Source organism: Prionailurus viverrinus, chromosome D1 (genome assembly GCF_022837055.1).
Source record: "Prionailurus viverrinus isolate Anna chromosome D1, UM_Priviv_1.0, whole genome shotgun sequence".
Taxonomy (NCBI): domain Eukaryota; kingdom Metazoa; phylum Chordata; class Mammalia; order Carnivora; family Felidae; genus Prionailurus; species Prionailurus viverrinus.
The window spans coordinates 12,444,375-12,515,774 of NC_062570.1; the positions used below are offsets into that span (position 1 = coordinate 12,444,375).

At 42.2% G+C, this 71,400-nt stretch overlaps 3 protein-coding genes across 3 annotated transcripts; 2 read left to right on the top strand and 1 right to left on the bottom strand.

The window, feature by feature from the left end:
* Window positions 1-22,851: 22,851 nt before the first annotated feature.
* On the bottom strand, window positions 22,852-23,311 carry CD1H11orf71 (chromosome D1 C11orf71 homolog). Its single transcript, XM_047879107.1, has one exon. The coding sequence runs from the start codon at window positions 23,302-23,304 to the stop codon at window positions 22,909-22,911; it is 396 nt and encodes a 131-aa protein (XP_047735063.1). The 5' UTR covers window positions 23,305-23,311; the 3' UTR covers window positions 22,852-22,908.
* Window positions 23,312-23,520: 209 nt separating this feature from the next.
* Window positions 23,521-32,073, top strand: RBM7 (RNA binding motif protein 7). The gene is made up of 5 exons (XM_047879106.1): window positions 23,521-23,734; window positions 24,486-24,648; window positions 25,284-25,371; window positions 28,270-28,360; window positions 29,943-32,073. The coding sequence occupies exons 1-5, from the start codon at window positions 23,639-23,641 to the stop codon at window positions 30,303-30,305; spliced, it is 801 nt and encodes a 266-aa protein (XP_047735062.1). The 5' UTR covers window positions 23,521-23,638; the 3' UTR covers window positions 30,306-32,073.
* Window positions 32,074-53,111: 21,038 nt separating this feature from the next.
* Window positions 53,112-63,601, top strand: REXO2 (RNA exonuclease 2). The gene is made up of 7 exons (XM_047877630.1): window positions 53,112-53,322; window positions 54,357-54,440; window positions 57,400-57,477; window positions 58,092-58,203; window positions 59,647-59,755; window positions 61,127-61,180; window positions 63,143-63,601. The coding sequence occupies exons 1-7, from the start codon at window positions 53,176-53,178 to the stop codon at window positions 63,270-63,272; spliced, it is 714 nt and encodes a 237-aa protein (XP_047733586.1). The 5' UTR covers window positions 53,112-53,175; the 3' UTR covers window positions 63,273-63,601.
* Window positions 63,602-71,400: the final 7,799 nt, after the last annotated feature.

The window sequence follows — 71,400 nt, forward strand, 5'->3', positions numbered from 1 at the left end:
TGACAAGCTTATACCAGACAAGGCATAGTCTGAATGCTTTCGACGCGTTGTTAGAAGCAGAGATCTTTTCCTTTCCCCCCAACTTTCTGACACACTTTTGTTGGCTTCTGATCTTGAAATTCTCCCCCTGCCCTAGGCTCTGATTCTCCCAAAGCCCAGCCTCTCCTCCCAGCCTGTGATCGCCTGACCATTCTTTGAGATGAGTGTCATTTACTTCTTTACAGGGGAAAGGGAGATCTAAGCGCTTGTTTCTGACTCCTACTTTCCCTTTATTCTACAGCAAGACAGCAACTGCCTTTGCAAAGGGCTACACTAATCAGACACATGCAGTGGAAGGAGGAATTCTGGGCAGGAATTCTGCCTGGACTAATGACTTCATGACTCAGTTTTCTGCTCTGCAAAATGGAAGTAAAAACCCCTTTCTCTCGGGCTTGGTGAAGCCACCACCTTGGTGCCTCTGGCCAATTTAATGGTCTTTAAGTTTTAGCAAGAACCTTTAGCCTGTGTGACTGATTAACTATACCTGTCTTTGTATATTTATTGATCGTGCCTCGTCTCCTAGAAAGACTCAGAACGAAACCCTCTGGTACAACCTCCCCCAGGGGCACCAGTACATAACCTCCAAGCACCGAGATAGGGTCTATGGCTGGCACCATTGTGTCTGCATATAATCAAGAAATGTCACAGATCACTGTGCTCCCCTTTTGCTGATTAACTGCCCTAAAGTTCCTTTAAAAAATCTTTGGGACAGGCAGAAACCTCGAGTTGGTGTTTGGGCAAGAGTCTACCTTCTCCCCAGGCGGATGACCTCCTGAATAAAGCATCTGTTCCTTTCCAATTAAAGCTCATCTCTCTCTCTCTCTCTCTCTCTCTCTCTCTCTCTATATATATATATATATATATATATATGTATATATATTCTAAGTTTATTTATTTATTTTGAGAGAGAGAGGGAGAAGGAGAGTGCTTGTGCAAGCCAGGAGGGGCAGAGGGAGAAGGGAGAGAGAATCTGAAGCACCTTCCTCGATGTCAGCACAGAGCCCTATGTGGAACTCAAACCCATGAACCACATGATCATGACCTGAGCCAAGATCAAGAGCTGGTCACTTAACCAACTGTATCACCCAGGCTCCCCAACAAGTTTATTTTTTAAAGTATAGAATTGTAGGTGAAATGGGGCTTGATCTCACGGGGTGTGAGATCATGAGCTGAAACCAAGAGTTAGACACTTAGTTGACTGAGCCACCCAAGGTGACCCAAAACTCATGTCTTGATTATTAGCTTGTCCAGTGATAGGTAGCCAGAAGGGTTTTTTTTTTGGTAACATTGGGGGTAATAATTAAAGGCATAGCACATGTTAAGCATGGGGCATAAGAGTAATTGGCATTATACCTATTAGCTTCCTTCATTTTCCAGTATCCTGCAGATAAAGAATTTGGGGAGGGTAGTAGCATTCTGACAAATGACACCGTGGCTTCCTGAGGTATGGTCCCAGGCTGCTTCTGTTGCAAAATAAAAAGCAGCACTACATAAGTGATATCACACTCACACTCACACACACACACACACACACACACACACACACACACACACTGCCCCAGCTCTTGGCTGTCATGTGGTGAGACGCTGTAGTCTTAGTGAGATCTCATCACTGAGAACAGAGAAACAGCCTGCTGGTAACGGAGTTACTCCCACACTTATTCAAAACTATAAAATGCAACCTGGAGAAAAGAATAGAATGTGATAACTTACTTGTTTATTTATAACTTTTTACTATTTATGTTTAAGTCTTTTTTTTAATGTTCATTTTTGAGAGAGAGAGAGACACAAAGAGGAGAGGGGCAGAGAGAGAGGGAGACACAGAATCCAAAGCAAGCTCCAGGCTCTGAGCTGTCAGCACAGAGCCCGACGCGGGGCTCGAACCCACGAACTGTGAGACCATGACCTGAGCTGAAGTCTGACGTTTAACTGACTGAGCCCCCCAGGTACCTATATATTTTTTAAAATATTTTTCTTTTGTTTTAAGTTTGTTTTTGAGAGAGAGAGGAAGTGCATGTGCGAGCAGCGGGGGAGGAGCAGAAAGAGAGGGAGACACAGAGAATTGCAAGCAGGCTCCCAACTTGGGGCTCGAACTCACGAACCATCAGATCATGACCTGAGCTGAAATCAAGAGTCAGACATTTAATCAACTGAGCCACCCAGGTGCTCCACCCCTCTATGTTTGACTAAAGAAGATATTAATGTCAAAAGCAGAGACAAAGTATGAACAGGAGTACATGTGTGAGATAGGATGTATTTTAGTCTATAAACAATACCTTCAAAATATAAATGACAATCTTTTGAAAAAGAAAGTTTTATTAAATGATTAAAATGAAGTTTTCATTAAGTTTTATCATCCATAGAGTAAAACCTGAAACGGTCGTATGTAATTCGAGGGCCGTTCCCACTCCCACATCTGTTTGTTATAAAATAGCCTTTGAATTTGATTGCCAGGGAAGGAGCTCTGTGTTCGAAGCAGGAACTCTTACGTGACTCCCAAACTCCTTGAAACTTACTTGCCCAATTTTGCATGCATGAAACTATGTGTTGTTCTTTTTCCAGATAGATTGTCAGTGTCTTTCAGCAGATCCTCAAAAGGGTCTTTACCCCAGAAAAATTGAAAGCCTGTGATTTGGGGATTATGCACTGCCATGGGATTTCTAAAGCGTCCTGCTACCAGGACCATCTAGGCCAGGCCATCAACTCCACCTGCTCCCACGGTTGCATTCTCGTTTCTGCTCTCCTACCCGCCCCAGGACCTAGTGACTGAGAGTCCCACTGCACTTCTCTTGTATCACAGAAGGAGCAGGTCACCAAGCCTCCCCAACCCACTGAGCTAACTCCCTCGTCCTGGAAAGACTTCCTCAGATGCCACCAAAGCAGATCAGTAGTTGTCTACCAGAAGTGCTGTATTCATCAAAACACTGAGCACTGGTTCCCTTCCAGGCACTTTTCTACAATAACAGTTTGTCTCATTTGATCCTCACTACAGCTCCACGAGGTAGTCATTTTTATTACCATTTTAGAGAGGAAGCAACTAAGTGGCTATTGGACTACAGATAAGAGGTGATGTGACTTGGGCTAGAGTGATAAAAGCAGACAAAGTCAAAGCAAAGATGAGGTAGGCTGGACTTGGTGTTGACTAGAGGTGGTAGAGAGAAGGTGTTAAAAGATGACTCTCAGTTTCTGATATGAACAACTGGATAGAAAGGGGTGGTAACCAGCCACCAAGATGGCCCCAGCGGCTCTTGTCTCCTGGTATTTACACCCTTGTGGACAACTCTTCCACAATGAATCGTGGCTAGCTTGTGTGACCAATCAAATACTGAGAAAGTGCCAGTGTTTGCCTTATGAGGCTGAGTCACAAAAGATAGTACCGCATCCTCCTTGCTCTCTTTTAGGTCACCTGCTCTGGAGGAAGCCAGCCACCATGTCATGAGGACACTCAAACAGCTCTCTGGATCCCTGTGAAGAGGTCCATGTAGGGAGGAACTGAGGTTTCCTATCAAGAGACAGCACCAACTTGAAAGCCATAGGAATGAACCGTCCTGGAAGGGGATCTTTCCATCCAGGCCTCCAGATGACTCCAGCCCTGGTCAACATCTTGACTGCAAACTGTTGAGAGACTTTGAGCCAGAATCAGCCAGCTAAGCTAATGCCAAATTCCTGACCCACAGAATTTCTGAGGTAATATATTTATTGTTGTTTAAAGCCACTAGATTTTGTGGTCATTTTTTCACAGCAGTGGATATGTAATGCAACATTAGGGCTAGGTTTGGGTTTTTTGAAGGAGGGGTAATGAGTTTGGTTTGGGCATGTTTACTTTAAGATGCCACCCAAGTGGAGATACTGGGTATATAGTTGTACATGCACATCTGAGGCTCAGAAGAAAGGTGGATTGGAGATTTAAATATGGCAGGCCTTAGCATATGGACGGTATTTGAAACCAAGAGTGTGAAAAGGGAAGAGAAGAGAGCAAGTGAGGCTTCTGGGAGGAAGTGATAGCCAAGCTGAAGGTTGACACATGACCAGCCTGAAGAGGGAACTGAGGATCTGAACTGGGGTGGGGGTGGCGGGGCATTCCCGGGCCTGTAGGAAGTGAGGGTGTCAATACACTCTTGTGGAAAGTGGTATCCATTTGATGTGAGATGGTGTGCATTTCTGAGTATCTCCTGAGTAGATAACAAATGCCATCCCTGGTCTGGTGTTCAAGGATATTGAAACAGAAACCATTTTTGGTCAATAAAAGACACATATACTACAAAAGAGTCTGTTTCCAAGATGGATACGTTAGAATTAGCAACAACAGGGGCGCCTGGGTGGCTTGGTTGGTTAAGCGTCCGACTTCGGCTCAGGTCATGATCTCACGGTCCGTGAGTTCGAGCCCCGCGTCGGGCTCTGGGCTGATGGCTCAGAGCCTGGAGCCTGCTTCAGATTCTGTGTCTCCCTCCCCTGTTCATGCTCTGTCTCTCTCTGTCTCAAAAATAAATAAACGTTAAAAACTTTTTTTTAAAGAATTAGCAACAACAAAGGAATTGGTAATATGTTCTGTGCCTCCTCAAGCCCTCTTTCACAAAACAAGTGGTTTGAGAAATAGGTAGTCTGCCCAGCTGACTCTTTTATTTCTTCCTGTGTCCTGATTGCCATACTGAGTCTATAGTATAAATAAAGCTTTGATATTAATATATGGAATGATATATAAAAATGGCACCGAAGATACTTGGAAAGATTTCAGATATGAGTAATATTATAAGCCTCGCATAGGAAATATAGAAGTAGTAATAAAAAAAAAAATGTGTAGATATTTCCAAGTGTTCCCTATTTATTAGATGAGCCCAAATGACAAGGGCTACGTACACACAATCCCTGCATTCAACAGAAGAGAGGAATATGTTTTCTTCTCTGGCCACAGACAGGTGAGAAAAGATTATCTCAGCTACCTGACTTCTGAAATTTAATGGATGTATTTACGGAAAAATATTAGAGGTGACTGGTCTTGGTTCAAAAATGCTAAATTTCCTGAACCCAGACTATGTTTTCAAAAATTCAAGATGCATTTAGCAAAGCAAAGAAAAATAAATTCAGGCTGCTAGGTTGGCAGCTGGTCTGGATACAGTATTTTGGTCTGTTTACTCTGTCAGGAAGCCAGTTCCATTTGATTAAATTCTGAAATTAGAATGCATGCACTCTGGAAGATACCAAGCAGTTTCATGCTTTCACCCGTATGGAAAATGTGATTAAGGAAATGAACTCAACGGCTGTGGCATCAGAAGAGATCAATGCAATAGCTGTATTCAACGAGGCTCAATGGGCTAGACCTTTACTTTATTAAAATGGATGGCTTTAGCATAGAAACTGTGTCCACATCACAGAACTGCCGTATTGCTCTGAACTCGGGCCGAGAATGGAGCCAGGTGGAACTGCCATCAAATATTATGTCAGCAGCGCAAAATTCAGACCCACTCTCACATCACAGAGGTAAAATTTAGCCAAAAGGAGAGATAATTAAAGAATTTATATGCACAGTCTTCCCACATCAACATACTGGATTATTTTCAAAATCGATGGCATGTCCACATTTGGCAAGTTCTACAGAGTTTCCCCACAACAATCTTGAAATTCTCTGTGGGGTGGCAATATCTTTTGCTTTGCCTAAAACGAAGTAGGCTATGAAAATAATTTGTATGTGAAATACTGTCAGAAGCCAGACATAACCAGAGAATCCAGGCCAAAAAAACAAAAAACAAAACAAAACAAAAACACGAAAAACAAAACCTGTGTACTGTGCTCATATACCAGCTAACTGAGAGAAAGTTAGGATTTTATTGGAAAATACTTAAATTGGCACCTGCGATTGCCAAGTCTTCCCTTTGGCAATGCAAGGCTTGTTAATAAGTTGAAAAAACTGAAATGGCATTGAGGTATTGTCATTGCACCCGTGAAGCGCAGAAGATGTGAAGGGGATGTGATCTAAGAAATGCTGAACCAGAGGACCGTCTAGATAAGGCTTTCTAGAACAGCGGTACGTTGACATGGATGCTGTGTTCCAGGATCTAATCTTCAGGCTTCATATGTCAAGGAACGTTTCGTAAGAGCCTCCAAATGTAATCAGATTGTCTGGGACTCTTTTCATGCTAACCAAACTCAGAAGAAGCGGATACATAAAGCAGAATGCCAATAATCATGGGACTTGGAATGCTCAGGCAAGCTGGTAGACAAGCTAAATATGTGTCTGCTGGGTCAGCTTGGAGCCCAAGCAAGAAGAGCTGACAGATCGTCCCTTGTCACTTTTATCTGGCTACATATCCATCTCTACAGGTTACGTATTGGTGCACATCGGGGCACCGTCTTCCTTTGACAGGAGAAAATCTGGCAAATTCTTACCGATTGGACTGCTTTTTTAGAAATACCACACACGTTCTCCCTTCTGTGAATGCAATCTTTGTTTGATAGGGTTTAAGACAAATGAGTCAGCAGAGCTAATATATTTATTCTTTAATCTAGACTATACATTGTGCCTGGCTGTCACCCCTGTATTTCATCCAGATTGCTGTGTTGTGATCTACTAAGAGGACAATGCGAGAATTGATGGGTTTATGTTAAGTAGTTAAAAATATCAACATAACCTAATTGAAGTTGATATGATTAAGGAATAAAGGGAAACAATAGTGGCCCTATTAAAATGTTTTATAGATGACTTAAATTTGGGGTGGGGGGGGAGTGTGCGTGTGCAGGAGAGGGGCAGAGGAAGAGAGAGAGAGAATCCCAAGCAGGCTCCAGGCTCAGCACAGACAATGCAGGGCTTGATCGCAGGAACATGACCCGAGCTTAAATCAAGTGTCAGACACTCACTCACCTGACTGAGTCACCCAAGCACCCCGATGGTTTAGATTTTTAAAAAATGTTTTTTGACAAAAATGAACAATTATTTTGTAAATTCAGAAAAATATAATGAGTGCATATCACAAATCACACAAAATGCCACCAGCCAAAAATAACATTTTGGCAAAATTACTTCTAGCCTTTCTATGCATATTTTGTTCATATAGGTGAGAGCATAATATATACAATTTTATATCATTTTTGTCCAATAGAACATGTGTTATTATAACGCAATATAACACATGTAAATTCCCATGTTATTAAAACTTTATATATGAATGGCTACACAGGATGCCTTCTTCTTTTTTTTTTTTTTTTTTTTTTTAATCGGAAGCAGGCTCCAGGCTCCCAGCCATCAGCCCAGAGCCCAACGCGGGGCTCGAACTCACCGACCGTGAGATGGTGACCTGAGCCGAAGTCGGCCGCTTAACCGACTGAGCCACCCAGGCGCCCCAGGATGCCTTCTTAAATCAGGGACTGCAAGCTCAAATGGCTTCAGGGGCCTGATGGGTAATTAAAATATGTGAAATGGATGGGTGTAAGACATAGGAGGTGATAGTAACTGAAATATATATCCCATCAAAAAGTGTTCAAATTTAGTTTGTTTGTTTATTTATTTATTTATTTATTTATTTATAGCATTTCTTTATTTTTGAGAGACAGAGTATGAGTGGGGTGGGGGGGGGGGAAGTGGGGAGGGGGGGCTGGGCAGAGAGAGAAGGAGACACTGAATCCAAAGCAGGCTCCAAGCTTGGAGCTGTCAGCACAGAGCCTACTGCGGGGCTCGAACTCACAAACCTGAGCTGAAGCTGGTCACTTAAGGGACTGAGCCACCCAGGCACCCCAAAATTTACTTTTATTTTTAAATGTGCTAGCAAAACCAAGTGGCAAACATAAGCAAGCCATAGAACATGTTTAGTATAACACCATTTATATTGTTTCAAAGCAGGTGAAACAATTCTATGTTACCCTTAGAGATACACTGTGGATACATATGCAATGAAAGTAGTTTTTAAAAATAAAGGAGGCAGTGCAAAACACCAAATTCAGGGCAGTGATTGCTCAGGAAATGGTATGGACACAATGTTATCAAAGTAAGGTCCACAGAAAGGATTTTAATGTGGAGTGATTTATTATTGAAGTTAACTGGGAAGTACACTGAGAGTGATTGCATTTTACTTACTCTGTTTTGTGCATAGTAAATACTGCACAATGTATCTTTTTAAGATAAAACTGCAGCTGTTAGGCAAAGAACCCCACCCCAGCCGCTGGCTGCCCTTTGGCTACCCTAGCACAGTAAGTAGAAGAGCATAGTCACCAAGTGTATGGACTCTGAAGCCAGGCTACCTGATCAGGTGTGAATCCCCACTCTGCCACTAGATAGTAAAAGAGCGGACCTATACTGGCCGACTCCATCTTGTTCTGTGTCCTCCACCTTGAGTGACTATGTCCCCGACATGACATGCCCCCTTTCCCGGAAAATCGCAGAAACCTCAGACCACGCCTCCTCCCCTTGAGTAACCTCCCGCTCACCCGTTCACACTTCCTGGCGACCTGCGTAACAGGACTCCGACCCTTCCCCAGCCAATCAGCCAAGGCCACGACCCTTCCCCAGCCAGTCAGCTGAGGCCACAGCCATTACCTCACCAACTGCCCCTGGACCCCTATAAAACCTTTGTGCTTTTGAAACTCGCTCTCTCTCCCTGGCATCTCACCGCTGCATCGGTGCATGTAGGGAATTGAGCTCGAGCTAGCTCGAATAAAGGCTCTTTGCTTTTGCATCGGACTCGGCTCCCTGGTGGTCTTTGGGGATCACGAATTCTGGGCATAACATTTGGGGGCTCGCCCGGGGTTCCCTAAGACCCCCGAGGGACCCCCGACCCGGAGAGCCTGACTGGCCACGGTTAGTGTCTGTTCGTTCCGTCTTTTCTGTGTGAGCTCATTTCTGAAATTCTGGTAGTGCCCGACACGGTCTAAGTGGACGCACTGGAGGACCACGGGCCGGGAGTTTCGGAAGACGTTCCAATCCTCCCTTCTGGAGGGACGTGGAATCCCCTCATTGGTTTTGGAGGGACATGGAATCCCCTCAAAGGTCTGAGACGAGGCAGGTCGCTCCCGCCAGTCGGCGCGAGGTCGTTGTCTAGCTTTCAGTTTTGCTTCCATGGAGTTGGAAGACTTTCTAGGGGCCCTCTGTTTGTCTGTTTCTGTGTTTCTCTGTTTTGTTCTGTGGACTTACTGGATGGACATTATGGGACAGACTCAGACTACTCCTCTAAGTATTATTATTGAATTAATTTTTCCTTCCCCGTATAACCCCCCTAGGATGCTGGAAGAACACCATCCTCCCCCTCCAGGGGAGGCAGACGCCGTCCCGAGAGCGGGAGGCGGAAACACTCCAGTGGGAAGCCTGCCCTTTACCAGACAAAGGGCTCAGAGGGAGCAATCTGCCTCCACCGCCGACTCCACCATTCTGCCCCCGCGAGCCACCGGACCCCCAGACGCGGAGGGGAATCAGCCCCATCACTATTGGCATTTCGCCACTAGTGACCTCTACAATTGGAAAGCTCAGAATCCTAAGTTTTCCGAGAAACCAGCAGGGCTTATTGATTTATTAGACTCTGTTCTTTTTACTCATCAGCCCACGTGGGACAATTGCCAGCAGCTTTTGCAGGTCCTGTTCACGACTGAAGAAAGAGAAAGAATCCTCAATGAGGCCCGAAAACTAGTTCCGGGTGCAGATGGGAATCCCACCACCAACCAGGCTCAGATAGATGCCTCCTTCCCCTTAACTCGGCCCCAGCGGGATTTCAACACGGCAGAAGGTAAGGAGAGGCTCCGGGTCTACCGCCAGACTCTCATGGGGGGGTCTCTGAATGGCTGCTAGAAAGCCAACCAATTTGGCCAAGGTAGGAAATGTACAACAGGGAAAAGATGAATCTCCGGCTGCCTTTTTAGAATGGATCATGGAGGCATTCCGTACCTATACCCCCATGGATCCAGAGGCTCTGGAAAGCAAGGCAGCTGTTATCATGGCCTTTGTAAACCAATCAGTCATAGACATTAGGAAAAAATTACAGAAAATAGATAGACTAGGAGAAAAAAGTCTGCAGGACTTACTGGTGGTAGCTGAAAAGGTATATAATAACCGGGAGCCTCCTGAGGACAAGCAGGCTCCTGCCATGGCGGCTGCCAGCAGTAAGCAGACTCGAGACCTGGCCAGAATACTACTAGCTACCCCTGCTAACTTCCCCAAAGAACGAGACCACTGTCTCCAGCAGCTGGCAGACGACGCAAGAAAAGGTAAAGGAACCACCAAGGGGGGGAAGCAGAGGCTGCAGAAGGATCAGTGCGCATACTGCAAGGAGATAGGGCATTGGGCCCGAGATTGTCCGAAAAGGGCCGGCGGGAAGGGAAGCAAGACTGATCGAGTAAAAGTCCTAGAGCTAGATGAACTAAGTGATTAGGGGAGTCAGGGTTCGGACCCTCTCCCCGAACCCAGGGTAACTCTTAAAGTGGAGGGGACCCCTGTTAACTTCCTTGTCGACACTGGAGCACAACATTTGGTCCTCTGCACCCCACAAGGAAAACTAGCCAGCAAGAAGTCCTGGGTACAAGGGGCAACTGGTATGAGCCAGTATTCATGGACTACCCGAAGAACAGTAGATTTGGGAACAGGCCGGGTAGCCCACTCCTTTATGGTAATACCAGAATGCCCCTACCCGCTGTTAGGACGGGACTTACTGACCAAGATTGGAGCTCAGATAACTTTCAGACAAGGGGGGCCTCAGGTCACCGATGGCAAGGGCCACCCCATCCAGGTCCTGACCATGAAACTGGAGGATGAATACCGCCTCCACCAGGAGGCGCTCCCGAGAGAGGATAATATAGACAGATGGCTAAAAGAATTCCCCTCGGTTTGGGCAGAGACAGGGGTGGGGGGGGGGGGATAGGACTATCCGCTGACAGGACCCTGGGCCAGGTAGAGCTCAAGCCAGGAGAGAGTCCGGTAAGGATCAAACAATAACCCATGTCTTGGGAGGCCCAGGAGGGGATCTAGCCACACATCCGGAAACTACGATGCATAGGGGTACTAGTTCCTTGCCAGTCTCCCTGGAACACCCCCTTACTGCCGGTCAAAAAGCCTCACACAAATGACTACCGACCGGTACAAGACCTCCGGGAAGTAAATAAGAGGGTCACGGACATACACCCAACTGTTCCCAACCCATATACTCTCTTGAGCTCCTTGGCGCCCTCCAGGGTCTGGTATACTGTACTAGATTTAAAGGACGCCTTCTTCAGTCTGCCGCTGGCACCCCAGAGCCAACCCTGGTTCGCCTTCAAGTGGCGTGATCTGGAGGAGAGCTACAGTGGGCAACTCACCTGGACACGGCTACCTCAGGGATTCACAAATTCGCCCACCATCTTCGATGAGGCACTACACGAGGACCTGGGTGAGTACCGAAGGGAGCACCCTGGCCTCACCCTCCTATAGTGCGTAGATGACATCCTGATTGCTGCTGACAAGGCCAAAGACTGTGAGCGAGGGACCCAGGACCTGCTGGCTACCCTGGGGGCCTTAGGGTACCAGGCATCGGGCATCCGCGAAGAAGGCTCAGATATGCAGGGAGAGGGTAAGTTACCTGGGATATATCCTGGAGGGCAGACAGCAGCGGTTATCAGATGCCAGAAAAGAAACTGTCCTAAAGATCCCTACTCCCACCTCCCGAAGAGAAGTGAGGGAATTCCTAGGATCAGCCGGCTACTGCCGCCTCTGGGTTCCAGGTTTTGCTGAGATCGCCAGGCCCCTATAGGAAGCTACCAAAGAGGGGAAAACATTTAAATGGGCTGAAAAAGAAGAAACTGCCTTTAATCAGTTAAAAAAGGCCCTCCTAAGTGCCCCAGCCCTGGGCCTACCAGACATTACGAAGCCTTTCCACCTCTTTGTAGACGAACATAAGGGAATAGCAAAAGGGATTCTAACTCAAACCTTAGGCCCCTGGAACCGCCCGGTGGCTTACCTGTCCAAGAAACTAGACCCAGTGGCTGCCGGCTGGCCGCCACGCCTAAGAATTATTGCAGCAACAGCACTCCTAGTCAAGGACACAGACAAACTGACCCTAGGACAGGACATCTGGATCATGGCCCCACATGCCATTGAAGGGGTCCTGAAACAGCCTCCTGATAGATGGGTGAGCAACACACGTATGACTCATTACCAGAGCCTCCTACTCAACCCTCCACGGGTGCGGTTCCACCCCAGTTTAGCCCTCAATCCTGCAACTCTGCTGCCCAACCCTGACCTAGGTGCTCCACTACATGACTGTGTGGGAATTCTGGAACAAGTACATGGATTCCGGACGGACCTGACCCACCGGCCCCTCCCCGATGCCGAGGCTACTTGGTTCACTGATGGCAGCAGCTTTGTGCGGGACAGGCACAGGTATGCTGGTGCAGCGGTGGCCACCCAAACGGACACCGTATGGGCGGAGGCTCTACCCTCCGGAACGTCAGCCCAGCGAGCAGAGCTCGTCGCCCTTACCAAGGCGCTAATGTTGGGGGTTAGAAAACGGCTTAACAACTACCGGACTTGGGAGACCCAGTTTTATCAGACCAGCCCAAATAATCCCAGGAGGAGTTAACAGCGGATCAAGAAACTCCCCATGGCCCAGGAGATAAAGGGATGGTGGTATACACCTAACAAGGAGCTCGTGCTGCCAGACCGGCTCAGAGTCTCAATATTAGAGCACATGCATCAGTCTACTCACATGGGGGCCCGAAAATTAAAAGACTTAGTCCGACATGCCAGAATCAAGATTCACCAACAGGACACCAAAATAGAGCAAGGTGCATCTGACTGCAAGACCTGCCAAATCACCAACGCAAGAGCCACATCAAATAAAAAAGGAACCAGGCTCAGAGGCACCAGACCGGGAGCCCAATGGGAAGTCAACTTCACTGAAGTCAAGCCAGGAAAGTATGGTTATAAATATCTTTTAGTATTTACAGACACCTTCTCTGGCTGGGTGGAGGCATACCCAACCAAGCATGAAACGGCTCAGACGGTGGCTAAGAAGCTACTAGAAGACATCTTACCCAGGTATGGTTTTCCTGCCATGGTAGGATCAGACAATGGACCAGCTTTTATCTCGCAGGTAACACAGGCAGTAGCCAAGGCGGTGGGGGCAAACTGGAAATTACATTGTGCTTATACGCCCCAGAGCTCAGGACAGGTAGAAAGAATGAATAGAACCCTAAAAGAGACCCTTACCAAATTAACCATAGAGACTGGCAGGGACTGGGTGACTCTCCTACCATATGCCCTTTACCGGGTTAGGAACACCCCTTACACCTTGGGTTTTACTCCCTACGAGATCATGTTTGGCAGGCCACCCCCTATTATTCCCAACCTTTGAGCTGAACTTCTTGCTGAGTTTAAAGATCAAGAACTTTTTCTTTCCTTGAGAGGGCTCCAGAAGGCACAGGAGGACATTTGGCTGCGCCTCTGTGCCATCTACGAGGCTGGCCCGACCCTGATACCTCATCAGTACAGGCCAGGATACTGGGTCTGTGTCAAGAGACACCACCAAGAGACCCTCGAGCCGTGCTGGAAGGGACCCTATATCGTGCTGCTGACAACCCCCACCGCTCTCAAAGTAGACGGCATCGTGACCTGGGTCCATCACACCCACATTCAGTCAGTGGACCCCTCCTCGATCCGGAAGGACTGCGTCACGCGATGGGCTGTCAATCCGGGACCAACACAACCTGCTCAAGCTCAAGCTACAGCGCATTCGACCCACCTAATATTGGTAACTCTGCTAGCTCTGCTTGTCACTGCTCATGCTGCCGGGAGTCCCCACGACCCCCAAAACATCACCTGGCAGATCATAGACACCAGCTCGGGGACAGTACTTAATGAGGCCTCCCAGAGCCACCCCAGGGACACTTGGTTCCCAGAACTCTGCGTAGACCTCCCAACTCTGTTCCCCTTGTCACCATACGCCCCCGGATTCCATGCGCAGAACCAGGAATCCCTTACTTCCTTATCAGAAGGGGATTAAACTTATTATTCCTGCAGCAAGGAGGACTATGTGCAGCTCTGGGGGAAGAATGTTGCTTCTATGCTGATCACTCGTGGGTCGTAAAAGAATCTATGGCCCTCATAAGGGAAGGGCTGCAAAAACGAAAGTTAGAATAATCTCAGTCCTGGTGGGAGTCTTTGTTCAACTGGTCTCCCTGGTTAACTACCCTCATCTCGGCCCTTGCCAGACCCCTCGCTATCCTGCTCCTACTAGTAACCCTCGGACCCTGTATAATCGACAGACTGGTCCGGTTTGTCGGGGACCACGTGGGGGCCGTCTAATGGTCCTCCGTGCTCAGTGCGAGCACCTAGTAACAGAAGAGGACAAAATAGAAATGCAGCCGGTCCCATGATTGGGTCCACAAGCTACATGACAAGGGGGGAATGAAAGAGCAGACCTACGCCGGCCGACTACATCTTGTTCTGTGTCCTCCACCTTGAGTGACTATGTCCCTGACATGCCCCCTTTCCTGGAAAATCGCAGAAACCTCAGGCCACGCCTCCTCCCCTTGAGTAACCTCCCGCTCACCTGTTCAAACTTCCCGATCAAAACATGCCTGGCGACCTGCGTAAAAGGACTCAGACCCTTCCCAGCCAATCGGCTGAGGCCACAGCCATTACCTCACCAACAGCCCCTAGACCCCTATAAAACCTTTGTGCTTTTGAAACTCGCTCTCTCTCCCAGGCATCTCACTGCTGCATTGGTGCAGGTAGGGGACTGAGCTCGAGCTAGCTCGAATAAAGGCTCTTTGCTTTTGCATCGGACTCAGCTCTCTGGTGGTCTTTGGGGATCACGAATTCTGGGCATAACAATAGTTCTGTGCCCTAAATAAGGTTCTCTGCAAACTAAGGCACACAGATCAAATCCAGCCCTTTGCCAATTTTTGCACAGCCCTCCACCTAAGTATGGTTTGTACGTTTTTCAGGGGTAGGAAGAACTGCCCTCCACCACTGTCACTGAACCGTGAATGGCTTAGGAAATTAGCTTTTGCTGCAGGCTTGATGTTTCTCGATGAATTAACTCTAAAGCTATAAGGCAAAATGGCTTGTACACACCAAACTTAACACTGTGGTGAGATAATGTCAACAATTATCTTTGAATCCCAAGTGACCTCAAGCTGCTTCATATACTTCCTGGTAAAAGTTTAGAAGCAAGGTCTCCCTACCCGCACAAACTTGTAGTAGATATATTTTCTGAGTTCAAACTACAGTTCCAGCAGCATCTTTTGGACCTGGATGTGAATGCAAAAAAATTTCCATATTTCAAAATCCATTCAACTGTGCAATTGAGGAGAGCTTCCACCTTCAAATGGAAGCAATTAATCTGCAACATAATGACACACTAAAAGGCAAATATCAAGAGAAGAATTTAACAGAATTGCGTAAATGCCTTCCAAGCAATGAATATGCTCAATTAAAACCATATACTCACCGGTTGATATCAGTATTTGGCAGTACTATGAAAAGAAATTTTCAAAGACATTTTCAAAGATAAAATATATAAGATCTCACTAAAAATCAACATTAACAGAAGAACATTTCCTACTGATTTTGATGACAGAGAACACTCACTCTTAACTTCAGTAAAGCAAAATGCATCCCACCCCTGGAAAAAGAATTCCATCTTTTTAGGAGTATAAACATCACCAAAAAAAAAAAAAAAAAAAAAAAAGTATCAGCTATTAGATTTTGAAATTCATCAGTACAAATTCTGTGGAAATTTGTTTTCTCTCGTTATAGAAGTACCCACAAAATACCCTCAATTGTCCCTTGGTCTGCAAAGTCTGAAATATTTACTGCCTGGGTCTTTACACAAAAAGTTTGCCACCTCCTGTCATAGAATGATTATAAGGATTAAATAAAATAATCCTTGTGAATGTGGTTAGTAGCAACCTGGTATACAGTAACCACTCATTTTTTTTTTTTCTTTACTCATCATCTGTTTTGTACATATAAACTCTTTCCATGTTTTTAAAATTATAAAAAGGGACATTTTAAAGTGCATGAAATATTTATGTGCATAAATATTTGTCTACATCTTGGATTAGGATTTATCTTTAGGTTATATTTCTGGAGGCAGATTGATTCCATATTGAAGCAAAACCTTTAAACAAAGCTTATTTTGTCTTGCCTTACTACTCTTACCTGCCCAGCAAACTGGATAATTTTAGACTGAAGGGACTACACTTCCTGCCCTTGCCTTCCTGGAATGCTCCTGGGGTTTGATTCCAAGGAAAGATAGTCTATGTGACGTTCATCCATTAATTCCTTTAACAGGCATTCATTAAATATCTAGTCTTTGGATAACAGAGACAAATGGATATAAAAATAAATTTGGACGTGTTTGTCTGCTTTCCCGGAGCTTCAGTGTGGGAGAGCATGTAAGACCCAGGTGATAGCTCTATCTCTGGAGGTAGGTGTGAAGTTTCTCCCCAGACACATGAATGGAGGATGAGGGAGGGGCTCCAAGGAACGGCAAAACCAAAGTGCTGTTAGATGGGGGATAAGCAGTTGCTAGGTAGACAGGACATCAGCTATTCACCACACTTTTCCAGCTCTGTGCATCAGTACAGTCCATGTTTTGCTAACCTGGTTAAAATGGGTGTGTCCTTTGCAACGTAAAGAAACTTGACCAATCTAGATGGATACACGTTTAACTGGCAGAAAATGAGAAGTACAAACATTTTAGTTAAGGGGACAAGAATAGGCACAGACACAGAGGCAGAAAAGAGCAGCAACCACCAGGGCATATTATGAATAAGAAAGAAAGCTGGCCGTGTAGCGTGTTCAGATTATGGAAGGTCTTAAAGGTCTGTGTAGGGAGTGTGCAATGTTTTTTAAGAGTTGCATTCCTTCAGTTACTCTCAGGTCTTTGCGAAGCTTATTAAGGCAGTATTTTTCTCCTCCAATTTAGAAGAAGTGTATTTTTTTTAATTTTTAATGTTTTTATTTATTTTTGAGACAGAGAGAGAGAGACAGAGCATGAGCAGGGGAGGGGAAGAGAGAGAGGGAGACACAGAATCCGAAGCAGGCTCCAGGCTCTGAGCTGTCAGCACAGAGCCTGACGCGGGGCTCGAACTCACAGACTGTGAGATCATGACCTGAGCTGAAGTCGGACGCTCAACCGGCTGAGCCACCCCGGCGCCCCTAGAAGAAGTGTATTTTTAAGAAAGGCTGCCTTCACATACTCCAGTGAAGTAATAGCCAAGTAAGTCATTACATTTTTTTTCTTTTGTAAATAATCGCATTAAAAAATATATTACATTATTAGCATACTTAAGAGATAATTGCATCTACCTGTATTCCCCAGGGGATGTTCCTAATGCTTTTCCTTAGTAACAACGCCCGTCTTGATCCTCGTAGCTAGGGACTGTGCAGCCTCATGCCTGCCTCCCTCCTCCCACCCCACTCACCAAAGACCATGGCAGGTATCAGTCAGTCATCATATGGAATAAAGATGGGGTTGAACCTTATCCAACCATGAGTGGGGAAACCAACCAGTTTGCCTAATAACATTCTGGAAACTTACTAAATTCTTCTACATTACATAAAAATCCATATCTAATACCCAGAGTGGGGAGCCAATGAAAGTTCTTAAGTGAGGCAGCGTATAGAATGATGTTTCTGTAGAATTGAGGCTCCTCATTGCAGTGCCTGGGTGGCTCAGTCTGTTGAGCATCAGACTTCAGCTCAGGTCATGATCTCGTGCAGTTCATGAGTTTGAGCCCCGAGTCGGGCTCTGTACTGACAGCTCAGAGCCTGGAGCCTGCTTCGGATTCTGTCTCCCTCTCTCTCTGCCCCTTCCCCACTCATGCTTTGTCTCTCTCTGTCTCTCAAAAATAAATAAAAACATTTTTAAAAATTAAAAAAGAACTGAGGCTCCTCGGGAAGATAGGTAATATGCAAAAATTTAAAACTTTATGGACAAATAAATTTGAAACACTGGTTAAAATGAAGTTAAACAGCCTTTTTTTTTTTTTTTTTGTAAAGGAATTATCAGAATAGTTAACCTGTGATTATACATCATGACTCCCTGACAAGGTGGTAAAACATACACCACTCAGGGGCACCTGGGTGGTGCAGTCGGTTAAGCGTCCGACTTCAGCCAGGTCACGATCTCGTCCGTGAGTTCAAGCCCCGCCTTGGGCTCTGGGCTGATGGCTCAGAGCTTGGAGCCTATTTCCGATTCTGTGTCTCCCTCTCTCTCTGCCCCTCCCCCATTCATGCTCTGTCCCAAAAATAAATAAAAACGTTGAAAAAAAATTGTTTTAAACATACACCACTCATCAAATTTATTTTTTTAACGTTTATTTATTTTTATTTATTTTTTTTCCAACGTTTTTATTTATTTTTGGGACAGAGAGAGACAGAGCATGAACGGGGGAGGGGCGGAGAGAGAGGGAGACACAGAATCGGAAACAGGCTCCAGGCTCTGAGCCATCAGCCCAGAGCCCGACACGGGGCTCAAACTCACGGACCGCGAGATCGTGACCTGGCTGAAGTCAGACGCTTAACCGACTGCGCCACCCAGGCGCCCCACGTTTATTTATTTTTGAGACAGAGAGAGACAGAGCATGAATGGGGGAGGGTCAGAGAGAGGGAGACACAGAATCGAAAGCAGGCTCCAGGCTCCGTGCTGTCAGCACAGAGCCGGACGCGGGGCTTGAATTCACGAACCGCGAGATCATGACCTGAGCCGAAGTCGGACGCTCAACCGACTGAGCCACCCAGGTGCCCCGTAATGTTTATTTTTGAGAGAGAGAGAGAGAGAGAGAGTGAGAGAGCGAGCGTTATCAGGGGAGGGGCAGAGAGAAAGGGAGAGCCTGCTTCGGATTCTGTGTCTCCCTCGCTGTCTGCCCCTCCCCAACTCGCACTCCGTCTCTCTCAAAAATAAACATAAAAAACTTTTAACTGGAAATGAGAACAGGATGAGATGTTTATTTTTGAGAGAGACGGAGTGCGAGTTGGGGAGGGGCATGAGGTATAATACATAGAATGACCATATTTACTGTGCAAAGCAGAATACCTGAGAATAGAAGAGGGTGCTCTCACTTATGCTGAGGTAACAGGCATAAATACTGTTCCAGGCAGACGGGTTGGACCATCTAATCATAGGAGGGGGTACAGCGCTAAATATGCCTTTAAAGCATATTTCTTAGCTTCAGGAAAAAGCTGGGATTTGTAAATGAAGAAACAAAAGCCTGGCATGAAAGTGCATGTGAGAAAAGGAACACCCAGAAGGAGTGACTTCATTTGTTGGTTTAGGTGTGGGGTCATCAGGAGTAGGGCTCTGCTTGAATAATGGTGCATATGTGCCAGAGGGGGTGGGGGGTGGGGCGGAAGAAAATAGTGTGGTTTACTGTGTTTTGTCTGACAAGAGAACCTTGTTCACATAAATGTTCCATCATTTTAAATCTGAGCCAACGAAAGTCTAAATTCTCCTTCTTAACATCTGCACTACTGTCCAAGTCACACTGTGTTCCTAGAGTCACAAAGACTGTATTATGGAAACGAGAACCAACATAAACCTCTGTTGATGAGATTATCTAGAAGCAGGGACGAAGTTTTCCCATGAGCAGTCCATGTCATTAAAACTGTTAGTGTACAAAATGAATTTTTAGTCAATAACAGTGGTTAAGTATAGCATGTTGTCATTCTAAAATAGATGCATCTTCCTTTATTTCTTTTCATGTTTATTTATTGATTTTAAGAGAGAGCATGTGCATGAGCAGGGAAGGGGGCAAAGAGGGAGAGAGAGAATCCCAAGCAGGCTCCACGCTGTCAGCACACAGCCCTATGCAGGGCTCAAATTCACAAACCATAATTGTGAGGTCATGACCTGAGCCAATATCAAAAGTCAGACGCTTAACCGACTGAGCCACCTGGGCACCCCAGTAGATGCATTTTCTAAGAGTAAAAACGGGTGGTTAAGTCGGTTCAGCGGTGGGTGGTTCAGTTGGTTAAGCGTCTGACTTGGCTCGTCATGATCTTGCGGTTTGCGACCTCGAGCTCCATGTCAGGCTCTCTGCTGTCGGTTTGGAGCCTGCTTCAGAGCCTCTGTCCCCCTCTCTCAGAAATAAACATTAAAAAAAAAAAGAGTAATACAAAAAGTCCACAAAATCAATACTTATGTAAGTTTTTAAAAAGTCATTATAGAGGCACCTGGTGGCTCAGTCAGTTAAGCGTCCAACTTCAGCTGAGGTCATGATCTCGCGGGTTGTGGGTTCAAGCACCCTGTCAGGCTCTGTGGCTGACAAGGGACTCCAATCCACAAACTGGGAGATCATGACGTGAGCCAGACAAAGTTGGACGCTCAACTGACTGAGCCACCCAGGTGCTTTTCCCATTTCCAATTTTAATGTTTATTTTTTAGACATTTTTGTTTTTTTAAGTTTTTTTTTTTTTTTGAGAGAGAGGAAGAGAGAGAAGATGGGGGAGGGACAGAGAGAGAGGGAGAGAATCCCAAGCAGGTTCTTCACTGTCCACAAAGCCCTACACGGGGCTCGAATCCACGAACTGTGAGATCACCACCTGAGCTGGGATCTAGAGTTGGTCGCTTAAACAACTGAGCCACTCAGGTGCCCTGACATGTTTATTTTTTAAAGTACAGTATTATAGGGGCACCTGGGTGGCTCAGTTGGTTAAGCATCCTACTTCGGCTCAGGTCACGATCTCACGGACTGTGAGTTCGAGCCCCACATCGGGCTCTGTGCTGACAGCTCAAAGCCCGGAGCCTGTTTCAGATTCTGTATCTCCCTCTTTCTCTCTCCTCCCCCACTCATGCTGTGTCTCGCTCTTCTCAAAAATAAATGTTAAAAAATAAAAATTAAAAAAATTAAAAATAAAAAAAAAGTAAAGTACAGTATTATAGGTTAAGTGGGGATGATCCTAGGAAGACATTTAATCCTGTTTCATACTTGATAGAATTTAGTCTCTATCTGAACTTTTTGGCTGAATTTATCTTACTTTGTGAGGTATTATTTTTCACTATTAGGCATCTGAAAGTTTTATGAAAACCTTCTTACCTTCAGTCTTAATTGTATTATTCTTCCCCAGTCTAAAACTCGTAAAATATAGACTTGGGACTCTCTTCTCAACCATAGATTTTTGTAATACCCAGTCTAAGGAAGGCACCCGTCATATATTATGAGTTAACTTTTTAGGTATGTAGAAAAGTGTTAGTTATACACTATCCTTGGGAGAATTGAGAAATAATTCTTTTGTATTGCATGGTTCAAATGAGGAACCTGGGTTGAACAGCTGCAAGCCTCTATCATTCACTAGCTGTATGATCTTGGAGACTTAACTTCATCTCTTCGTGCCTTGGTTTCTCAGCAATAAGATGAAGTATAATGTCTTTCTGGGCTATTGTGAGAAATAAAGGACATATATAAAGCTCTATCAAAATGGAGACATTACTGATCTTGTTCACCACTTTGACTGCCTTGTACAGGTAGCATCGGGCAGAGAGTAAGTTCTCAATATCTGAATAAAATGACTAAAAGCCCCTAGCACAATGCCTTACACATAGCTCTCAATAAAGGGCAGCCATTTTCCCTATGACCTGGTTTCCAGACCTCTCACTGTATTAATCACACTCTGATTTACCAACATTCTTCTTCAGACATGGTTCTAACAACTCAATACTGTATGGCATGTGGCAATTTGGCTTTATCTGATCATAATGACAGAGGAGTCCACTGGGAAAAAGCTAGTCTACCTGCTTACATAGAGGTGGCACTTAAAAAGCCCACTGTCTCCCAATATTATCCTTTAAACCTTAGGAAATGGATGATGCAGAGAATAAAAATATCAAAAAATAAGGTGCAATCAACCAGGTAAGAGAAGAACCAGGATAGTACAGTGTAATGGAAAGTCATTGCTACTAGTATTTATTAAGGCTGCACCTAAGGAAGAGTCCGGTGTGGTGATTACTATTGGTTAGTCTTCCTATCTAGAGCACACTCCTTGATCCCTTTGACGGCCTGACTGTAAAGTTTGTCTACAGTGCTCACCACTAGGAAGATCTTCAAATATTGCTGAACGGTTGAATGAGTGAAGACAAACAAGAACGTTTGAAGAAGATGCTACAGTGAATAGATGAACAGCTTCTAATAAGGAAACTGTGAGACTAATGGTTTCCATCATTGGATTTGGGGACAACAGACTCAGGTCAAGGAAAGAATGCTAATAAAATCACAAATATAAATGTGAAAACATTTTGGAGGCTTTGGCAAAAACAGAAATGTAAATTGGCTTAATAATTTGAATGGGCAGCAAGGTTTAGGTTCGCTTTTGTTCTTAGTATGATTGAGATTGGAGTCTGTAGACATCCCTGAAGAAAAAGTGGAGGGAGATGGAAAAGGATTAAGGACTAGATAATAGGCTAAGCGTTGGGCCCTACGGAAGGATGAGCCAGGGTGGTAAATAAAAACTAAGCATTTCCTTTCCACCAACAAAAGTAAAGGTAACGGGAATAGTCTGGGGTATAGAGGTAGGCGGTTAGGGAAGCTCCAATCGCAAATCTCAAAGTAGGACAATTGGCGAGGAAGAGGAGAGAAGACTGGCAGAGCAATTTGGATCCTTTGTTGGGATGGAGTGCACAAGGGGAAACAAATGGTTGCTGACCTCTGGGAATGGTGGCTCAGCTTTGCGACTAAGAAAAAAAAAAAAGTCTCCTCTACCTTCTTCCTGATCTAATCATCCCGGCCGCTTTAAAACCATCGGAATAAAGCAGTAAGTAAAACTTTCCTCCGTATTAAGCCGTTATTAACAGGACTCCTACGTGTTTTGATATTAAAATTTAAATACATCTCTAAAAATAAGACTGCCATGGCACCACGAGAGGATTTGAGAGAGGCCTTGTTTACAAGCGGATCGAGGGCTGACGGGAGGTTTTCATATTAAGCCGAAAGACGGGCTGCGACAACACTCCCAACTGCAATCAGACGCTGCTGCAGCACACTCCTTAAGAGATCCAGTTTGACCGCGGGGGTCGGGTAAGGTGCGAATCTGGCCTGACGGGAGCGGTTCCGCCCATCAGCTTCCCTTCCCTTTCTAAAGCGTGGCGGGCTGCGGCCGACCCCAGTCGCCCGACGGCTGTCGGCCCGAACGCTCTGCCGGACGGCCTGACGAGGAGCGGGTCCTGGAAGAACCGCCTCACGCCTGGCAACGAGGAAGCTGTCTCCAGAGACCATCGCCAGGGCTAAGGCAGACGGGTTGAGATCGCCGTGGGAAGCGCGGTAGGCCATCCTGCTCCTTTGATCGCCGGCCGACAGGGACACGTAGTTCAGGGCCATCTTCAAACACTGCCCGCAGTGTTTGTTACGTCCCTCCGTCAAGGTAGGCTCTTGGCGGCTACGCAGATCAGTCCAGCCGGTCTCGAACGCGACCCCCGCCTACAGGGGAAGCCGTTAACTCCAGGCGCGGCCGAGCGAGGAGCCGCCTTCAACCGGCGCTCTGCTCTCGAGCATGCGCAGCCCGCCCGCGCACGTCGACGCCAGCCGAGAGCGAGCGTGAATGACGTCTACGTCCGTGACGCCCGGGTCGACGAGGGCGTGGGGTTTCCGAGAGTGCGCAGTGAGTGCGGCGGCGGCGACCCTTCGGCCTTTTTAGGGAGGGGGCGACATTGCGATGGGGGCGGCGGCAGCGGAAGCGGATCGCACGCTCTTTGTGGGCAACCTTGAAACGAAAGTGACCGAGGAGCTCCTTTTCGAGCTTTTCCACCAGGTAAGCGGCCGACAGCCGGCTCTTCCTGTCGTTTATCCGGCTCTCTTATGGCTCGGCCCAACGGCCAGGCCCGCCTTCTTTTCGAAAGCTGGGTTGTGGGTCCCGGCGCCCGAAGGCTGGGCCGCTTGGGGCTGGAGGTCACTCTGGGAAAGTGACGCGCTCGCGGGGGGTCGCTTTGTGGAAAGAGCCCTGGTGAGTTCACGCTGAAGTGACTCATTGGTAGAGTACATTTTAATGGTGTGGTCATTATCTGTTTTCCACGTAAGTTTTTTTTTTTTTTAATTGCAGCATTAGAATATTTAAACAGACTCCTAAATACGCTGTAGAAAAGCAGACTTGTAGTGTTTCTGTGTTAAAATTTGCGTTAAAATGTGTTAAAAATTCAGAGTATCCTTTTCTCTCCAGTTCTGTTCTCTAACAGCTGGTAACGATTGGTTAATCGGTAAAAAAGCGAATTTTTAGTCCGAGAAAACCGGACTAGTCTTGATAAACCGTTACGTGGAGTGAGAAAATGATGGATGTTGGTCGCCCTGTTAAAAAGTCATAAGGTACTCTGAAATGTAAATTGAGTGACTGCTTCCAGTTCCTTATGGTCTTCCTTCCCCCACATAAATTAATCAAGTGTTTGGTCGTAGCTATAGGATCTTTAACCGAGGTGGAAATTCTTGTGTGTCCATTTTTTAGACTTTCTGATTGCATTTTTGTTGTTTTTCATCTTTGCAAAATTCGAGATTTTTCTTTCCGTCTATAGGCTGGGCCAGTGATAAAAGTGAAAATTCCGAAAGATAAGGATGGTAAACCAAAGCAGTTTGCATTTGTGAATTTCAAACATGAAGTGTCCGTTCCTTATGCGATGAATCTGCTTAATGGAATCAAACTGTTTGGGAGGCCCATCAAAATTCAGTTTAGATCAGGTAACTATTCAGTGTTATTGTTTGGGGAGAGGGTCTTTTTGTTTGTTTGTTTCTCAGTTCTTTGTTTTTAATTTTGTTCAATTTTAAAGAACCTCTTTTTAGATGAAAATACTTCAAACTTTGTGGATAGTAAACTATATATCCCTGAAAATAGGTAACATTGACAACATGGCTTTTGAAAGTTGTCATTTTAAAATTGAGTTTGGGTTAGTGAAGAGAATGTAAACTTTGGTGTTAGAATGACTTGGGTTTGGGTCCTTGCTCTGAAAGGAGCAAAGATTATTTTCTGAAAACGCTTTTCCTAGCTGCTTTGTAATTCACATTTACAAATTTTGATTCTGGATCCTGATGAGGGTGAAATTTTCTGTGTATCCAGTCTCAAAATTTAGTGTGGGGATCAGAATATTATGGCCGGATTGGATATTTATACATTGGATAATACCTTGTTTGGAGCCCTTTGTTTTGGAAGTGTCTGGTATTGAACACATACGTTTTACTCTGATGAAATTGTAAAGCAGTCTTACTGTAATTTGAGGTTTTCTTTTGTAGCCTCTGACTACATGATTTGGGGTAGGGGAGACATAATTTCAACTTAAGTTTTCTACCAATAATTTCTCAATTTTTTTTTATTTTAGGAAGTAGCCATGCCTCACAGGATGTCAGTGTGTCATATCCCCAGCATCATATTGGAAACTCAAGCCCTACCTCTACATCTCCTAGCAGGTAGTATCTTACACCTATTGTTAAAATCATTTGTCAGAAATTTTCCTAGGTAGCGATCCCGAAACGCACAATGAATGATTTGTTTCCTTCTTTAAGCTCCTTCTTCTTCATTCTTCTGCTATATTATTTGTATGTTGACTTATAATTAGGTATAATTAGGTTTCAAGGGGATTATAGACAGACACGTATGTATAGTACCCCTAAAACGGATGCATACGTTAACTATATGTTCATTTGGAAAGACATACTCACACATATTTTTGTACATAACTGAAAGAAAACTTCTCAGAACATTACTTAGCCCGTATTATTTTCACTATACTCTATTTTCTAATCTATTTCCTTTAAAAAATTTAAATTAGTTTAGACCACCAGTTGGTTGTTAATTGCAGGTTAAAAATAACTGTCTAGAAACAGACTAGTGGACTAAGCGTTTGTAGAATTGGATTCTAGGTGTGCTTCCCCCGATTGCATAATCTTGAGATAGTGTCATTTCTCTGATCCTGTCCTTCCATTTGTCAGGAAAAGCTGACTTGACTGATGTCTAGAACCTCTTCTAGTTACTAAGGGTTAGAAAAAGATCCCGTATTTACATAAATAATTTTATTTGCGCTAGGAAAGCCGATATTTCACCAGGGACAGTTTTTTCCTGGATTATCCACAGAGTTACTCTATCAATCATAATGGGCTTCATTTAAGGAAGAGTTAGCAAATATGTGTCAGGTTCTTCAGCTCCTTTGCATTTATGCTCTCGTTTCTCACGGCAGTCTTATGAGGTAGGGATTATTGTTAGTTCTACCTTATATGTGAAGAAAATGAGGATTGGAGGTTAACTTGCTCAAGTGTGAACTGTTCGTAATAGTGGACTGGGATTGAAACCCAGGCATTGTGACGAAGCCTCTAGGATAGGCTGCCTAATGGAGCTTACAAGTCTTCATGAAGACAGGTGTATGTTTCGTGACTACCTGTTTGATAAGTCCTCTAGAGAAAGAGTAGAACATGCTTGGAGAAAAGATCCAGCAAGGAGAGATGAGATAAACCAATGAGGAACTAAAAGGGGCCAACGTACCTAGATCACAATGAATGAGAAATGGAGAGTAGCAGATGGTGTTGGTGCAGTAGAAGAGGTGAGACGATATAGGGTCTTTCTTCTAGGCCATAGTTAGAAATTGGGAATGTTATCCTAAAAACCGTCAAAGGATACCAAAATGTTTTCAGTAGGACAGTAACGGGAACAGGTTTGTATTTTAACAGTTTGTTTGGTTGCTGTGGGAGAACAGATTAGGGGGGACGAGGCTGAAAATAGACCAATGAGGAAACTGTTGGTAGCAAAGTATTGGCGTTAGTTGTAAGATAGCAAGGAAGTTCCTGGGATGATGTTGATGGTTTGGATTAGGGCGGTGCCAAGAGCTGGGGCAAAGTGGCTTCGATATGACAAGATGACTAGATAGCAAAGTTGCGAGAAAGAATAGTGTACAAAGGGTGCCATCTTCACATCCTTTCTTGCGAACTGAAATTGTGTTTAAATACTTCTCAGCACATCCGGAACTTGAAGCATCTCAAACCACTTTTGTAGAAGCTTCAAAGGTATCTCAGGTGGAGGAAAAATGAGTTTTTAACTCCCTCAGAATTCTCTTTGGGAAAAAATATGCAAGTAAATGACTTGTTTTTAATTTAAGGCTAGAACATACATCGTTTTTATAGTCTTCTTATAAGGAAAATTATACTTTTTACCCCTTTAGCGTATGGATATATAACTAACTCAAGAAAACCCAAAATGGGGAGTGGCTGGGTGGCTCAGTCAGTCAGTTGAGCGTCTGATTCTTTTGCCTCAGGTTCTAATCCCAGGGTCATGGGATCGAGCCCTGTGTCAGGCTTCACACTGAGCATAGAGCCTGTTTGAGATGATCTCTCTCCCTCCGTCCCCCCGTCCCTCCGTCCCCCCGTCCCCCCGTCCCCCCGTCCCTCCGTCCCCCCGTCCCCCCCTGCTCACACACATGCCCATGCTTGATGTTTCTGACTTTCTCTCCCTCAAAAAAAACAAAAAACAAAAAAAAAACCACAACACAATGAAAAGATCTAAACTATGAGGCAAATCAATTAGTGATATGATTCTAAATATTTTAAAATACTTGCTAAGTGAGTTTTTCTGTAGAGTAAGCTTCCTTTTTAGGAGGTGGGGAATAAGATATAAGTCCTTGAAATTAATATCCTATTTATGTTACAGAACTCTTAATTCCTTGTTCTCCCAGATCTATTCCTCTTCCCTGTCTCAGTAAATGTGTGTGTAATTGCTCAAGCCAGAAATCTGCATTTTTATCCTTAATTTTTCTTTTTCCTTCATCTGTCATATCTAATTAACCAAATCCTTTTCGTTTCAGTTTTCAGCCTAAGCCTTTGTGCTAGTCCCGGGATTGACGTTTTTTTTTTTTTTTTTTCTTCTATAAAGGCCACATTCATGTTTCAGGCGTTGCAGACCATTGTAACAATACATAGAAAATACAGACACATGAGTGTTACAAAAACTGGATTGGCCCATAGGCTATATAGCTTGCTCACCCCTGTGCTTGTTCTTCCTGCAGCTGGAATGTTTTGCCTCCAGGTGATCTTGTTACTCAGTTTTCACTTCAAATGTCTCCTTTTTAGAAAGGCCATCCCTGACCAGCGAGCTAAAATAGAACTCCTGTCTCTCACCTTACTTGCTTTTTAGTCGACTATTCATAATAACACTTGGAACAAGGTAAATTGTTTTACTCTCTGAGTCCTTCCCCTGATCTATGAGAGCAGATACCTTGTTTTTCTTGTTCATTCCTACCTTTGGGACCTGTGTCTTGCTCATGATTAGTATGTAGTAAATATTTGTTAAATGAATGATTATATGTTGTTTTTCTTTCACAGGCATGAAAGGACTGTGGATAACATGATTCCATCAGCACAGATAATTCAGAGGTCTTTCTCTTCTCCAGAAAATTTTCAGAGACAAGCAGTGGTAGGTTGATTTATCAACTTGACTTGGTAAAAAAAAAACAAACCAACCAAAAAGAACAAAAAAGCACAGCAAAACACTTAGATTGAAATGTTCAAATAATTCTTAAGTAATGTCCTAAGTTCGTTAGACTAGCATGATCTTTGTAGATTGATTACTCATTTTAGTTTTCACTGGGCTGAAGTACATATTTAAAAGATTGAAGATAAATAGAAGGGCTGTGTTTCACATTTGTATTTTTCTTCATGCATTATTGTGGAGGTGGTGTGTTTAAAAGACAGGAAATTTATTCTCTGATGTTCTTGTAACCTAGGCTGAAGGACTTACTAGCATATGCTCTCTTTGATGCTTGTAACAGTAATTGAATATATTGGAGTCTTCAGACCATCTTCCTCTTGCTTTCCATTTTTTCTGTAATATGAAGCTGTGAGACTAGGCTTAAAATCCTTGATATGTTTTACTGTTCCATCTTTGTGTCCAGTCCTTCATTTTTCCATTTTGTCGTCACGTCCTTTATTTGTTTCTTTTTCTTGAATTCGTTTCTTCTTTTTTTCACTGCCCAATCACAAGCATGGCTTATGACCCCTTGACCTTTTTCAGGCCTGCAAAATAAAAATAGAAGAATGAAATAAGGTAAAATTGAGCTCAGTATAAAGAGATGTCCACTTTTATGTACATACCACGTATTTTTCTCATTTTGCTGTAGGCTGTTGAAAAAAATGATCACTGGCTTATAAGCTATCTGCAGGCAGAATTTAGGGGACCACTGGTCTAGTCAGTTTGTACTTGTCTCCATTTTCTCCTCACTGGTCCATCTTACACACTTGTTTGAAAATTATTGTAACTCTGTTTTGCTTATCTTCCTGTTAATTTGACTTTCCATCTTGTAACATAAAGTCAGAAGTCTCTAGCTTAGTTATTAGGTACTCCAATCATCTGATGCCAATAAAGCTTTTTAGCCTAATTGTCCATTAATCAGTGCTTATGAGGTCTGTAACCTCTCAGAGTTACTTGCTCTTCTGCGAACACATTCTGTTTCCTTGTTATCTTTGTGCAATTTCCTTTCCTTGATATACTTCCCCCTTAAGATATTCTATCCATGTTTTTAATACTCAGGTCCTATGCCACCTTCATGAAGCCTTTCCTAATGATACTGAGCTCTTGACTCTTTATGTGTTCACCAGACAGTGATTTACATTATCATCATTTGTATGACCTCTTCCCTTCTACGTTTTGTTCTTGAGGGCAGGGAGTAGTAGGGGTAGTCATAGAGGTGGGGGGAGCGGGTGCCTGGGTGGCTTCGTTGGTTAAGTTTGCGACTTCAGCTCAGGTCAGGATCTCTCATTTCGTGAGTTTAAGCCCCTCATTGAACTCTCTGCTGTCAGCACAGAGTCTGCTTTGGATCCTCTGTCTCCCTCTCCCTCTTTCAGAAATAAACGTTTAAAAGAAAATAGTAGTTATGTACAAATATCTTCTAGTTGTCCATTGGAATGAACAGACTTTGACTTGTTTAACCTAAGATCTACCTGGGCAGGTGGATCTACTAAAAATATTTGTAGTTAACATTTCCTTCTTTTTCTCTTAGATGAACAGTATTTTGAGACAGATGTCGTATGGTGGGAAATTTGGTTCTCCACATCTGGATCAGTCGGGATTTTCCCCATCAGTTCAGTCACATAATCCTACTTTTAACCAGTCTTCAAGCTCCCAGTGGCGCCAGGAGACGCCATCCTCACAACGTAAAGTCAGACAGAATTCTCATCCCTACATCCTGGACAGACATTATAGCCGTGAACAACGCTACACTGATCATGGGTCTGACCATCATTACAGAGGAGGCAGGGACGACTACTTCCATGAAGATCGGAATCCTGATGGCTGGAGCCACGATTATGAAAACAGAAGAGACAGTAGTAGAGATGGAAAATGGCGTTCGTCTCGACACTAACAAGTATTAAAGGACGATGTTTTTATAGGGTCATTCTAGGTCCCTTTGGCTGAATTGATCTGGAGGTGTTTTGTTAACTTTACAGAGCAGCTTTACAAGTTGCCACATTTCTTTATAAAATTTTTAAAACCTATAGCTGCAGTCTAATACAGAAATAAGAATTGTGGTTCCAGTTTTATTACGTTAATAACCTTTCACCTCAGGGTTTTATGAAGAGGAAAGGGTTTTATGCAAAAGAAAGTGCCACAGTTTCTAATCATTTTAGACAATTAACGAAGGGATGTGTTATATGGATTGGTTGTATTATAAAGCAGATATTTTAATTATCTGTTATCTTTTTGTATTGCAAGAAGTTTGTTGTCAGTGAATCAGATTTTGGTGTATATAATAGAAAACATTCAAGTTTTGATAGTCTGAAATGACTGTCAGTATTTTGTTGATAAAAGAAAGTAATTTCAGTGACTCATTTTACTTAAAACTTACTGGGGTTTTAAGGGGATAAATCATATTTGACTTCTTAGAGAATTTTTAGTGTAAGTTCTGTGACATGTTCATTTGAGTTTTACTCTAATTGAACGTAAAATTGTAAATCTGTACATGCTGTCTTATTCTAAAAATTTTTTAATTTACTCATTAAATCATGTTTGATGTATAACTGAAGTTAACTCAGGAAGTTAAATATCTCTAAATGTATTTTTTTACGTTAAAAAAGTACAGTGTTAATATAAATCCCCTTTTCAGGAATAACAAAAATGTAAAAGCAGAGGTAAAATGGTAAAATGTTTTACTGAAGGTATTCTTTTTGCAAAAAGAAGGTTCATGAACCGTTTAAGTGCTGCCTCTGTTACTCAAAACTTTAAAAACTTTAACATTTTCAAAGTGCCCAGGACATGTGTACATGGGTATGTTTTATTGTGGAGATTGTACAGATTGCTTTTTTGTTTGAACGTTGGAAACAATTTAAACTTTTTCTGATTTAAAAATTTTTAAATCTTGTTTAACAAAATTGTGTATCAAGATGCTGTTTCCCATTTATTGTAGAACTTGTTTATAAAAAATCATTCCTTGAAAAATTTTGATCCTTTTTAATATTAGTAACCACAGCATTTATACTGTGTTCTTTCTTAATATATTGAAAACCTAAAAAAGAGTGTGTCTTATTTTTTTGACATTACTAACTTTGGAGACCATGTATACAAAGTTAGCGACATACTTTTATTCAGCGATGGCCTCGTGTTAAGAATGTTGGTTCTTAGAGCATCCTGAAATATTCCTTTTGTACATATTGAAATTAATATTTTAGAATCAGATTTTCAGTGATCTGGGTTATGGTTCTTACCAGTTACGAACTGGTCACCCTCCTTAGTCTCTGGGAGTTCACGTACTCTCAGGTCTTCCCTGTGTGTAAATGCATGCCGTTTTCCGGTAAGTGGCACTGTTGACTCCGCATGGTTAAAAGTTTGTTTGCTTACACAGTTTAATAGTAGAAGGATTTGTCTGCAGTGAGCTTGTTCTCCAGTATCTTACCTACGTGAATATTTGGTAGCTTATAGAGATTAACAAAGATTAGTACTGCTTTATTGCAAGGTATCTCTGGGTCCGATCCTTTCATATTGATTCATAGGTAATCCTGGTTCAGGGTAATCTTTTTTAATGATTTTAATGACGGGGCACACCCCTTAGGAGGTTCCAGTGGATCTCTTTCACTTCAATCCCACCCAGTTGAAAGTAACCATACTAATAAATGTACTGGGTAAAGGGACAGAACGAGATGGTCCCAACAAATTGGACATAGTTGGGGAGCTCGTTCACCCAGGCTTGAGAGCTACAGTAGAAAGGAAGAGGTGTTTTGTGGGAGCACGGTTTCTCCCCAAGGGTGTGGCACGAAATACCACTCTGTTCTGTAATGAAGTGTTGGGTAAATGTGCTGTACTGACATGGTGTAACCTTCTCTTAGAGAGTGGCAACACCATAAAGCTTCTGACAAGTCCTGCAGTAAAGAAAGCTTTATACCTAGTATTCCAAAATTTTTGACCCTTATTTTACCCTTTTGTGCATAACACATATTAATATACTAAGACCTCTAAAGAATCTGACCCCACCCTTCTCTATCAAATCAGTCAATATTTTTGGTACCACTTTCCAGCTCTGTTGTGTAGGCCCATATCCCTCACACCTACTGCCTACATGCTAGAAGGGGCAATCCTCCTCTTCTAGGATTATTCTATCAGCACCCTACTGTAGCAGTTTATGTATTCCACTAGTACCCTGTATTTCGCTTGTCGTAGCCTTATACTGTGTTATAATTTTCTTTTTATTTGTATCTCTCTAGAAAGTTCCATGAAGGCAGAAACCATATCTTACCAGTGAATTCTCAGTATCCAGTACCTGGCATTAAATTACTTGGTAAATTTTTGATGAATGAATGAAAGAATGTTTGTCAGATAATTGAATTAAAAAAGGAGGCTTAATCATAGTAGTAGTTTTTTTTTTTTATTTTTTTTTTTTATTTTTTTTTTTTTTAACGTTTATTTATTTTTGGGACAGAGAGAGACAGAGCATGAATGGGGGAGGGGCAGAGAGAGAGGGAGACACAGAATCGGAAAGAGGCTCCAGGCTCTGAGCCATCAGCCCAGAGCCCGACGTGGGGCTCGAACTCACAGACCGTGAGATCGTGACCTGGCTGAAGTCGGACGCTCAACCGACTGCGCCACCCAGGCGCCCCTTTTTTAATAGGTTTCCTAACCATGAACCATCATTGCATCCTGTTATAAAAACTCTGTATTACAATATATTGTGCCTTTAATACACTCTAGAATTCTATTTGCTTTCCAAAAGTGTTAAGGTTTTGATCTGTATTCGTGAGGTTTTCTTTTAAAAATTGTTTTATTATGTTGGTTTGGTTTTGGAATTATGGTTCTGCTAGCTTTATAGAATGAGTTGGCAAGCTTATCTTGTTCTATGCCCTGGAAAGAAAATTGAAAAATATAGGAATTAACCTGTTTCTTTAAGACTTGTTAAACTCCTTTGTAAAACTCATTTCTTAGAAGTAACTGGTTTTTTCTCCCATTTTTTGTTTTGGTTATCAGTCTATCCGTATTTCCTACTTTCTCAGGAATCAATCTGAATAATTTATACCTTTCTAAAAAAAACACCCCATTTTCCCTGTCTTTCCAAACTAATTGACAGTTGTACATGGTATTTCTTACAATTTTTGTTAAATTCTATCTGCGGTTATAGTTGTTTTAGTTCCTGACATATTTTACTTTACCTCCCCCATCTTCATTAGACTCACTGTGCTGTTATACATTGTGCATTTATTTATGTAAAAGCAACATGCCACATTGTTTCTGTTTTTGAAACCTTCCCTTTTATAAATTTTTTTTTTCATTTTTTATTTATTTTTGGGACAGAGAGAGACAGAGCATGAACGGGGGAGGGGCAGAGAGAGAGGGAGACACAGAATCGGAAACAGGCTCCAGGCTCTGAGCCATCAGCCCAGAGCCCGACACAGGGCTCGAACTCACGGACCGCGAGATCGTGACCTGGCTGAAGTCGGACGCTTAACCGACTGCGCCACCCAGGCGCCCCGAAACCTTCCCTTTTAAAGAGATCGAAGTAAAAATTATATATGATTCCGACAGTTAACCATTTCTGGAGCTCTTTGGTCCTCCGTGTACATCCATCTGGTATCTGCTTGGAAGTTTTTGGGATATGTCTTGTGCAGCCTTGCTGGTGATGAATTCTTGTAGCTTTTGTGTCTGAAAAAGTATATTTCATCCTTGTGTTTGAAATATCTTTTTGCTGGGTATAGAATTCTAACTTGACAGTTTTTCCCCCCCTTCTGATATTTTAAAAATGTGGCTCCACTGTCCCCCTGCTTGCATTTTTTCCTATAAGAATACTACTGGCTAGTACATAATGTGTCATTTTTGTCTGGCTGGTTTTGAGCAATTGGATTATAATGTGCCTTAATACAGTTTTCTTCATGTTCCTTTTGCTTGGAGTTTTTTGAGATTCATGGGTCTGCGGGTTTATAATTTCAATCAAAATTGGAAAGTTTTGGCCATTGTTTGAAAAAAAATTTTTGTCCTCACTTTCCTCTTTGGAAATTTCAACTACGCTTAATACGAGACTACTTAATGTTATCCCATAGCTTACTGATGTGTTGTATTTTTTAAATTTTGTTTTCTCTGTGTATTCATTTAGATAGTTGTATTACTAGGTCCTCAAGACCACTTTTTCCTTTTTTTTTCCCCCCTGCAGTGGCTAGTTAGCAATTAATTCTAATATAATCTTCATCTTAGATGTTGTAGTTTTTCTCTCTAGAAGTTTGATTGCCGTCGCTTTTCTTCTGATTGGTACTCTGTTTTTTTTTTGTCTTCAGCTTCATGAGGTACAATTGACAACATTGTAGTCTATTTAAAGTATAGAGCACGATTTGATACACATTGTGAAAGAGTCCCCCCAGTGAGTAAATTAACACATGACTTTTGGATCTTTTTTTTTTTGTATCTTCACTATCTTTACTTAATTTTTTCAACAATTGGAATAAAGTTACAGTAATTTTTAATGTCCTTGCCTGCTAATTCTAATATTTTTGTCAGTTCTCCGTTGGTTTCTGTTCACTCCCGTTATTGGATGTGTTTTCCTGCTGCTTTTGCACACCCTGCAATTTTGACTGGTTGCTGGGCAATAGGGATTTTACCTCATTGGATACTTGATAGTTTGTATTTCTGTAAATATTCTTGAGCTTTCTTCCGGAACACACGTAAGTTATTTGTAAACCATTGTAGCCAGGACATGATTTAAGATTTGTTAGGATTTCACAACTATTTAGGATTAACTCCCCCATTACCAAAGCCAAACTCTCGAACACTGTAACAGATGCAAACACTGTAACACATGCTCGTGAATTACGAAATGTTTCAGTCTATCTAGTGGGAACAGATACTATTCCTGGTCCTCTGTGAGTGCTGAGTAGTAGTCCCTCTAATTCTCTGGGGCAATTCTTTTCCCAGCCTTTGATAGTTTCTTCAAACCTGTATGCTGATCTCTACTCTCATGAATACTGGAGGAAACCGGCAGATGTCAGAGTTTTCTCCTGGGCACCTTAACCACGTGCAGTCCTGTGTACTAGACGTTGTAGCTGCCTTGGTTTCCTGAGACTCTCCTGGAGTTTGCCAGGCTTTGCCTACCCCGCCCCCAACCACACTGCTGCCTGGAAATTGCCTCAAGGCAGCAAGCTGAGGCAATCTTAAGGCTCACCTCATCTGTCTCCTGCTCCTGAGGATCGCTGTCCTTTCCACCTGACATCCACTGTTTTGTGTTTTTTTCTTTGTATTGGTTGTTCAGGCAGGAGGGCAAATCCAATCCTTGTTACCCCATCTTGACTGGAGGTGGAAATTAAGTCCTGGGTTTTGACACGTAGTGTACTCACCATTCTTCATGTTAAATGGTCTGTATTTTCATGTTTGATTTTTCTTTCTAACTTGAGTTATTTAGTTCCTTTTTAAATTTCTAATTGATTTTTTTTCCTTCTATTGTGACTTTTTATAGCCTGTGAGAGAGAACATGGCCAATGTGATAAAATAAAAAACAAATAGAACAAACTTGTAGAGATAAAACCTGATCACTAGCTGGATGATCACAGGCTTTTTTTTAGGTTTCCTGGCAGTGAGCTAACAGGGCTGACCCACGGCCCAGGCACACCTGTCCCAAGGCTGCGGAGGAGAACTTGGAAGGCACACCCATCCTCCTTGGCTGGCCCTTCTGCCTGTGAGTTCCATCCTGCCCTGTGGGACACCCGCCAGGTGTTCGCCTAAAGGTTTCTTTTCCAATTTTTCTAATGGTTCCATGCATGTGTGAAAAACAATGATTTTCTGTTTCAAAACTCTGCCTTGACAAAATTATCTCTTACCTGACAAAACGTGTAAATCAAAAATGTCAGAATGAGGAGTTATTAAAAAAAATTAAAATGCATGCATATTAATTTAATACACATAAGTATACATTCACTTTGCCAATCTTTTGATGTGGAGCCAAAGCCCTTTCCTTATATCTAGGTATGCTAATTGGAGGTTAGTGGCTGTTCTTGCATAAATCACTACCAGATTGCATTGCCTATAATTTCCATTTTGAGTTTCCTCATAGTGGAAAGCAGTTGCAGAGAAACTTGTGAAGGATTCAAGTTTTCTGTTTCTCCTCAACAGTTGTCTTGCTCACACTTAATCTCAGCAAGTTCTTATAATGATTTATCCTTCCTGAATCTTTACAAAGTAATTCAACTGGTTTTCTAGAAATTTTTATGTTCTACATTCGTATTCGTATTTTATATTCATCCATATTCTTATTCATCCGTTTATATCATGTTTAGGTTGAGAATTTGCATTAATGAGCACTAAACTTAAGCAAGTTTGGAACAACTTAACTGGTAAGAGGAAGCACGGGTGAACTTCTAGGAGTGGCTGACCAGTCCCTAGGCTGCAGCATGTCAAGGACGCAGACATTTATTACAGAAAGAATAGGGAACACCAGTGAATCCAACAACTCAGTTAAGTGGAATCAAAGCAGAGAAATGTGCTAATTTGGTAGATAAGTTCTGTTAATTATATGTTTCAAATCCTACATGTTTTTCTCTTCTTGACCTCTTAGTTCTGAAAGAGATGATTCTAATTTATGATGTTCTCTGAGTAATGTATCCTGAAGTGGGTATGTATCCTGAAGCTATTCTAGATACAAAATGAAGCATGACGTTCCTTCACCGTGTACTGTAACTGTTACCAGTGTAAATATCCTCAACCCATTCTCCTGCTATTAACTTTGGGTTCTCTTCTGGTTCATATTGCTATTTCACACCTCCATTTTTCTTAGTATTAGCCAGCTATGTCTTTGACTATTACTTTTGAATACCTCTATGTCACTTGATTTTAGGCATGCCTCTTATAGTAAGGGATGTTTTGATTCCTTCCTTCTATACTTCCTTGCATAGGTATGTTTCCAGGATTGATCCCCTTTTCTTTCCCCCCACCCCCTTTCTTCTAGGGTAGCATTTAATAACTCTGGATACACACTGGCATCACCTAGGAGCCTTTCAAAAAAACAACTTAATGCCTAAACTTTACCCCAGAGCCTCAGGGAGGAAGCATGGTGTCAATATTTTGTTAAAAGGGTCTGGTATAAAGTCAGGATTGAAAACTGTACTGTCACACTATTTCTATTCCTGTAGTGTATCCCTGTACATTCTCATCAATCATATTAAAGTTTATAGTTTTTTTTTGTTGTTGTTGTTTTGTTTTTTATCAGACAGGCTGAAACAGTTGCAGCAGTCAAGGTAAAATCAGAGTGATAAAGTATAAGGGACTTGTTGTAGAGATTTAACCTTAAGCAACTGTGATCGCTGGTGGAAAAATCTGTTGCCCTGCATCTGGTGTTGGGCCTGAAGTCACGGTAAGTCAGCCAGATCAGCAGCTGGGAAGAAAAGCTGAACAAGAACAGGAGCAGGGACAAACCGGAGAGTGGTAGAAAACAAACACGGAGCTTGCATCTGTCTCTCGTTACCCTGCCTTAGTTGACTTGGACGATGCCTGCAGGTGTGGCTGGCACTCTCGGCCACAGAACTGCACGTATCTTTGGCCCAGGACTCAGAGAAGTTGGAGGACATGTGGCAGAACCTGGAGGAGCCACAGCCTGGGCGCTGCCCCACGCCAACAAGGTGAGCCAGGAGACCAGCAACAATGTGCATGAGGTACCACGGTGCCTGGCACCCTCCTCTAATCTTCTGGAATGTAGAAAATATGGCTGCTGTTTTCCTTACAAGGTCCAAGTCTCAAGCAAATTTCCCTTGCGGTCAAAACTGCATTGCAATTTGAACACTCTCTGCCTGGACTTAGGCTAAGAGCTTGTTTCTCTAGAGACTGTCCTCACTTCAGACACTAGCTACAAGCTCAGGGATTCCTGGGCCATAACTCCTGACCAATCTGCTACAAATTCAGGGGTTCCCACTACTCCCTCATGTCTGATAATTCACGAGAATGACTCACAGGACTCAGCTAAGAGCTATGTTTATGGTTGCGGTTTTATTATAGCAAAAGGATACAAATCAGAATGAGACAAAAGAGGAGACACCTAGGGTGAGGTCTGGAAGGGTCTCCAATAAGGCTTCCGTGTCCTCTCCCCCTGGAGTCAGAACGCATCACCCTCCTGGCACATTACCAGGCAGGAAGCTTATCCAAGCTTTGTGTCCAGAGTTTTTACTGGGGCTTCGTGACAGAGGTATGATTGATTGCATCCTTGGCCGTGCGATTGAACTCCATCTCCAGCCCTCTTCTCCCCCAGGAGTTTGGACTGGTATCAATTTGGCTCAGAGCCTCAACTCCAGTCGCCAGGCTGATCTTTCCAGCATGGCCAGCCCCGATCCTGAGACTATCTAGGGGCCTCCCATGAATATGAAGGATGCTCTTCTCACTTGGGGAATTCCAGGGATGTGGAGAGGCTCTCTCCCAGGTACCAGGAACAGAAGCCAGTTGAAATCTTCACTGCAGAGCACCAACTCTAAATGGAACTAGACAGGGGAGGCTATTCTGGTTGACACAGTGCAAAACCATCACAACAGGATGATACCTGACCCCCTTGTGCCCCACCAAGAAAACACCTGTGGAACACTTTCCCTTTCCTTGCCACGTCTCTCCTACCATGAGCATACAGACCACCTTCCAAGCTCAATCTCTCGGGTTTTAGTTTCAGACTGCCATTACTGTTTAAACATTTTATCTTCTCTCTAAGGTCATATTTCTCAACTTCTTTATTATGTATTATACTATATTATAGCTTTTTAGAACTACAAAGTTATTTATTATACTATATAATAAATTAGCTTTTTTTACCTTATACTTCTAAAGAAGAAAGCAACATTACTTGGCAAATTTATTTTTTATTTTTATTTAAAAAATTGTTTTTAATGTTTTTATTTATTTCTGGGAGACAGAGACAAGCATGAGTGGGGAAGGGGCAGAGAGAGAGGGAGACACAGAATCTGAAGCAGGCTCCAGGCTCTGAGATGTCAGCACAGAGCCCGACGCAGGGCTCAGACTCATGAGCCACGAGATCATGACCTGAGCTGAAGTTGGACACTTAACTGACTGAGCCACCCACGTGCCCCTTGCCAAATTTAAAATGATGTGTATCGTATTTGGTTTGGGTCTTGGTATGGGAATAACTTTTTTCAAACAGCTAGCATTTAGTGAGTATTTACTATGTGCTAAGGGTTGTCAAAAGCTACTTAAGACTGTTTTGCAGAAGAAGGAGTTGAGGCTTACAGAAGTTAATAACATCCCCAAGATTACACAGTGGTGGTGACCTGGTTCATATCCAGTCAGATGTCAACCTCTTAACTCTTAACTATTCTTCTTCTTCTTCTTCTTCTTCTTTTTTTTTAATGTTTATTTATTTTTGAAGGAGAGACAGAGCGTGAGCAGGGGAAGGGCAGAGAGCAAGGGGGACACCGAATCCGAAGCAGGCTCTGGGTTCTGAGCTGTCAGCACAGAGCCCGACTAACCCACGAACCATGAGATCACGACCTGAGCTGAAGTCGGATGCCCAACTGACTGAGCCACCCAGGTGCCCTCCCCACCCCCCCCCCTTTTTTTTTTTTGAGAGAGAGAGGGCACAAGTGAGCAAAGGTCAGACACAGAGCGAGAGAGAGAGAGAGAATCCCAAGAGGGGCAGAGAGAGAGAGAAGTGGGGCTCACCAGAAGCAGGCTCAAGCAAGCTCACCCCAAGCGGGGCACGAGGTTACCCACTGTAGGACTCAAACTCATGGACCTGTGAGATCATGACCTGAGCTGAAGTCAGATGCTTAATGACTAAGCCACCCAGATGCCCCTATGCTTCTTTAGTTATGTGTGACAGCACCAAAGGTAGACCGTATTGCTTTTATGGCTTGATGTTTGGAATGCTTGTATTTTGTGCTTAAAATAACAAATTACTTATTTTTATAAGTTTGGTATTTTTTTCTTTCTGTAAATGATAATAGAGCAGATACCAGGAGTATAACTGCTTCACAAGAGTTATAGTAGTAGATAGTTTTTATTCTCATTTAATGAAAAACTAAACTGGATAGGCTCTTTATTACATTTATCTTGATATTGGTACTTGAAATACAAAGATATACTAGTGTACTACTTAAAATGTTTTTATTAATGTTGCTAATATAACCTGGAGATCTTTTTTAAATTTTTATTTATTTATTTTTGAGATGGAGAGAGGCAGAGAACAAGCGGGAAAGGAGCAGAGAGAAAGGGGGACAGAGGATCCTAAGCAGGCTCCCCACGGACCGCAGAGAGCCTGAAGTGGGGCTTAAACCCATGAACCACGAGATCATGACCAGCGCGGAAGGCAGCCGCTTAACCGAATGAGCCACCCAGACGCCCCTAACGTGGAGACCTTGAATTGTGATTATTTGAATGAAATTTTCATGGATGTGATAAAGAACCTCCTTTGGGAAATTTACAGAATTATTATCATTTTTATGCGCCTTATTAACGTGCTTTATTTCAACATCAATGTGAATTATACTTTCTTTTTAAAAACAAATAATTGCAATGTTCCTCAAATGCATTGGTTAGTATTTCTTTGCCTAAAAGAGTCACAAAAAATGTAACTCAATTCCTGTTGGTGAAGGTAAAAACGCATGTATCCCGTTTGTTCTAGTTTTCTACTGCTGTTTAATAAACTACCCTAAAACTCATTGTTAAACCCCAAACATTTGTCCGGGGACTCAACAGGGATGCCTCTTCTCTGCTTAGCAACATTGGGGTGACTCAGTTTGGGGCTGAATGATCCCCTTTGAGATGGGATTACTCATACAAGTGTCAAGTTGGTGGTGACTATCGGCTGAGACCTCAGCCGGGTGGTGAGCTGGGTGGTTTTGTTCCTCTCCACACAGGTCTGCTTGGGCATCCTTTCAGCACAGTGACTGCATTCTAGCAGTGAGCATCCCAAGAGAGCAAATACACAGCACTTCATAATCTAGCCCGAGAAGTCACTTCTGCTGCATTCTGTTGGTCAAAAAAGTCACAGTGGTCCACCCTGGTTCTTGGAGAGGGGACAACGAGAGCCCAATGATCATTGAGAGTTTTAAGATCATACTGTAAGAGAAGAATGTGGATAGGAACCATGGTTGTGACCATTTTTTAAAAGCTAAATCTACCATAGTATTCTTCCAGGACCTAGATTCGGTAAACAGCACAACTAAACACAACTACTGTTGTTTTCTTCTAGCTATTTCATTTAAAATTTTCCCACTTAAATGTTTACTCCATTTAGATTTTATTTCGGTGTAAGTTTTGAAGTCAGGAGCCAATTTAAGTTTTTCTTCAGGTATAGCTGCCTAGTCACTAACACAATTTGTTATCAATCCATGTTTCATCACTTATAAGAAATGGTATCATTACCATATTCTAACTTTCCCCTTTTGTTTTGTCTGTTTCTGGCCTAACAACCTATAAATGTCTGGCTCTTCCTACCCTAGAACCGAATTATTGCAGGACTAGTTTCTTCCACGCCCACCCCACCGATTGTCCCCCCCCCCCCCCCATTTTGCTGGCTCATTCTTGGATGCTTATTTTTCTTTGTGAACTTTTCTTTTCTTTCTTCTTTTTTTTTTTTTTAACATTTTATGTATTTTTGAGACAGAGACAGAGCATGAACGGGGGAGGGGCAGAGAGAGAGGGAGACACAGAATCGGAAGCAGGCTCCAGGCTCTGAGCCATCAGCCCAGAGCCTGACGCGGGGCTCGAACTCACGGACTGCGAGATCATGACCTGAGCCGAAGTCGGCCGCCTAACCACTGAGCCACCCAGGCGCCCCCTTTGTGAGCTTTTCTGTATCAACTTAGCTTGTCTAGTTCTAAACCAGTCTGTTGGTATTTCCATCAAAATAGTGATTACTAATTTTAAATCACTCTTACCATGAATGAAACTGGGTATTTTTGGCGTCTTTGTGTCAGCCAATATTTCTTCATGAAACGTTCATATTCTTTGACCATTTTTCTACTAGGGTTTTGATTCTTCTTATTGAACTGTGAACACTCTTCGTATTTGGGAATATCAGAGCTTTGTTTGAAATGTTTCTTGTAAATGTTTTCCCCAGTCACAGTAGTCCAATTCTGTCTGTGGTTTTTCTTTCTGTGGTTTCAGTTTTCTACAGTCATCGGTGTTCAGAAACCAGACTGTCCTCTCTGACAATGTGTGAGTAGGGCCTAGTGCTACGTCACAGCGCCTACGGCATTCTCCTCACTTCCTATCTTCATGTAGGCATGTTTTCATCTCACATCATTGCAAGAAGAAAGGTGAGTACAGAAAAATAAGATATTTTGAGGAAGAGAGAGACCACATGCACATAACTTTTATTATAGTATATCATGATTGTTCTATCTTATTAGTTATTATTGTTAATCTCTTACTGTGCCTAAGTTATAAATTAAACTTATCACAGATGTTTTGTGAAAGAAAAAACATAACATATATACGGTTAGGCACTATCTGACATTCACTGGGGTTCTTGGGACATATCTCTTGTAGATAAGTGAGGACTGCTGTGGTTTTGCTTCTGAGGTTTTTTTTAAGTACTGAAATAAACAGTAAATTGTGTGTGTGTGTGTGTGTGCGCGCACACATATGTGGGCAGAGGAAGTGAAAGCTATCTTTTCTTGAGTGGTTTCTTCTGCTAGTTTGAGATTTATGCGTTCTTTGCCTACCCCCAAAACAGCCATAGTTTTTCAGGATTTTTTTGTGACCTTGTTTTTATGTTTAAGTGTTTTATCCATTTAAAATTTTTTTCAGTGTATTGTGTGAAATTCTGACCAAACCAGTTTTTTGCTAGTCTACCTTTCCAACACTATTAAACAAATGCTTTTATTTAACTGTTTTTCAGAGTTCAAAATATAATCAAGAACACATAATTTTTCAAGTTGGAAGAAAAATCCAATTATGATTTTGACTTTAATTGTGTGAAGTCTTACACTAATAACAGCAAGAACTGCTACTCAGGCCTAAATGTGAAATGACTCGTTGCTGGAGTATAAGCACATTCAAGTCACAGATTTGATGTCCTTTAGTTTCTATTTTAAGAAGATGGCCCTCCCTCCAAATTTGGTGATCTGTAAACTTTATTTAAAAAAATTTTTTTTAACTTAATTTATTTTTGAGAGACTGAGAGCATGAGCAGGGGAGGGACAGAGAAAGAGGGAGACACAGAATCCGAAGCAGGCTCCAGGCTCCAAGCTGTCAGCACGGAGACTGATGCGGGGCTCGAACCCATGGACCGTGAGATCATGACCTGAGCCGAAGTTGGACGCTTAACCGACTGAGCCACCCAGGTGCCCCGAGATCTGTAAACTTTAAATTAAAAATTTTAATTCCTGTTCATAAAGGAATAATTCTATTAAAATTTTTTTGTGGTGAGATACATTAAATTTGGCGCTTTAGCCCTTTTAAAGTGTACAGTTCAGTAACATTTAGTATATTCACACTCAGCAACCATCACCGTATTTCCAAAACTTCCTTGTCATCCCAAACCCACTCTGTACTCAGTAAGTAGTAACATCCAGTTCTGCTGTCCTTCCCAACACCGCCCGGTCCCGCCACTCTCCCCCCTCACCACCCCTCCACCTCCCTGCCGACAATTCAGCCCACGGACATTTGGTCTTTATGAATTTGCCTTTTCTAAATATTTTATATGAGTGAAATAATGCATCATATGTCCGTTTCTGTCTGGCTGATTTCATTTAGCCTAATTAAGGGAATAGTTGTAGGAAGCAGTTGTTGCTATTATTTAATTTTTTTTTTAATTTTTTTTTTTTTCAATTTTATTTATTTTGGGGACAGAGAGAGACAGAGCATGAACGGGGGAGGGGCAGAGAGAGAGGGAGACACAGAATCGGAAACAGGCTCCAGGCTCTGAGCCATCAGCCCAGAGCCCGACGCGGGGCTCGAACTCCCGGACCGCGAGATCGTGACCTGGCTGAAGTCGGACGCTTAACCGACTGCGCCACCCAGGCGCCCCGCTATTATTTAATTTTTTAAAATGTTTATTTAGTTTTGAGAGACAGAGAGACAGAGCACAAGTGGGGAGGGGCAGAGAGAGAAGGAGACAGAATCTGAAGCAGGCTCTAGGTTCTGAGCTGTCAGCACAGGGCCCCACGCGGGGCTTGAACTCACGAACCGTTAGATCATGACCTGAGCCGAAGTTGGACACTTAACCAACCGAGCCACCCAGGCGCCCCACAAGTATGTCAGAATTTGAATGTAGGTCTCAGACACCCTAGTACCACAGTTATCCCCCTCTGCCACCCTCCCAAGATGAAGTGTTATGGTTTGGAAATAACTGTACAAATGGGGCAAAAAAAAAAGGGGGGGGCATAATTGATCGGTTTTTTGTGTCCATAACTTTTACATCCATAACCTTTTCTTCTCAAGATGGAATTCAAAGGCTACTTTGAAGTCAGCACAGAAACAGATGATAGGAAATGGAAGAGGTCTAACTATTTGAATAGTTAGGATTAGTCATCAAAGTATTCTCTAAAGTGAAGTGCATATTTCTTACTGCATTTCCTAGGAAGCAAAATAGATACAAAAAATTCCAAGAATGAACGAGTCCTACGGGGTTTGTAGAGTTTGCTTTTAAAGCAATGCTTACTTTAGCTGTATCAATAATAAGTTTTATAAAATAAAAGGAGAGATGTACAATTGGATGAAACAGAAATAGGTCATTAAAGCTTGGGCTGTGGCACGAGGTGACTAACATCCAAAGGTAAATGATGAGCTCTGAAGAGAGTCTAATTTTATGAACACACTTCTGGTGTATTAGTTTACTCTTAGTTTATTTGCTGTTAATGACAATTTAAAAAGTATAGAAAACCCATTTGACTTAAGCTAATTATGCAATTTTCCCAACAATCACTTTTCTTCCGCATGAAGTTTTCTTGTCTGTGTTGCAAGATTTCTCCCCTTTCAAAATTACATTCTGAGTGGGGCGCCTGGGTGGCGCAGTCGGTTAAGCGTCCGACTTCAGCCAGGTCACGATCTCGCGGTCCGTGAGTTCGAGCCCCGCGTCGGGCTCTGGGCTGATGGCTCGGAGCCTGGAGCCTGTTTCCGATTCTGTGTCTCCCTCTCTCTCTGCCCCTCCCCCGTTCATGCTCTGTCTCTCTCTGTCCCAAAAATAAATAAACGTTGAAAAAAAAAAATTTAATTAAAAAAAAAAAAAAATTACATTCTGAGTGCTGTTATGCTCATTTAAAATTTAATGCAAGTGTTTGAGGATGGCACTTAATTTGCCACGTAGAAAGGGAATTATTGCTGTCAGCACTTATGTTTGAAAAATTTTGTCAGGACAATACAATTATTTTAAAAAAACTGTTCATTCGAAGAAGGTTTCATTTGTTAAAGTGATCATCCTAAGACTTGTCCCAGCCACTCTGTTTCTGATTGTTCTTCTGGAACCTCGTGCAGACACCCTTTTCTCAGTTTCATTCTTCCCCACCTCTTTCCCTTTGTTTCCCAAGCTTCCTGCTATTGGTGGCAATGTGGTTCTTCTTCTCAACAAACTTGTTTGCTCCTAGACTGCTTCTCTTCCATTCTCTCTGAGACACCAAGGAAAAACCTTTATTACTCTTTGTTAACTTGCAATTCTCTGATTTGTTTCTCAAGCTGCAGCAGAATTTTGTGTTCTAATGGCCAAATACAATGACATCTTTTCGACCTCATCCTGAGTTTGATACCAATGACTTCACACCTTCCTTCATATTTTTTCTTCCTTTATTTTCTGTAATGCTGCATTTTATTTTTCTTCTTCCTTCCTCCTTTCTTTTTTCTGAGAGAGAGAGAGAGCAGGGGAGAGGCAGAGAGAGAGGGTGATAGAGGATCTGAAGTGGGATCTGTGCTCACTCTGGGCTCAACATGGGGCTCAAACCCTCGAACCGTGAGACCTTGACCTGAGCCAAAGTCTGGCGCTTAACCACCTGACCCACCCAGGCGCCCCTGTAATGCTGCATTTTCTTGACGCTTTTCCCATTCCTACCGTTTTGACCAATGGTTATCTGTCTCTGATTTCCTTTCTTCACTCACATTTAAATATAGGCAATGTCCAAAGCATGTTCTATAGGGGTTAGGGATTGTTTTAGGTTATCAAGAACAGAGGCTCAAAAATAGTGTCGTAACAAAGTAAGGATTTTTCTTTCACCTAACCCAGGTTTCCGGCTAATGTGGAAACTCCCCTAAGTCACCATGCATAGAGACACCAACATTGCTCCTATCTTTCTGCTTTACCATTTTCATCACCATTCCTGCTCAAGATCACATCATGGTCCAGGACAGATGCTAAGGCTTTGACCACTGCGCCAAAATTCCAGGTATCAGAAAGGGTAAAGAACACTTCCCAGTTAATTCCTATCAAGAAACCTTGTGGAAATCCAATGGTATCATTGGCTAGAACTTAGCCGCATGACCATAGCTAGCCACAAGGATGGTAAAGTGCCTGCTGAAACTCAGAGATATGTTATGCATGAAGAAGTGTATTTTTTTCAATGTTTATTTATTTATTTTGAGAGAGAGAATGTGAGCAAGCACACATGGATGCAGGGGAGGGGCAGAGATAGAGGGGGAGAGAGAATCCCAAGCAGGCTCCACAATCCATGCAGGGCCTGACACCAGGCTTGATCCCACGACCATGAGATCATGATCTGAGCTGAAATCAAGAGTCAAATGCCTACTTGACTTAGCCATCCAAGTGCCCCAAGAGAGAAATGTATTTGATAGTTAATGATTAGTGTCGGCCACAGTCTGTTTTCTCAGATGCTGGCTACGTGACCAGATGTGATCAGTATTTATAAGTAGTGAGTGGGGTGGGCCTTTTAAATAATAATAACAATGACTTATTTATCCTATTAAGCACTTGCCACATGCCAGGTATTGTGCCGCCTTTGTGCCTAGTATCTCAAACTCTTACAATAATTCTTCAAAGGAAGTAGTGCTCTCAGTGTTTCGAAGATGAGGAAAGGGAGTCTCAGAGAGATTAGAGTCAACTTGTTTAAGGAAATATAGGCAGAAATGAGCTGAGGTAGGGTTTGAATTCAGCTCGTTTGTCTCCAAAGCCTATTGTCTTTTTCATTATACATGGCCCACGCTGAATATTGATGCCCATATTCTTTTGTCCAATAATTCATTAGATTGCTCTAACTGGATGTCATAATTTCCGGTAGCATGTACCTTGGACTATTCAGAACTAGAGTTGTCTAAATTTGGTTGCCATGACGATTACTAATCAATTCAAGTTTGTCATCAAGATAGCTGCAGACCACCACGTACATTGGTAGCACAGGGAGGTAGTTAACTCTGAACAAGCTGTGGGTGCCAATGAGGAACCCACAGGAAGGACTCACACTTCACCCTGGGGCCCTCTACCCGAGTAACTCAGGACCTCAGGTCTGCAAAGCCTCAGGCCCCAAGTACCTGTAGGCGTGCTAAACAAACCCACCCCCTGGGACACTGCCTTTGCATGGGGTGGCCCTGTTCCAAATCTTGAAATTTTACTTCATGTTTTCATGAGAAATAAGACAGGCCAGGTGCAAGAGGCCAGGACTGTTAGGCCTGTGGTACATTCTTCACATGGAAGGGAAGTCAGGAGTGAGAAGAAATACTCCTCTTCCTTCCCCATCCCTGCTCCTACCTTGCTTCAGTTTGTTGTTGTTGTTGTTTGGTTTTTTGTTGTGTTAGTGGAGAACTCAAGCAGTGTTGTGCCATACAATTATCATAGGTACTTTTCGTTGAAAGAGCTCTTTTAGAATACGTGCAGCCGCTCTATTCTCCGTGGACCTTACACACACATCCAGTAGAGACTAAGCCAGGAGACACATCTAGTACATGATAGCTGCTGTGCTGTCAGAATTACCCTTTCCCTCCTTCTAACTTGGTCAGCTTCTTCTCTGCACTGTGCTCTTTGTTTCTGGCAACTTCTTCCTTTAGTTGATTTCTCTCCCGGGATACTCCTTACTTTTCCAAGAAATGGTCTTCTGGTAGGCTTGCCTCACCAGTTTGTTCAATGTATGCCAACACGTTCACATCCAGCTGAGAACTTTTTTTTTTTTTTTAATTTAAAGCTTATTTTGAGAGAGAGCGAGCAAGATTGGGGGGGGGGGGGCAAAGAGAGATGGAGAGAGAGAATCTGAAGTAGGTTCCACACTGTCAGCTCAAAGCCCAATGCGGGGCTTGATCCCACGAACTGTGAGATCATGACCTGAGCCAAAATCAAGAGTCAGACGCTTAACTGACTGAGCCACCCAGGTGCCCTGAGAATCTTCTTTATATGCTAACCGGGTTTACATAATTAGGTTTGCATAAACTGAAGACCTTAGGGCTGGCCTGAGCCTATAGGTGCAGTGTTTGGACAACCTGCCACCTTCTTCCCTCCTGTTGCTTCATCTACCCTCTCTGTGTGGACAACTTCCAAGTTCATGTCTCCATCCCTGCACTCTTCCTATCTGCCTGCTGGGTCCCTCCATGTATTGTCCCTCTCAAAGTGAGATTTCAGCCTTTCTAAAACAGAACTCTTACCTGTTCTTCTTGCACTTGGACTCTCCTTTGGGTTTCTCTCTTAGAGACCCATGACTCTAGTTGCTTAGGTCCAAGATACTCTATCTGGAATAGGCTTACCCATAATATTTGTTGTCAAAGTTACCTTCTTTAAAGATCTAATTCAGTTTCCATCCTCCTGTATCTCTTCAGGAAAGATGAATCCCTTTCCCCTATATTCCCATAGTACTTCATAATTCTTTAAGGCATTGGCACAACGCTCTTGTATTAAGTTTTGCATTCTCTGATTTGCTTACAGAAATCAATGAGTACTTATTATATATTAGATATTGTATATGCTTTGGTTTAATCATCATACAACCCATTTTACAGATGGAAAAATTAAAGCTGTTTCCTTATCTGCAAAATAAAAAACTCTAAACTCAAAATGAATCATCTTATTCTTGGAGCTAAGACTATCTTAATATCTTACATACTTACAGTTTCTGGTATAGTAAATATTATCTTAATAAGCATGCTTTTACTTTGGTATTCTAGCACAGTATCTGATACACACCAAGTATTTGTGTTTTTTGAGCTGAATTGAGATAAAGTGTGATTCAAATTTCATGAAAGCCTTTATAAAGTGTCCATTTTGTGCAAGGTGCATCTTGAAGATTATGTTTGGCTTTTATTTTTACCTTGTTTTTACCTTTTTTCCCCTTTATTCTGCAGTGATAAAGGGTAAAGGCAAAAGATTTATCATCCTTTCGTTCTCCCCAGACCACTGGCAGGAAGTAAACAGCACTTATCTGCAGTTATCAGCAGTGAACCTGATGTCAATACTTCTCAAGACAAGGTTGCATAAGGCAGTGGAAAGGAAGAGATATTATCATCGACAGTTAAGTATTCATGAGGGACCTTCTGCCTGTTTAAAAATATTTTATAAGCTGTTGGACAGTTTACAGGTGTGAACTAGTTTCATTACTTTGGGGACCACTGATTGGTACGGCCACCATTACTCTGTGGCTCCATGCTAGTCCTATGAAAGTACAAAAATAAATGGATTTTGGAAGTGAAAGTCTACTTTAGCAGGATGGTGATAGAGCATAGCAGATAAAGTTTACTAGAACACAATTTTAACAATGTTACTTTTATGAACCCACTGCTACAGTTAACAGGAGGAACCAGGGGTCTCTCCTAAGAGGGAGTAATAGGAAAGGACATTTTAAAAGACAGGATTTGGGATGATTCTAAAGAGGAACCAGGGGGAGTGGGGATCACCTCTGGATTGATTATCATAGTAATCTTTCCTTATAAAGTGAGAGACCAAAGCAGGCCTGGGGAAGTCCTGGTAAGAAAGCTCAACTTAAAAAATAATATTAACAATAATGTCAGTGTTCACAGTAATCAATGGATGGAAACAACCTAAGGGTCCATCAAGGATAAACAAGATGATGATGATGATGATGATGATGATGTGTGTGTGTGTGTGTGTAATGCAATATTATTCAGCCTTAGAAAGGAAGAAAATTCTGATGCATGCTATATGACATGGATGAAATTTGAGGACATTATGCTAAGTGAAATAAGCCAAACACAAAAGGACAAATACTGTAGGATTCTACTTATATGAGGTACTTAGCGTAGTCAGATTCAGAGAGGCAGAAAGTAGAATGGTGGCTGCTGAGGGCTAGGGGAGGGGGCCGGGGAGGTTGGGAATGGGGAGTTAGTGTTTAAGGGATATGTAGTTTCAGTTTGGGAAGATGAATAAGTTCTGGAGATGGATGGCAGTAATGGCTGCATAATGATGTGGTTGTTTCTAATGCACTGAACTGCATACTTAAAAATGGTTAACATGGGAAATTTTATGTTTGGCATATTTTATCCCAAGAAGAAAATAAAAGTAAAAAAACATGTAAAAAAGAAGTAGTGATCTCTCAGTGAGGGGAGTGTTTGTGTGGCCTTGGCCGTGTTCCGTTAGAAACATCGTCATTGATTCTGTTAGAAACATCATAGTCTGACTACCAGCAGTGTTGAGAAGCTGACTCAGAACCCTATTCATTTAGAAACTAAAAAGTCAAGATGAATGTGGAATGCTGTGTCTGACAACCTTTTATCTGAATCTCTGCCCCTGGGTTGGAAATTGAGGCAGCTTTTCTGTGTCACTGACTCACATGGCTCAGATTCTTTAAAGTGAGAAGACATGGTCTATTGTCACTAAAATGACTTCACACAGCAAAGCTTATCATAGTCTGTGATATCAGAGAACAAGATTTCTTAGCGCTATAACCTTGCTGTTAGTTAACAAAAGCAGTTTTTATAGGATCCAAATAGAACTGAGAAAGCAAAGTCTCTGAGCAAAATAGTGTGGAAAAGAGAAATAAATTATTGAGTCCACTATGGGATGAGGCTGCCTTCAAATATTAGGGTCCCATGTTCTTATGTCTGTCCTCCTTATTTACATGGTGTGGATTTGTGATTTTGGAGCGTTTGCTTTTGGGATGCTAATCTTTAAGACCACCAGTGTAATGATATTGTACACAAAACCCAATAAGCTATTAAGTCTCCTTACATTATAGCGCCAATCACCTAAAATGGGTCTTTCTTGTTATAAAGTAAATTGCTACGAAAACTTAAGTTTCAAAAATGTCCACACATAATTTTAACTACACATCGTTTTAAAATTAAGGTCATAAATTTTCAGAATATAAGTTCTTAAATCTAAATAGCATTTTCTAATTTGAAATTTCTAAGAAAACTGAACAGTGTTCCGGGGAACTTTGAAAACACAAGTGTTCTGTGAAAGTTTAAAGAAATAATAATACTTTAGAATGATGATAAAAAGCCCAATTGGTAAAAGTTTCTGTACTTCAACGGATTCTACTTTCTATGAATCAAGGTAAAACTGAGGGGGGGGGGGGGGGGAAGGAAGAAATGTAGCCTATCTCTTATAAGGTAGGCTACAAATGAATAAAAAGCTACAGCGAAACAATGTGACTCATCATGCAATGCATTTATAATATATACACATTGTGCACAATAAAAATCTTTATAAGTATACAATCTGTGCACACAATTTTGTTTCCATATGCCCGAGCAGGTGGGGGGTTGGCTGAAGGTGGCATCCAGCACGCTACAGTATCCTTACAGCTCTGATGAGGCAACAAAGTTTCTCTCTCACAAAACCAGCTCACCGGGTACGAATTACTATGCGATGGACCACAAGCTCCGTAATTAGTGTCAATATGGCTTTCAGAAAAAAAAAAAAAAAAAATGTAGAGGCTATAATTCCAGGCTGAGATCAATGTTTGCGACAACATTGCACTCTGCACAACGAATTTGCTACTGTATAGCAAAACTTTAAGGGATTCCTGCAATTTGACACTACAAGGTGGAAAGGTCCTGTTGGTGACCATCTTTGCTCCTGGAAATGATGGAAACTGTAGCTATGCCCAGAGGAGATAGCAGATACTTTGATCAAAACCAAAGCAGATTTCAGACCAGGCAGAGCCGTTTTTAGTTCATTTTAATTTGCTGCAGATTCGTTATAAAAGGACAAGATTTAAACTTGGAGGGACTTGTAAGAGTGGAGCAGGACGTCTTCATTAGCACTGATACACCACAGCTGAACTGAAACACGGACCGCCTCCCTTCACAAGGAATAAGGAGCAACCCTTTGCCAAGGAAGTCTTATTGAACACCTAATACATGCTAAGTGATCACTGATACAAGATCTCAAGGATTTCTAATGGATTTGACAGTGGAATTGGCCTTCTGGCCTAAAAATAGCACACCGCCCTGCTGCATGACGTCAACGAGAAAAATACCCTGCGTGGAGGGGCAGGTAAGTAACAAGGTTGGGGGTGGGAGGGGGAGAGGCAAAAAGAGGAAAGATCTGTTTGAAAAAGTATATGTATACATGTATAAATAGATAACCTTATCTCCCTTGACCAAACAAAGTAAGAGACTTCTTTCTCAACCAGGCGGCTCGCAACTAATCCAAACTCAGGAAATAACTCTGTGAAACGAATAAACTTAGTTCTGAAAAACATGCGCGTCCAGTAACATCCGAAAACACGTGGCGGGGGTGGGGAAAGCGGTCGGAACACCAGGCGAGACTCCAAATACCATCATCCCTTTCGGCAGCTAAGCCGGGCTGCTCACGGCGAGCCGGCGCACTGGATGCTGGGACTTGTGGTTTTCGCTCCTGCGCCTCCCCGCGGGTTTGCGACGTTTAGCGACCATCGCGCCTGCGCCAGCGCCGGCTGAGAGGTTGGGGCCGTGGCGGCTCGTGCCGGGTGATGCTAGGCGGCTCCCTGGGCTCCAGGCTGTTGCGAGGTGTGGGTGGGAGTCGCGGGCAGTTCGGGGCGCGGGGTGTCAGCGAAGGTGGCGCAGCCATGGCGGCAGGGGAGAGCATGGCTCAGCGGATGGTTTGGGTGGACCTGGAGGTGAGTGCGGTCGGCGGGGCGGGGGAGGGGGGGGTGAGGGGAGGCGAGTGGGGTTCGGCGCGGAGACCGAGTAGCTGAGCCTGTCCGCGGACGGCGGCGGGTCTCTGGGTCTCAGGTGTGGCAGGTGAGCGCCGCCGGGCTGCGGGCTGCGCGGGGCAGGTCGGCAGGCTGGACTCCTGTGGGTGTTGGGGACCGTGGTGGACTTGTGGGGTGTCTTTTCAAAAGGGAAGAGTCATCCATATGGCTGCATCCCGCTCCCTCCCCCCGCCCCAACCCCCGAACTCCGCTCGGGTGTGACCTCCCTAACGCTTTGGTCCTTCTGGGCTTAGGGTCACCGGGGTGGGGGGTTGGGGCAGCGGCTGTGCCAGCCTCCACACTCCCCTTCCGCAGCCTTATGGGACCCTAGGTTGTTCGAGCTGGACGGGACTCCGGAGATGACTCAGCCTTACCTCTCATGCCATAAAGGAGAAAACTGAGGCCGAGAGAGAGAGTTCGTCCCATTCAAGGTCATGCTGTTAGGGTCTCACTTGGGACTAGAACCTACTTTTGATCCCTTTAGGTTTTCCAAACCCATGCCGAGGACTCCCCCCTCCGCTGAATCTGAGTTTTCTTATATATGAAATGGGGGGGGGGGGGGGGGGAGTGGTGTTTAATAACCGTGCTTTCTCCATTAGATTGTGGTCAAGATCAAGTGGTGTAATTAATGTGAAAACTTTGTAAGCTGCAGAGATGTAGCGATTTGAGTTGCCTAACTCTTGACCAGATTGAATGGTGTCAGCCCTCAATTTTGCTGACTTTGCATCTGTCCTACAGTAGAACCGGGGTGCCTCACATAAAGTAGGCCCTTGGTAAATATTTATTGAATAAATGACTCATGTTTAGTGCTTGGAGGGCTTGCCCGGGAAGCATCATTGTCTCTTTTATCCTGGCTATGGGAGATGAATGGACTATGTTTGGGGGGATTCCAGTTAAACAAAATTGGGTGAAATAGAGATTTGGTTCTGTGTGTGTTACATATTTACTTTTGATTGCAGATGACAGGATTGGACATTGAGAAGGACCAGATTATTGAGATGGCGTGTCTGATAACTGACTCTGATCTCAACATTTTGGCTGAAGTAGGTGATGCCGTGTAATACAGTCATACTATTTGGAGTGTATTGGAAATCTAAATCGTTGTTTCCCCATCTCTTTATGTGAAAAATAGGAAACCTGAGGCCCATATATAGGTTAAGTTCCAAAGTAATATGCTAGGTCATGGTAGGGTTGGTTGTAGAACCAAAGTAGTCTCTCACAACCTATTTAGTTTTCAATATTCCATGCACCAAATGGCAAAGGGAATTGCTCTCGACCCTACTGTGCAGCACGCACATTTCTAACTGCTTTACGTGTACGTACTCTCAGTCCTCATAGCGACTGCAAGGTAGGAGATTACCCTCATTTTCTAGAGGAGGATGTTTTGGCAGGGATCTTGGGTAATTTGCCCAAGGCCACCTGGCTTGTTATTGGGGGAGCCAGGAGTTTCACCCAGGCATTTGAAGTAAAGAACTTGTAACCAACCAGACAACCAGCTGTTGTCTCATCAGGATTAGTGCCTCATGCCAAACTGTCATCTTTGTATCATCACCTTAATTTTAACTTGAGTCTGTATGTCCACTTTCGGCCTTCTCCACTAGGATGTGTGGTTACCTAGATCTATATTCAGATTTTAGAATTTGGTGATGCAGAATCGGCATATTCTCCTCTTGATGTATTGGGCATGATTCACATGCTGCTTTTAACCGAAACATTAAGCAAAACAACACACCTGTTGCCCTTTGGCCCCTTGTGAAGGATTTGAGAAGTGTGGGAGAGAGCTTCTGATTGGTAGACGGTGAAATCCTGCTCTTGAATTGGTCCTTGGTCTCATACTGTCAGCAGTTTCAGAGGTAGTAAGAAACTCCAGGAACACAGTAGGGATGCTTGTGGAAAAGGCGGTTCTGTTAAAGTCAGTTCCCTGAGGGTGGTAGTGATGTGCTACTGACATTGGATACATTTCATAAATCTCCAGTAAGACCTCTACTTATCTTGGTAGGTAAGAGACGGGAGAAGGCATTTATAGATGAATTACTACTTTAGTGGAGTACCAGGCACACATCCTCGAGTACCTCTTAATACATCAGCTGGAGGAGAATCATGAGACTTTGTGTTTCTCATCATAACAACTAGCTCTTTTTTTTTTTTTTTTAACTTTATATAAATACAGTTCTGTGTTTTGGGTTTTTTTTTTTTTTTTTTTTTTTTTTTGTCACTTGGAATTTACTGCAAATGAATAGTGAAGCGAAGTGTCTTTATTTTGTCAGCCCTCCTTACTCTTGGCTGAAGAAGAGTTTTTCCCTTAGTCTGTTGATATAATGTGAAATACTGACAGTTTAATGGACCAGTTAGTTAATATGTACCCTGGAGGAAATTTGGGTCTGTATTCACACAGCTGCAGATGACCGTGGCATTTGTAAATAGACTCAGTCAGATGAGGATAAGAATGTTAAAAAAAAAAAAAAAATGCTTATGGACTATTGGCACTTAAGTGTCATTTCTGTGGAAAATATGTTTTATTTTTGTATATGAGTCTGAGGAAAAAGTTTTATGCTGGTAGAGGAAAAAACATCCTACCCTGAAAATTTTTCTGTAGATAGTGCAGGGTTCTGAGCCGGGACCTAGAATAAGTTATAGAGCCTTAGATTAATAGTTTGCTTTTCCCATCAGAGTTTGTTAGAATTGCTTTTTTGTTTGTTTAATGCTTGTTTTTTTTTTGTTTTTTTTTTTTTTTTTTAACAATAGGAGGGTTTTGTGTGTGTGTGCGTGTGTGTGTGTGTTGTGTGTATGTGTTTTAATATATGTAATCAGTGAATTTTTTGCTTCTTGGAGATTGCCTTTACCAGTTTTCTTGTTTGGCTGAAAGTCCTTGTTAGTTGTAAGATGTCTAATAGTCAAATTCCAGCCTTTTCTCTCAGTGATTACAAACTATTTTTACCACTTTAATTGTAATAATACCTTGGATTCATAGAGTACTTTTCTTCCAAAAAGCTTCAGAAACTTTGATATCTATAATTTCTTTTATCCTGTTAAGCAGCCCTTTGAGGGAAGGGGGGCGGTTTGTTATCTCCATTGTACAGAGACACGACGCCCAAAATGACCTGTTTTAATGCCACAAGTGAGGCTTCTGTTTCTGCTGGGACTGTGTCTGAGACACTCAGAAGTTGAATGTTCTGTTAAATGGAGAGGAGAATTAGAGGGCCACGTGTTTTTTTCCCCCCCAGATGTTACCAGTTACCCTTTTAACTTTTTGATATAAAAATATCATTAAAATTCAACAGTGTAACTTTGTCTAAAGTGTGTGTCTAGTCAGCTGTTAGTTTTTTGCCCCTTTCTGCTGCTGTCTCCTACTTCCCAAACTCTGTGTACTTTCTTGATACTTTGTATGCATATACAAATGTGTGTATTTTTATTTATTTGTTTTTATCCAGCATAAATGAAATCACATGCACATACTTGCTGTTGTGCAATTTGCTTCTTTCACTTGGCAATATAGACACTTTCCAAATTGAACTCCTAATTAAAGGTTGGCAAGCTTTGCTAAAAAAGACTGAATAGTAAATATTTTAGGCTCAGAGTGCCACATACCTGTCACATGTTTGTTTGTTGTACAACTCTTCGCGATGTAAAAATCATTCTTAGCTCACTGGTTAAAAAAAAAAAAAAAAAAAAAAGAAAGAAAAGAAAAAAGCCAAAGGTCAGGGCTGGGTTTGCTGACCTTTGATAGGCAACTACTGTCTTCTTATTAGGCATTTCACTCATCTGAGGCATGCGTGTGTATGTGCGTTTGTGTGTGCGTGCGCACGCGTGTGTGCATTCCTTTTCGCCATCGTACACAGTACTGGCATGAATGAGGACCACTTAACAGAGATAACAAAGGGCCCTCATCTCTTTCTCTGCTAGCTGTGTGTTTAATCCTCATAAAGTGAGGTTAGACTTTACCTCAGACACCAAGGTTGTCCCTGTTGATTCTGGATGACTAATGGCTTTTCCCATCCACAGGGTCCTAACCTGATTATAAAACAGCCAGATGAGTTACTGGACAGCATGTCAGATTGGTGTAAGGAGCATCATGGGAAGGTAACATTACCAAATAACAGGAGTGCTGCCTTGGGGATCAGTAACAAGCGTGTTGCTCCCACATCTGAATCCTATACCATTGTTGGATGGGATTTTAAAAAGGGTTAGAGGAAGATTGCTTGGCAAGCCTGGGAGACCACTTGCTTGTTTACCTGTCATCTTTGGGACCTGTCGAGATCATCTTCTCCTGAATGTTCTCTCTTTTCCTCTCCTGCATTCAGTCTGTCGCGAACGCATTGCGGATTGTCAAGTATTGCTCAAGTCAGTCTTTTGGATAAGGTTAGACGTCAACTCTCAGAAAAGGGGGAATGCTGCTCTCCTGTTCATAGTTGTTTCTTCCCAGAGCTTATATCCTCGGACTCTGAGCACCGTCTTTTCTGACTGTGTGGAAATGCTATTAACAATCAGGAACATAGCCTTTTGGGCCTGGATTCTTTAAGAAAAAAAAAAAAAAAAATCAGTGCAAGGATGGCAGTTTCACTTTGAACTTGAGCTTTACGAATAGTCCATCTGTGGTTATATTTGCCCATTTTAGAAGTGAAGTTTCATTTCTGGATGCCTTTGAAAACTGACTTGATGTGTTTCTGGTGGGGGCTGGGGATTCTCTCTTGCAGTCTGGTCTAACCAAGGCAGTGAAGGAGAGTACAATGACATTGCAACAGGCAGAGTATGAATTTCTGTCCTTTGTACGACAGCAGACTCCTCCGGGGCTCTGTCCGCTTGCAGGTAAAATCCGATCCTATGTATATCTCGTAGATAGTCTTCCATTGTGGTAGTTCAAGAGACCGCAGTTCCAGAAAGATCCACTAAGACCATCATGCCTTCTACTTACCCTGATTTAGAGTATACATCTTAATTTTGTGTTCTGTTTTCCTTGTGTACGTTATAACATGAGTATTGGAAAAATACCCTGAAACCCAGTGTGAGATTGAGGGCACACGGACTTAATAAAATTTTCCCTCCTATTTTTACTATGGGAAATTTCATATGTGCAGAAAAGTGGGATTTATAATGGTTAACCTTGTGCCATGTATGTTTTGGACATTTGAAAGTAAATTGCAGGCATTCTGAAACCTCATTTCTCAATACTTCATTAAGCATTTCCTTTTTTTTTTAAATATGAAATTGATTGTCACATTGGTTTCCGTACAACACCCAGTGCTCATCCCAACAGGTGCCCTCCTCAATGCCCATCACCCACTTTCCCCTCCCTCCCATCCCCCATCAACTCTCAGTTTATTCTCAGTTAAGTATTTCCTAAGAATAGGGATGTTTTCTTCGGTAGCCACAATGTCATTATCACATTTAAGGTAATTAAAAATAATTCAGTAACATCATTTGATATCTAGTCCACGTGGAAATGTCTAATTGTTTTTGAACCAGGACTCAATCAAGACTCATGCACAAGTTTACCTGTTTCTCCCCGCCCACCCTTCCCCCATCATGCTCCACCCCGTGTGACATTGACTCTTTAAAGAGACCAGGCCAGTTCTAGGTTTTGAAAGCACTGCCATTGTCAGAGGACAGTTAATGGTCTGTGGAGATGCGTTTGTATTTGTATATGTGAATTGTTGTGATAGCTTATGCTTTCCTTGAATTTCATTAAAAAGTTCTGACATTAAGTACTAGAGCATATGTTGTATATGTAATCTCCCTCTAGCTAGTGTCGTTGGTGTCTATTTTAAAGTACGTATTTAAAATTTAGTGTTTTTAATATAAATTACTGTATGGAAACACGAATATGGATATGATTTGTTAAAATTGGAATGTGAATAAAGGTTTATTTACTTAATGTGATTCAGTTAAGTTTTTAGTGTTAGTAGTGTGGATTTCATGACACGGGAGAAAATTTGCACATCTGGTATGATCTGAAAAAGTAACGAATAGATGTGTGTGTTAAGTATGTGGAGTGGTAGATTTATCCTTTTTTTCCGGAGAGAGGCCATTAATAAATTTACCTTGAGCCTGACTAAGTACTCAGAAATCTGCACTTGTAACCTAATCACATGCCCTCAAACCTGATTTAGAGATTTTGAGATGCTTTTAGGAATTGTTTAAATTTAAAAAAAAAAAAAAATCCTTTCCATTTCAAAAATAGTTAATGAGTTTTTATATCCTGTTGTATATTGCTAGAAATACACAGATGCGGTATGCTTGGTGTCTTTCTAGGAAATTCAGTTCATGCAGATAAGAAGTTTCTTGACAAATACATGCCCCAGTTCATGAAACATCTTCATTATAGAATAATTGATGTGAGCACTGTTAAAGAACTGTGCAGGTAAGGGCTATATTTAGGATCCATTGAATTGCCCCATTTAGCATGTTTTAATTGAGAATTTGTGGAAAGTAATTGAAGAGAACTCTAGAACTTGAGGGTGCCAGGTGGGTGTGCAACATTGTCCCTCGCTCGCTGGGACAGTTCCTTAATTGATTCTGGACTGGTAAGAATTGCGAGGAATGATGCCAGAAATCTTCTGTATAAATTTCGTTAGTTGAGAAAACGTGTTGAGCACCCATCCTGTGCCACGCGTTGGCCTGTGTGCTGGGAACATACAGATGAAAAGCCTTTAAATAGCTTAGAATCTAGTGGGGTGACAGATGTGTAAAGCACACACCCTCCAAATATACTCTATGATGACTCCTGTCGTGGAAATGTGCATAGAGAATATCGAGGGCACAAGGGGGAAGGAGCCCTGAAATGTACCGGATTGAGGAATGGGAAGTCGGGGAAAGCTTTGCATAGGAAATAAGTTTTAAGTTGATATTTAAAGAAGAGTGGACGTTTTCTAGGCATCTAGGTGAGGTGGGAAGATTCTTTAGAATGGGCACAAGTATGAAGAAATAGAGGCACAGGAAGATACGGGCAAAATATAGTTGAGGCCTTACAAACACTTCACTGATGCTGGAGGGCAAAGCATGATGTTTGGCAAAGGTGGGAGGTGAGGCCATTTGCAAAGGGCTTGTATGCCTTGCTGAGATGGTTAACATTGTAAGGGATGGGTTCCTTTAAAAAAGTTCAAGTAGAGAAATGAGTGATAACAATTAGATCATTCTGATTAGAAGGTGGCAAGAAAAGAGGGAGATCAGAAAGGAGGCTTTTCCCTCATCCTGGAGAGAGGAGAATGAGCAAGGGAAATGGCATTTGGGTGGCAGAGAAGGGTACGGAGATAACATACCTGAGAACATCCCTTGGCACGGTATCGAATGAACGAAGGAGTGGGGGAAGGAAGAGCGGTAAAGCAATTCTAGTGTTTCTGGTTTGGGCAGTTAGGCAGTTGGTGGAACTGTTCAAAGATAAAGGGGAAGATAGGGAAAGCCGATTTGGTGGATGGGAGAAGGGAGGCCTTGAAGATAAGCGTGGTTTTATATATGTCGATTAGAAGTGTGATGTCCAGCAGGTGGTTGGCTATCCATGACCAACTGGGGGAGGGCTGAGATGGCGTGAATCTAGGAATCTTACACATTGACGAGCTTGCCTAAAGAGAATATCTAGGGTGAAGCGTGGGTGGAAGAGAGCGTCCCGGGCAAGGAGGCAACTTGATAGTTGACCCAAATGCCTTTTTCCATGTTGATAAATTGCTTGAAGGAGGTAATTATCCAGTATATTTGAGACAGTTTCCTTTGAGAGTTCCGTTTTTGCTGTGTATAGACGCTGGTATCCAGAAGAATATGAATTTGCACCAAAGAAGGCTGCTTCTCACAGGTAAGTTTGGGTCCTTCCAAGAGCTTGGCTATCTGACAAGCACATAACTCTTGAACTCCTGACTGCCTACAATAATGTCTGTTCTCTGCTCTTGTTTTCTTGGGGGAAAAATAAAGGTCCACCAGCATAAAGACAACTTTCTTTTGCTAAGATGATCTGGAGCTCTGTTCAGGATTCTGTTGTTCCATTCTGAGATATGTAGCATCGTATGTCTTTTTTGCAGTTTTAAAACTTTCAGATAGCTTAGTGTGTAGGTATGATGAAACAGTCTATAATCTTTCTAGTAATGAGCAATATTAATATTCCTCCCAGCAAGAGCATGAACTTGTAGCCATTTGAAATTAATTACAACACTTTGTGGACAGTTGTATTAACATAGCCTAACTTTGATACTTTTTAGTTTTTCAGATCCTTTCTTTTATGTCTATAGACTTAGGCCCCGGAACCAAAGAAATTTGAAGATCTTGTTTGTCTAGTGTCCTGTACTTATTGGCTCTTTAAAAAAGTTTGTTTTTTTGTTTGTTTTTTTAAATTTTGTCATCATTCAGGAGGAACATAAGATTTTGACGGGGGATTTAGCAGGCAGCTTCTAAGTGCAGCATTTGGTTCATTCCTTTATGGAGTCCCCACCATGTGCCACGCCCAGTTTTAGGCAAACAGACCAAATCCCTGCTCTAGAGAGTGTGGCGTTCTAGTGTTTTTTGGGGGGTAGGGATTAAATGGGCTACAGCACAATAATACAGGTTTAGAATACCTTATCTGAAACAGGGTTTGATGTCTTTCAGATTTCAGAATTTTTCAAGCTTTAGAAAGGTAATAGTGTATCTGTAGTGGTTATGATTTTATAACATGCCTAACAAGGTCAGAGGAAGCATCCCCTGATCAAACACATTGATATTTCTGCAGTGAAACATAGGGATATTCACACCAAATAGCCTAACTACTGAGTATGAATAGCCTTGTATCAAGATTAATCAGGTTTTGCCACATAGTGAGTCATAAAAGTACTTTGGGTTTTAAGATCTTTTATGGACTTAAGTGTTGTGGATAAGATGTTGTATACCTTGATTTAGTCAGAGGCTTTATTTTTGATGGTTTCAGCTGTCCACTGGATATCCAAGACCTGGGAAGAAAGCAGAACTGTTAGGTTAGCCACAATAACCGCCGTGAAACTCCTGCTCTAATGTTTGTGCAGTTTATTCTCTAGAAGAGGCCCTTGGCTTATCATTCAGGGCTTACTGATTGACTTGCACACTGTTCTAATAATCTCGGTTACCCGATTTCTCAAGCTATGGCAGACGAGAAACAGCATGTTGGAGAAGAGAGGCTGTTAGATGGAGTCAGGGTGCCACTGGTTATAACACAAATCTCCACCAGAGAGAGAAGTAGATCTTTTATGGTTAGGTGCTGTCTGGTGATCGATGTGCATTATGACTGAGTCACGAGTTATGTTTGAGCATGCCAGTATATATTTGGTGTAGGGATGTCATTAAGTATTGCACAGTGTTTCCCAGACTTTGTTCCATGAGCTGTTAAGGAGTGTTCCACAAATGTGGCCGATTCAGTTTTAGAAACACCGTGTATGTAGTACAGCCTCCCTTTGGAAATTCGCGGTACACATGGGTACATGAAATGCTTTGCAAAGAACTTCAGACAAGGAATATTTGACCTAGATTTTCAACTAAACTTACTTGACCCCAGAGTTCTTTTTTCCCCATGGAACCCCCCACCATTTTCTAGGACAGTTGGGGAGACTTTATCATCTGATATATTTTAGAAAAATATTTTTAAGCAAACTTATTTTTTATTAGATGAAGCCCTTAAATTTGCTTTATTGAAATGTTCCTCTTCTTAATGATATCAGATAGTGGCATTTACAGTAATACCTGTTCTTAAGTTCTTTAGTCCATTGCTCGTAACCTCCGTGGACATTTCAGTTCAGCGTGATGTGTTTGCTTGTAGGGCACTGGATGACATTAGCGAAAGCATCAAAGAGCTTCAGTTTTACCGCAATAACATCTTCAAGAAGAAAACAGATGAGAAGAAGAGGAAAATTATAGAAAATGGGGAAAATGAGAAGACCGTGAGTTGATGCCAGTTCTCACACTGCCAGCACGTAGTTCTCTGGAAAAGCAGCTGCTGGCGGTTTTGTTTCATTTTGTTTTCTGTTCCTGCTGATTGCTTGGTACAGCGCCTTCTTTCAGTTACCTTGCGTCTCCAGATTATCCAAACAGACAGCACCTGAAATCTTACTTTTCCCCTAACACTCTGTTTTCATTTATGACACAGCAGCTCCTTTGTAAGTACCGGGTCATGTCCATCCCTTGGTACATATCTGCATTTGCTTTTAGACCATTTCTTTTGTTTAAAATAATAATAATAATAAGAAGAATAATAAAGCTAGTTCTATTGAAATGCAAACCTTTTTGTACCATCTATTCTTTCATAGTTTGATTACTGGAAGGAAAGTGGTGGCGTTTTCTAAGTGGTATGGCTAATGTTTCAATTCTCGTAATGACATTAGGGATGGATTAACTCTCTTATGTTAAACAGGAAGTGAACTTGTTCTGTCTTGCTTCATACATCAAGACTAGAATAACTGGAGATAGACCCAGAGAAGCAAATTTCATTGTTACAGTTACCAAACTAACAGAGCTCTGCAGTAGCTACTTGTAACGGCGTCCAAGAAATTCAAGTCAGTCGTCCCACAGGGATTCTGTAAGTAATAACTAAGGTTTATTGAACAGATACTGTGTGTAAGGCAATCACTGCGAGTTTTGTGGAACGTCGGCTGCCCTAGGTTTCATGGTCAGTAAGTATTTGAGAAAGGATTTCAGTCTGAATATGCTAACTCTGGATTTGCCTATTTTACAGCACGATGCTAAGGTGAATCCTTAGCCAGAGGCTATATCAGAATCATCTGTCTGTAGAACACAACTCATTCTGACAAACTCCTCTTAAGGCAAGAAATCAGAATTGGGAAAGGCCTACAGGTGATTTCTGCCTGACCTAGAGAACCACTGTACTTGAACGACTTTCCATGGCAGACTCAAATTGCATTTCTAAGTCCATTATGGTCATTATGTGAACATAGGTAGCAGTGTGATCCTAATGTGTGAAAGTTGCAGGTAAAGAAGTCACTAGAATGTAGAACAGAATTATCATAACTTTATTTACCAAGTTGTTTGAGCTTTGCAACAACCTTATGAGTGGCGAAAGCCTTTAGTGTAACTTTTTCCAAATGAATAAGTTAATTCTCAAATTCATAAGTGCAGTTAAGTGTAAGCTGATGAAAACATAAGTCTGCTGACTTTTCTGACCAGTGTTCTTTCTGCGGTCTGGAGTAGCATGGGTTTCAGCCTATGTGCCGACTTCAGTGGTTTGGACGACAGGATTGTGTGATAGTTGAAGACAGGGTTCTTGAATCAAACTCTGGCTTCAAACCCGAGCTCTGAGACTTACTGAGTGGCTCTGCCAGGTTCATTTCTGTAAGCCTTAATTTTTTTTATTTATAAAATGAGAATGATGGTACCCAACTCAAAGAATAATGTTAGAATGAAATACTTCTCTTATTGTTCTGGGCTCAGTGCTTGGCGTGCAGCGAGCACGCGTGATAGCTAATGCCGAGTGAAGGTGCTGTGATTGATGAGCTATGGTGGTTGGGGGCATTACTGTAAATCGGTATTCACTCAAATGACCTATGACTGACTATATGCTGCTGAAGATCGTTTCACTACCAGTGTGACCTTGCCTCGTCTTCGGGCTTCCAGCTGAAATTTGGCAAGAGAGTCTTTGTCCTTACTCAGCTCTCAGGAACGTTACAGATTCTAGTGCAAGGATGGGTATGTAAACACTGGGCTTGAGCAACGTTCATAGGAAGCAGGTTAATGGTTTGAGCCCTACTGTTTGGCTTTCTTAAGAATCTTAACTCCTGGTGTTCATTTTAAACCTTCCATCACGTAAGTGACCCTGCTCACCGATTTAATCCTCTGTTCTTTATCTCCATAATGTCGCAGTGTCTCCTCCTAATGGAGCGAGCACACGTTAAGTTTTAGCAAAATAATTGGCAGCCTGGGAGAGGAGCAAATCTGGTCTGCTGCAGGTCTGTATGAAGGCATGATGGTTCAGTGATTTGTTCATTATTTATTAGTCGGCTTTAAAAAAAAGAAGAAGAAGAAATTTAAATTTGTAGTGCTGGTAACTGATTTCACAGGGGATTCCTGAAGCTATGAAGTAATTTCTGTGAAATGAACTGCCATGCAAATTGGTTTAAATATATCTACAGCCTTAAGAATGATCAGTATGTTTGTTGAGCAGAGTTTGCTGCTCCAGTGCTCCTGAGGGCTTTTCATTTGGTGGTTCTTCGGGCTGTGCTATAATTACCCTGCAAGCTATATTCTTAGGATTATTCAGGTATATATCCCCTGCATTAAACTCCTGAGGTGAATGAATTAGTACAGTGGTGATAGTCTCCAGTCAGCATTCCTTGAGTGCTCATGGTAATCTTGCCCTTAGAGTGAGTGTATGGGCAGGAAAGACACCTTTTTTTTCCAGTGGCTTAGCCATAGGAGATAAGAATGCAGCCTGAGACACCTGTGCTTCCTCATTTACAAAACAGTAGATCTCTTTATCAATAAACCAGTTAACAAATTCGTAGGGGAAATTGATAGTTTCCTTTGGGAGAAGTGGTGTTCTCAGATACGTAAGCCTAAAAGAAAAAAAAAATCAAGAATAGCTAGTTGTAATGTTCATGTGCAATTTTGTCGTTCAATAAATTTTGATATATTGATTGCCTTGTGATAGTGCATGAGAGTCTTAGGTACACTCGGGTGTTTACATCTTGAAAAATTAATAAGCAGCAGGGACAGTGGAGAATTGATTTTTAGGATAAGCCATTTGTAGCAGATTGATGGAAGCAAAAGCTGTTAATGTATGTCTTTTGATGAGGCAAAAACTAATGCTGTATACTTTGATATGTGCTGTATGTCTGTTGTGAGTATTGAGTTTTGGTTATGTGAACAAAGCCTTTTAATTTTATGTGGCTCCTGATTTATTCCACAGCCGTGGTGGTAATGTAAATGAAGAGTTTCTCCCTAGTTGAGTATTTTGTACTGAGTAGAGGAATACTTGAAATTTTCTAGGAGGACAGATCTTCAGTCTACTCGACACACACAGAAGGGTTACTGTGTATGGATATTTAGCTTGACAGTGGTTTTTTCACAATGTATACATATATATAAAAATACAAAGATGTACCCCTTCAATATATCATTACTGTGTGTCAGAGATCTTAATAAAGTTGCTGATAGGTATATGTTTTAAAGGCTGCCAAAAAGAAGGGATTTATAAATCTCCATTCCGCCAGAATGCAGACAGACAGAAGAGTTGCTTTCATAACTGACTTGTCACGTTGAGTGCATCTGACCTGAGACTTGACTTGGCCTCCAGGATAATTTAATCCGTTTAGTTTTGCTCATGAGTTGTAATACCACTGGTATTCTATGATACAGAAAACAAGAGTCTGTCATTTAGAAATAAGCCCTTGGAAATGGGAAGGTTGGGGAGTGTGGACCAAAAACACGTTCCTGTGCAAATGAAATCCTGCCACCGGCAGCCTGTGGAATCTTTGGGGACCCACGATAAGTTGCACAATTTGGGCTGCATAACAATATGAATGTGCAGTTGACCCTCGAACAACACGGCGCTTGGGGGCGCCAACCCCTGCCCAGCCAAAATCTGCATATAACTCTTTACTGCCCCACAACTTTACAAATAGAATCTCTAGAGGTCACTTTTTGTTGCAGAACTCATGCAGGGATGTTGAGTGCCACACAACATTCTACGTGGATACTCGCACTGCTGGAGCTCACCACGATAGCCAAGATAGCTGCGGAATTACCACAGTAGTACAGTTTTATGTGATTATGATTTAATACCTTCATACAACTATGGATGGTGCTGTGTACAACCTGTAAGTGTGTAGGTGTTGACAATTTTAACTTTTTATAATAGATTTGTATACATTTTGTGGTAGTAAAGGATGAAAACTACGTATATTTTACGCATTTGGGACATAACTTTTTCTTAATTTTTTTCATGTTTGTAGGCTATGCAGTTCACTTGTGAGTTATTTCAAATTGTCACAAATCTCGAAAAATTGTCCAACATATTTATTTCAGTATAAGCGGACATGTGTTGTTCAAGAGTCAACTGTACTTAATGTCACTGAACTCTCTACACTTACGGCAAAAATGGTAAATTTTAGGTATATTTTACCACACACACACACACACACACACACACACAAAGATGAGTAACTTGACACAACCCATTTTCAGAATGATCCTGTCTGAGGACCAATGTGTGGATGAAAGCCGGCCTGGAGGAGCTGAGCTTGGGGACGAAGTTGCCCCTTGGGAAGAAGAACTTCTTCCCTGGTTTGGAATGGCAGGAAGTGGACAGTTTAGGGAGCTGCGTTCTCTTAGGTGTGCATCCAGGTGCCATAAGGGATGGCTGTTATAATTTACGGACAAAGGAAATTTGACAAATACTCTTTAGGAGCATCCGGCCCTCTTCCCGCCACGTGAGGTGGCAGAGAGATGCTTCTGCTTCCTGAGTCAGCTGGACGTCCTGTGCATTCACGGAGGCTGCCCTGGCGTCCAGGCCTGTTTTGCTTCTGAGGGAAACCTTTTCCACTTTTCATTCTGCCTCACCAGCTCTCTGCCCTGGGCAATAGGATTCACTGTTAAATTAGGGACTGTATCCAGTAAATACTTTGATTCTCCCTTGGTTGTACTTTGTCTGCCCAGGTCATTCATTTATTTTTCTTACACACTTGTGTACTATTCTAGGGGTTCTAAACCACTTTATTCTACCTTCTACCTTATTCTGTCCTTAGCGTGCTTCGTGAGATAGGTCGATAGGGTAGCCCCATCATTTTATGTTCGCATTTAACAACTAGCAGAAAGCAGTTTCGGAAGAAAAGTAGGACAAATGTTGGGAGACATGGTGAAGGGAATTCCTAGCCATCCCTAGAAGGGAATAGGGGCAAAGGGAGCGCCTGTTAGAACTATGTGTTAAATAGAAGCTTCCAGAAATGTCTGGTTGGCATTACATGTTCCAGGGCCTGCTCATGCTAGAAAACCTTGTTTTTTTCCCCTCAGACTGTCAGTGTTTGTTTTACACGGTTTTGGTTTTATAAACAGTAAAAATGTTAAGTTATTCTTAACTCTCTCTAGAGATCGCCAACTTTTATTTTGCCAGATGAGGATGTTAAAAATACCACCTTCTATCCATCATTTCATAAAAGAAAAGTCATTTTAAAACCTAACAAAGGTACGTACTTTCAAGATAAGGGACAGGTACTTTAAGTGGAATACATTTAGCTTTGTGAAAAATCCAATTGTGTCCTTGTTTTCATTGTACTTTAGATTGATTAAAAAACACACCATTTTCATCCTTGGCCTGTATCAGTTCCCAGATTGGAGTTTGGGAATCACTGGTGTATTTATGCATGGGACATCTGTCCAAAGCACTCCTGGAAGAGAGAAGAGAGAAAGAAGGTACATTCTATACTACCCAAATAATTCTTTTTTTTTTTTTTTTTTTTGACAGCTATTAAGTGAAAGGGATTGAAAGATGGGCAAAAAGACTTGCCGTGGTCTATATTGAGGTGAAGTTGTGGGATGGGTTAATGATCAGAACATCAAAGCAAGGGCTTTGTCCATGTGTTTTATTCTATTCTTGATCTTGTACAGTCTTTCCAGGTGATTCTCGGAATGCTGTGAATTCTTTTGTTATTGGAAACTTTGTTTTTCCAGTTTTGACATTCTGAAATTGTTTTTGTGTGACCTTTAGCTACAAAGTCTTTGATGTTCAGACACTGACTTTCTGCAGACGGGTGGGGACAGGTACGAGTTTTAAAGTTATTTGAGTTTCAGACAAAGCCTCAAAAGTTAAAAAAATAATTTCACTCGAAGTAAATCCCAAATCTAGTTTCTAAAGTTTGAAGAATATAGGTAAATGTTTCCTGTGTTTAACACTGGTTTTTGAGAAAAGCGTGACAACTACTTTTAAATACTGAGCTTCTGAAAGACCCTTGGATATGCAGTGTTACAGATCATTGATAAAAATAGTTCTAAAATTAGGTGGGAGAATGGTCCATGCTTTGGGAGGGGTTTTCTTCTCTGGAAATACACAGCTTCCACTGCCTAAATGTGATAGCATACCTCCATAGTTCTAGAGAATTAAATTAGCTCTTATTTAGTTGATAGTGAGAAAATGACAATTTTATGAATAAAAATTTTTTACGTTTTTTTTTTTTTTAATTTTTTTTTCAACGTTTATTTATTTTTGGGACAGAGAGAGACAGAGCATGAACGGGGGAGGGGCAGAGAGAGAGGGAGACACAGAATCAGAAACAGGCTCCAGGCTCTGAGCCATCAGCCCAGAGCCTGACGCGGGGCTCGAACTCACGGACCGCGAGATCGTGACCTGGCTGAAGTCAGACGCTTAACCGGCTGCGCCACCCAGGTGCCCCTTACGTGTTTCAATACATGTGTTGAAAATTCCGATTGTGCTGTTTGTTTCCTTATGAGGTATACTTGCACACAAAGCGTTAGGCTACAGAGTCAGGTATACAACACAGTGACTTCACAACACGTTACTTGGTGCTCTCTCTAAGTACAGCCACCCTCCGCCCCCACATAATGTCATTACAGTACTTTCCACTATATTCCCTATGCTGTACTTTTCATCCTCCTGCCTTATTTACTATATAACCGGAAGTTTGTACCTCCTAATCCCCTTTATCTGTTTTGCCCATTCTCCTACCCAACTCCCCTCTGACAGCCGTCTGTTTGTTCTCTGTATTTGTCTTAGATTCCACACGTAAGTGAAATCATATGGTGTTTGTTTTTCTCTAACCTGTTTCACTGAGCCTAACACACTCTAGTTCCATCCATGTTGTTGCAAATGGCAAGATCTCTTTTTTTATGGCTAAGTAATACCGTTGTGGATGTATATACCACATCTTCTTTATCCACACATCTATCAGTGGACACGTGGGCTGCTTCCATATCTTGGCTATTGCAAACAGTGCTGCAGTAAACATAAGGGTGCATATATCTTTTAAAATTAGTGTTTTCTTTTTTTTTTGAAGGGGGGATGTTTTCTTTGGGATCCGGTAGAATTACTGCATCATGTATTATTTTTCCTTTTAATTTTTTGAGGAACCTCTGAACTGTTTTCCACGGTGGTTGTACCAATTTGCATTCTCACCAACCCTGCGCAACTGTTCCCTTTTCTCTACATTCTCACCAACACTTGTTATTTCTTGTCTTTTGTTTGCTAGCCGTTCTGACAGGTGTAAGGTGATGTCTCTATGATTTTGGTTCGCATTTCCCTGATGATTAGTGATGTTGATCATCTTTTCGTGTGTCTCTTGGCCATCTGTATGTCTTCTTTGGAAATATGTATGTTGAGGTGCTCTGTTCATGTTTTAATTGGATTGTTTCTTTTTTTGGTGTTGAGTTGTATAAATTCTTGATATATTTTGGATATTAACCCATTAGTGGATATATCATTTGCAAATATCTTCTCCCATTCAGTAGTTTGCCTTTTTATTTTATTGTTGGTTTCCTTTGCTGTGCAAAAGCTTTTTATTTTGGTGTAGTCCTAATATTTTTGCTTTTATTTCACTTGGCTCAGGAGACAGATCCATAAATATGGTGCTAAGGCTAATGTCCAAGAGATTACTGCCCTTGTTTTCTTTTAGTGTTATGGTTTCAGGTCTCCCATTTAGGTCTTTAACTCCTTTTAAGTTTTTTGTGAATTATGGAAGAAAGTGCTCAACTTTCATTCTTTTGCGTGTAAACTGTCCCAGTTTTCCCAATACCAGTTTTTGAAAGGACTGTCTTTTCCCTCTTGTATCTTTTTGCTGCTTATGACCATAAGATTGTGGGTTTATTTCTACGTTCTGTCCTGTTCTGTTCATCTGTTGTTGTTGGTGTTTTTTTTTTTGTTTGTTTGTTTTTGTGCAGTACTAAACTATATTGATTATTGTAACTTTGCAGTATATGTTTAAATCTGGGATTGCGCTTCCTCCAGCTTTCTTCTCTTTCAAGATGGCTCTGGCTGTTCAAGATCTTTTGTGGTTTCATACAAATTTTGGGATTATTCTAGTTCTGTGAAAAATGTATTGGTATTTTGATAGGGATTTC

What these genes read in the sequence shown, in the direction of transcription:
- RBM7 (XM_047879106.1), top strand. Translation starts at nt 23,639, where the DNA reads ATGGGGGCGGCGGCAGCGGAAGCGGATCGCACGCTCTTTGTGGGCAAC. An exon ending in TTTTCGAGCTTTTCCACCAG is followed by an intron (nt 23,735 to 24,485) that starts GTAAGCGGCCGA and finishes TTCCGTCTATAG; the next exon opens with GCTGGGCCAGTGATAAAAGT. An exon ending in ATTTTCAGAGACAAGCAGTG is followed by an intron (nt 28,361 to 29,942) that starts GTAGGTTGATTT and finishes TTTTTCTCTTAG; the next exon opens with ATGAACAGTATTTTGAGACA.
- REXO2 (XM_047877630.1), top strand. Translation starts at nt 53,176, where the DNA reads ATGCTAGGCGGCTCCCTGGGCTCCAGGCTGTTGCGAGGTGTGGGTGGG. An exon ending in ATCTCAACATTTTGGCTGAA is followed by an intron (nt 54,441 to 57,399) that starts GTAGGTGATGCC and finishes TCCCATCCACAG; the next exon opens with GGTCCTAACCTGATTATAAA. An exon ending in ACTGTTAAAGAACTGTGCAG is followed by an intron (nt 59,756 to 61,126) that starts GTAAGGGCTATA and finishes TGCTGTGTATAG; the next exon opens with ACGCTGGTATCCAGAAGAAT.
- CD1H11orf71 (XM_047879107.1), bottom strand. Translation starts at nt 23,304, where the DNA reads ATGGCCCTGAACTACGTGTCCCTGTCGGCCGGCGATCAAAGGAGCAGG.